The sequence below is a fragment of the Hibiscus syriacus genome, unplaced genomic scaffold, assembly GCF_006381635.1.
Source record: "Hibiscus syriacus cultivar Baekdansim isolate YM2019G1 unplaced genomic scaffold, ASM638163v2 tig00111280_pilon, whole genome shotgun sequence".
Lineage (NCBI taxonomy): Eukaryota > Viridiplantae > Streptophyta > Magnoliopsida > Malvales > Malvaceae > Hibiscus > Hibiscus syriacus.
The window spans coordinates 32998-105086 of NW_024063046.1; the positions used below are offsets into that span (position 1 = coordinate 32998).

Here is a 72089-nt window from a genome sequence, read left to right on the forward strand (position 1 = left end):
TCTCCCAGATTCATCATGCTGACCCATAACACACCCCATTGAATTCTCAAATATGGATAAATACAAGAAAAAAGGTTTGCCCTAGATGTGAGACATTAAGATAGGGGTGCGAGATAAGTATTCTTTTATCTTCTCAAATGCAGTCTGGCAATCCTCATCCCATGTTCCAAACTTTTCTTTCGAAGAATACGAAAAATTAGGTCGCACTTGTCGGTCAATTGAGATATATAATGCGCTATGTTATTTAACCTGCCCAAAAAACCTTGAACCTCTTTCTGTGTTTGTGAAGGAGGTAAATTTTGGATGGCTTTGACTTTATCTGGATCGACTTCGATACATATCCTGCTAACAACGAAGCCTAATAGCTTTCCGGATGTTACCCTGAAGGTACATTTGTTGGGGTTTAGTTTCAACTGGAACTTTCTTAATATTTGAAGGAGTTTTCTCAGATTCTCGACATGTTCATCTTTGGTTTGTGCTTTGAAAATTATGTCATCGGCATAAACCTTGATTTCTTTATGCATCATGTCATGAAACAAGGTCACCGTGGCTCTTTGATATGTTGCCCTGACATTCTTTAATCCGAAGGGCATTACCTTGTAATATAAAGTTCCCCATATTGAGATAAATGTGGTCTTTTCCATGTCCTCAGGATGCATCTTAATCTGGTTATATCCTGAGAATCCGTCCATGAATGAGAAGAAAGTGTTCCCGGCAGTATTATCCACCAAAGAGTCTATGTACGGCAGAGGAAAGTTATCTTTGGGACTCACCTTGTTAAGATCTCGGTAATCGACACACATGCGTACTTTACCGTATTTCTTTGGAATCAACATTATATTAGCCACCCATTTCGGATACTTGGCCACTTGGAGGAAGCCGACATCGAATTGTTTCTTGACCTCTTCCTTGATCTTAAGGAGCATTTCAGGTCTCATTCTCATTAGCTTTTGTTACACCGATTTGCATTATGGTTTGATGGGCAGTTTGTGGACTACCATATCCATATCCAGTCCCGGCATGTCTTGATACGACCATGCAAACACATATTTGTATTCTTGAAGTAAGAATATTAAGTTTTATCTTGCTTCAGTTGAGAGATATGTGCCAATTTTGATTTCCTTTCTTTCCTCTTCCGTACCTAGATTCAGGACTTCAATTTTCTCTTCATGCGGCAATATTTGCTTGTCTTCTCTTTCTACCATCCTTAACAATTCAGAAGAAAAACTGCACTCGTCTTCATTGTCACATTCATCAACTTCCCCGAGACAATCAAACTATTCAAAATCCACTTCCAAGTCAGTATCATCAGTACCTCTATTATCATTATCTTGGGACCTGAAGGAGAAATGAAACATTTATATGTGAGAGGAAAATATCCAACATGGAATGGTCGAAACTTAAATTCCAAAGAGGATAAAACTAAAGAAAATTGAATTCAAAAGAAATGTACTAAATGAAAAAAATTAAGTTCAAAAGAAATAAGGAAAATATTTGTCGTGAAAGAAACTGCAACTTTTATTGAATTTAAAAAAAAATTATTCACCCTTACAAAAGATCACCTATTACCCGGGTGTAAGTGAATAGGGATAGTTTGAGTATTACTCTGAAAGAAATTTGAAAACCACAGGTAATTCTTTACTCATCCAGTTGCTAACCACCGATCCAGGTGGTAAAGGGCAGATTCCTGACTTATTCGTATTTTCGGCATTCTCTGTGGTTATAGCGTTAATACTCCAATCTTTCAAAGAAACCTCCAAATATAGTGAAGTCGACCCAAACTCATAACCATCAGATTTAAAGGTTTCTTAAAGAAGTGGAAAAACCATGGGTTCTCATTGAAAATCTTTCCCGTTTAATCTGGTCGACCTTTTGTCTCGGCCTTTCTGGATTTCTTCATCTTCTGTTGTTGGCTGGGCTGAAAACCAAGCCCGAACTGGTCTAGCTTTGTTATAGGAATGATAGGGTTGATCATTCATTACAACAGACTCCCAAATCCTCTTCCCACCTTGGCATCTCTTCCCAAGATCTGTTTGATCTCCATTTTAGTGCATTCAGAGAGCCGAGGTTTAGAAATATTTCCTCATTCAGCCACAAACGTGACATTCACAAATTCTAAGGAGTGGAACGAACATTCTACCACTTCATCATTTTCTTATATGTATGGGGCATTAGTGGTCACACTCGCCACGATATCTTCTTCAACATTAACAATTACCAGAGCCCCATCGATGACAAACTTGACTTTCTCGTGCAGTGTAGACGGTACTGCTCCAGCTTGATGGATCCAAGGTCTTCCCAAAAGGAAGTTGTAGGAAGGCATGATATCCATTACCAAGAATTCAACATTGTATGTAGTAGGTCAGATGGTTAAAGGCACCTCAATCTTGCCGATTACCTCCCTCTTGGTCCCGTCAAATGCTCAGACCATGCTCTGGCATGTTTTCATGTGGGAAGCGTCTATTGTCATCCTTTTCAATGTAACTAAGGGCGTCATATTTAGGGATGAGCCATTATCAATTAACACACTCGGTAAGGCGTGCCCCTTACAATGAGTGGTGATGTGTAATGCCTTAGCTCGACCTCGTCCTCCAGACAAAATCTCATCATCAGAAAATGAAATAAGATTATCAGCTTGAATATTGTTAACCAGTCGATCCATCTTGCAGACTGGTATGTCTTGTGGCACAAAGGTCTGATATAGGACCTTTAACATTACTTCCATGTGTGCCTCTGAATTTAGCATTAGTGTCAACATTGAAATACGTGTCAGCAAGCTATGTAATTGGTCTATGATGTTATACTCATTGTGCTTTAAAATTTTTAGGAATAATATAGTTTCTTTCTCCTTTATTGACTCATTTATTGTCAGCACATCCCACTTGAAGGGCTCAAGTGGTCTCTGGGGGGAGTTAGCCTATTTGGAAGTAGTGTTTCCCCACGGCATGTTTTGCTTCATTGTCATATTCTTTCAGGGTGCTTACTTGGGATTCATACTTCCAAGGCACTAGACTGTTGTCCTTATAGGAAAAAGGTCGAGGTGCTGTGATCACCATATTTGCTTGTGTTTTCTTTGCTGTATTCGCTTTAGGGGTAATTACTAAATGATGACCCCTGCCATATCTACTTTCGGATGATTCTCCGGTGGCACAAACATCCATTTCTGGAGAGTCTTGGATTTCATCATAGAATTCCAGCTCCTTCCTATCCATCATAGGATGGATCAAATCTTTAAACTCTAAGCAATCTTACACTTCATTCCCTTTTTCATTATGGTAACAATAATGGTTATCAACTCCACTCCTTGATGTATCAAAATGTGGTGCAAGAAACCCTGCTTTCACCATTTGTCTCCATACCCAAGCCAAATGAGACGTTATTTCAGAAACACAAGTCTTAACTTTCCTTTTTTATCTGTAGTACTTGCATTAATATTAGTCTCTTGATGATTAGGCAAATGATTTTGTGCAACGTTTGGTGCTCCTGATTCGAAGTGGATCCAATTCTTGTTACGCATTCTTTGTACGAGCCTCTTGAATGCGAGGTAATTCTCAATAGTATGCCCTGGCAGTCCACCATGATATTTGCAGTGAGAGTTCACATCATACCATCTGGGGTATGGTGGCTTTATAGGGCTTCATAGGTTCCACCAGGTATGGTGACGCTACATGAGTGTCAAAGAGTTGTTGATACAGTTCCTTGTACGTCATGGGAATAGGATTAAAATACTCATTTTCTCTTTCTTTCCTAAGTTCCCTCAGATTTTAACTAGAAGTATATGATGGTACAACTACAGTTGTTCTTTAGTTGAAGATTGTAACACCTTTGTTGGTATTGTAGGTGTTGATGTTATTAATTTTTCTCTCTTTCTTCTTAATAGGAGGCTTCTTACTTGATTCCCCTCCCTCGATCTTGCCTTGTTTTATGGCTGTTTCAATCATTTCCCCGACCATAACTAAGTCAGAGAAAGTTCCTGATGTGATTGCAAGCTGAAGTAAGGAGTCTTCAGGGTTTACATGAAGAGTTTCCTTCTCATCCAAGGACGGATGAACTTGCACAGATAAATCTCCCAATCTCTGTTCATATTGTCTGAAGCTCTCATTATGATTTTTCTCCATGCTTTGTAGCATGACTCGATCTAGTCTAATATCGTTTATATGCTTGTATTGTTCCAAGAATGACTTGTCTAGATCTTTTCAGGTCTTGATATGAGATCGATTCAGCTGATTGTACCACTGGATGGCTGAACCACACAGACTCTCTTGGAAGCAATGAATCAGGAGCTGATCGTTTCCTACATATCCTTTCATCTTTCGACAGAACATGATAATGTGAGCTGAAGAGCAATTGTTCCCATCAAATTTCTTAAACTCGTGAACTTTGAATTTTAGTGGTAGTACCAAATCTGAGACTAAACTCTGTTCTAGAGCACTAACCCCATAATAATTATAGTCCCCCTTAACCACTTTCATTTGGTCTTCCAGCAGTTTGATTTTTTATCCATTTTCTTTGCCTTGTCTTCTTCATCAAAATCCGGTATATGGTAGTCATCCAGATTATTCTTAGGGTTGGATAATAAAGTTTGTATCTTTACAGCTGACGAGGCATTTGCTTTTGCAGTGGACGAGTCCCCTTGTATTCTTGGTAAGATTATAGGTGAAATAACTACCTGCGGGGTAAGTGGCATAACTACCCCTTCAGAAGACCCTGCCCCAGGCGTGTTTTCCTAACTCAAGCTAGATAGCCTTGCAAAAATTTGATCAACCAAATACTCTTGGCTTTTAGTGATCGTTTCCAAAGTACTTTGGTTATTCTGGCTTATCTTTTCTACTAACTCTCTCTACAACTTCAACATGTTCTCTTCGAGTTGAGTAATTTTGGCTTCCATTTGCCTTTTCTTTATGCGGGTGTTGTGAGGATGATGTGTGTCCAAGGCTCATGGAGGTATATCCGGTGTTTGTTCCCTAGACATTTTCTGTTAGTTAATGTGAATGTAAAAAATATGGAAAATAAAAATGAAATGCAAGATATGAAAATGATGCATGATGTATGAGAATTAGAGGCATTGATCTAGAAACTGTCTGTTATTATAAATAATCTTTATTGAGACAAAAATGTCTTATTTTTTTAAGAGACAAAAATATCTTAAAGGTATATTCTGACTAAATCCTCTAAACCCCGAACAGCTTCTAATAGGTTGACAAGTTTTCTTCATTCTTTTGTCACTGGTTGAATACCTTGTCGGACCATTCTGGCTTCTTTTGTTAAACTGTGCAAGTGATGAGCTACTTTTCGTACTTGTTCCAAAAAATCTCGGATAACTGCATCTCTAGCTTTCACCATTTGTTGGGCGTGTTCCCAACAAAAATGCCACTAAAATCCTCCATCAAAAGGAACTATCTGAAGCTCACTTGTTTGTTTCTTGAACCCGTCCACAATGGCTTCCAACTCAGCTATGGTTTTGTCATCATGCTCTTGTTGTTTCTGAAGAGACTTCTCTAAATCAGTTATCTAGATATTCAAACGTTTATTCTGGTGTTGGTTGTCTAAAAAATGTCTCTGAGTGGTCTTTAGCTATTCTTTCAAGGTTTCTCTTTCCTCATACCCTTCAAACTTCCTTTTCAGGCTGTTAGCTTCACTTTTTTAGTACTCAGAAGACCTTTTCAGATTGGAATTGCTCTATACTTGTTCTTGATATCCTTTTCTCAAATCCTCAAGCTCAAAACAAATTCTCTTTTGTTCTTTCTCTAACTTGTCTGCCCGATCCTTTAGAGTATCAGTATCCAACTTCCACTAGAATCTTTCAGCCTCGAGTTCCCTTAGACTTTGTTTCATCTCCTGCTTTTCGGCTTCAAATTCTTTTCTTGCTATCTCTAGCTCGGAAGGAACATGTTTAAGATGTTCTTCCATGGTTTGAGTGTCTTCATGGTCTGGCATTGGGATGGTGTCATTTTTCCTTATCCTTCGCCATTCCAAATAGTCTGGAGTAAGCATATCCTTAGCGGCCACGACATCCATACAGAACATTTTCTTCCATGACTCAGCTACTTTTTTGACATTTTTCTTGTAGTTGTCCCCATGATATGCAAATTTCGATCCAGATATTCAATGTGTTGTTGGGACAAACTGGCGTGCCCCATATTTTTGAAGTGCCAAAAGTGGAGAGTATCTGACTCCTCCCTATAATCTGAGTAATGTCATAGTTTTTGAATCTCCACATCGAAAAAGAATGTCACTATGGGTCAACCAGGGGGATCTCCAGACAACATCCCTATCCTGAAGGCGTGTGAATACCTTTATCCATTTTTCTTTTTGGGATGCCTTTGTGCCATTTCAGGGTGAGGAATTCCTCCAAAGGAGAATAAGTGGTGCTAAATCGGTAGTAAGAAATCTCATTAGTCTTCCAGAAGTGACTATGGATCCAAACTTAGAGAAGCAATGCACACCCTATAAATCTTCCTCCTCCAGTCTTTCTGCAGTGGTTGAGGGAGCGAAAAGTTTCAGTTAAAATTATCGGTGCTGGATTGACTCATTTCAGGAGTTGTTCGAATAGTTCCACTACAACTGCCTCAATGTGCCCCAATGTCTTTGGGAAAATAACCAAACCATAAATGCCCAGTACAAAAAGATCATTTGCCTTCTATTTATCAGGGTGATTCTTCATTAGTTGCTTGATATGAGTCCAAGCAATTCCTTCCCCATTAACTTTATGTTGAATCCAGTCAGTTACCCATTTCTCATCTACCCCGCCACTTTTGCCAACTCGTTCTTGAAAGGCTAACTCTTGATGTTCTTGATGTAAACCCGACCCACTCTTATTCCTTCGCAGTGCAACAAAGCAGTATATTCTTCAATTGTGTGTACCATGTCTTCTTGGTTAAATATGAAGCAGTTGTACCCCAGATTCCATAATTGTACTAAGGCTCAAATTAGGGGCTCATCGGTCTTGACATAGAGTAGAAGTGGCATACCACCGTACCGTTGGCAGAACCTCCCTTTCTGGTCACTTTTCCAGCTGTCCTAAATACTTTGTAATTATTAAACATCATTCTGCTTTAGGTTGACAGAAACATAGCCAACCAGATCTGACACAATTTCCTTGCAGATTGTCTTCCTTTTCTTTCTGAGTCTTTTCAGACCATAATCGTACCTCATGTCTTGCATTACAACCCCTTTGTCCATAAATGCGGATTATTTGTGTTTAACAAACACTTTTTTTGGACCAATTACCTCTTTTTGTGATGTAAATGATAAAAAAGCAATCATGAAAGAAAAATCAGTTAGTAAGATAGAAATAATAATGATAAAAGTAAAAATTGACAAACTGTATGCTTTGAACCGGAAGTAAAACATCTTAGGTTTTGAAATGGAATTTCGGGGTGGGCTCTAATCCCTTGTAGTCTCCCGGTTTAGGTTCTAAAGAAGGTACCCGATTTCTCCTTGCTGGTGCCCACTTGGGCTTGCCAGACCCTTAGTCCTAAGCCCATTACAAGCCTATGTGGACCAAGTTAAACTCGAGATGATACATTCCCTTATGTCTATACAGAGAATAAATTCACACGAAGACACAAGGTATATGAATCCCGAAGGTTACTTGCTAGGCCTATATGGAGAATAAATTCCCACGAAGGCGTCGCTTTCACCTCTACTTAAAAAGGGTTCAGAGCTCGGGTATAGAGCCAGAGATGATTTTTTAAAAAATTTGAAATCATTGAAAAAACGCCAATACAACTATTTACTTGAAAAATAATCAAAGGTAGGTAATAAGGATAAAAAAATTAACTTAAAATTTAAACTTAAAATTTTCACTTAAGAAGATAACTGAAAATTAGCCTTAGCCTGACTCTGTCCCAAGTAGAGTCGCCAAGCTGTCACGACCGTCTTTCAAGTTGGGCCCGGAATTGGGCTTTGACTTAAATAAAACACATTAGAGTCCTCACATATCATTTAAAAAATATATTTAGGTTGATCAGACACCATCTTACCTGATCTGCGTTTTACCAGAAATATGTCGGATTCGGGAGTCAATTACAGTCAAGGTAGCATTAGAACCCTTGAACTGCCCTTTCGGTATCATTTTAATTTATCGGTTGTCTTAATTGCGAAAATTAAAATTTAAAAACTCGATTTGATTACTTACCTTTGATCAATTGAAATTACCTCTAAAAAGGTTACAACATTAGATTATAAAATAAAATAAATATAAAAAATTAAATTAAAAAATCAAATAATGAAATATTAAATTTTAAAAAATGTTATATAAAAATATTAAAAGAAAAAATAAAAATAAAACAAAATAATAATAATAATAAATAAAAGGGAAATATAATAAAATAATAAATAATAGTAGTAAAGATGAAAAATGGATTTTTTAAAAGTTGTTTTTAAAATAAAAGATAAGAATTAAATAAAAGAAAATAATTAAATAAATAATCTAAAGAGATTGAGATAAAGATAAACTTATAGTGAAAGCAACATCAGACTTCAGCTTTGCCACAAAATTTTCGGATCATCGAAACATATCTTTACTTCAAAATTCACGTCGGCTTCCAAGGACAATTCTTCGCTGCCAACTCGGATTATGTTGTTTCAACAATAACTGATTCTGATCTCAGTTTCCTCTTAGCAAACAATTTTGCTAAGTGTGTTATTAGGAAGTCGAATGTGCTTCAATAAGTCAATCCTTCTTACAATTCTCGTGTTTGAAATTGTGTCTTTGCTTTAGCCCTCGACTGAAAAGAAAATTAGCTAAACATGACCAATGTCATACTTAGCATATTTGAAAACGAAATTTAAAGGAAAATAAAGGAATATGCAAAAATAGATAGAAAGCTAGAGAGAAAAAGAAGATTTTATTCTCATATGTGAGAGATCTAGGCTTACCCTTCCTAAAAACAAGCTAAAGATAATTCATAAAATAATATCTTAAATCATAATTAAAACACTTAAAACTATTTAGACTAAAATTCATAAAACAAAGATAAGATACAATATATTAAAAATAATATCCTAAATCTTAATTAAAATACTTAAAACTATTTTAACTAAAATTCCTAAAGATAAAATTAAAATAATATCCTAAAACATGAGTTTAATTCAAATCCGAATTGCAGAAACGTGCGGTTGATCTATTCGTTTTTCTAGAAACGCTGACTGGACCTTATAGAAACTACCATATCAGACCCGATTTAAAACACTCATTACTTGCCCACCCGATTGGGTCATTGCTAGGCCTCTTGGACTGTTTTGGACTTATTGGACCCCTAAAAAAAGAAAAAAGAAAATTTAAAATAACAAAATGAATAAATAAATGAAAAGAAATAAATAAATAAATAAATAGCATTATATTTTAAAAAATAGTGTTATATATATATTCGAAAAATGCTTTCAAAACTATATATTATATATTTTCAAAATGTTTTAAAAAAATATACTATATTGATACATATACTAAATAAGCCTCAGACGAAAATGAGTGTCTACACTGTTTAATTGGTTTCAAACAAGCCATACCATATTTTTAGTCATATTAATTTAGTCATATTTTTAATTTAATTTAAAAAAAGTAATCATCCAATCAGGATGTACCACATGTCAACTAATTATTGTGACACATTTCACTAGTGACATTAGTCACCACCTAATTGGAGAGTTTTTCTAATTAATTTTAATTTTAAATTTTAATTTAATTAAGTTTTCCACAAATAAGAATATACATATTTTTGGCTATCTGGGGGACTGAACTAAGGACCTCAAGTACATGTAGGTATGCCTTTACCACTAGGATGAAACCAACATTTGGTTTTCCATTGTACAATGTTTTATGTATTTATTTTAAATTATGACATAAAAAGAAAATAACATGGAATTGATAGGATCTGAAATTAAGACCAACTTGAAATGAAAGCATTTTAACAACCAAGACAAATCACATACTTGAGTAACATTTACAAGATTATATATATATCCTTAATATATGTTAATGATAGAAATAAGTCATTTAAACAAATATAATAAATAAATTATATTTATATATATATATATATATATATATATATAATTTTAGATAATGCAAGGATTAAAACTAAAAATGAGTTTAGTTTTTTTTTAAAGATTATATATGAATTTTATTTAAAATATAATTATATTAAAAATTATTTAGAGAATCCAAAGTTACAAAATTAAATTAAATAATAAAAATAAATTTATAATTCAATTTTTTAAAAAAAAAGCTTATTTCACATTTACTTTAAATTTACAATCATTTACAAATAACTGTAAAAAAAATTAATTTAATTTAAAAATATAAAAATCTTAAGCTCATTTTCATTTTTAAACCTTACATTAACTAGAATTATATATATATATATATATATATATATATATATATATATGAAATATAATTAATTTATTAGATTTTTATTATTTCCTTTTTATGTTATAATTTAAAGCAGATAAATAAAATATTATACAAGCTAGAAAAAAATGATGGCTTTAACCCACACATACAATCATACACTTGAGATTTGGGTTCAATTCCCTTGGGCAACATAATGTCCTTCAAACTGGTGGTCACAAATTAAATGAATCAAATATTAAAATTATTTTTCGGTTCGATTCCCCCAGGCAACAAAATGTTTTCTCTTATTTGTTTTCCTTTTAAACTGGTGGTGACAAATTAATTGAATTAAATATTAAAATTAATAAAAACCTCTTTAATCAGATGATAATCAGAATAATCGGTTGACACGTGACACCTCTTGATTGAATAGTTAATTTTTTTGAATTAAATTAAATATAGAACTAAATTAATAGAATATATAAAAAAATGAGGACCAAATGTATAATTATAACAAGTTAGTGGTGACCTTTCGTCGTCAGAGGTGGGGCGGATGAGAGGGAGAGGGAAGAAATGGGTATTTGATTTTTTAATTTTTTTCTTTTTTAAAAAATATTTTTTTATTATAAAAAATAAAAAAATATAGCAGTAGACACCTAAAATGTAACGAAAAAAACGTTATACACTTATTTTTAGAAAAAAATCTTTATGCACTAAAAAAATTATTTGGAGGCCCGTTTCATAAAAATTCTCTGTTTTGATTCAGCTCTGAATTTTCAAATAAAATTATTATAGAAAATATATCAAAATATTAACATATAATTTTTTTAAATAAATCATAATAGTCTGAAGACTTATATAAAAATTAGATTGGGCGCAAATAATATCCGATGAGGGTTTGGGTGTGTCGCGGCCATCTTTCCGTTGGGCCCGTAATTGGTCTTCGACTTGAAATAATGGGCTAGAGTCGCCACCGATCATTTTAAAAACATTTAGGTGAATCAGACACAATCTTACCTTGTCTGCATTTTACCATAAATGTGTCGGGTTCGAGAGTCAGTTATAGTCAAGAAAGGATTAGCACTCTTATACTGCCCTTTCGGTACCAATTAATTCGTCAGTTGTCTTAATTGTGAAAATTAAAATTTAAATCGAAATTTAAAAATTCAATTCAAACTAATTACCTTTGATCGATTAAAAATACACCTAAAAAGTTGAAAATGGTAAATAAGAAATAATAAATAAATATTAAATAAATCAAATCAAATATATATAATATTAAATGAATCAAAGGGAAAAAATAAAAAAAATGTTAAATTATAAAAGTAATAAAATAAAATAAAAATAATAAGAAGTAAAAAACATAAAATAAATAATAATAAAAAAATGCTAAAATTAAAAAAAATAAAACCAACTTTTTACACATACTATGATGGAGAATTTTATAACAATGTAAAGTCATCAGAGAACCAAGCAGCGCTGTTGCGAGAAACAATGAGCATTAAAGTCATCAAAGCCGAAGCAGTGGCAGAGTGATTCGACAGCATCGATTCCAAAAAGAAACACGGTTCAATTGGACACCTGAAAATGCAGTTGGAGAGAGGAACCCTTGATGAGACACGGAACGACGATGGTGCAGCACTGGATTGTGGAGCGAACCGAGCCGCAGCGTTGTGAACTGAACTTGATCGGAAAACTTTTATTCATTCGGGTGCTCCAAGGATTTAGAAGCCTTTCCGGACTAGTCGAAGTAGAGTAGGGGAATAAGCATAAATGGGAAAACGATAATGGGCTGAAGGCTAAATAAAAGAAAAAACCCTCTTTACCCAAATCAATGGCTTGTTCCAATATCTGCCTCTGTTATCTTCCCCCTTGCTTGTCTTTAAATATCCTAGTGATTGGCTATTTTTAGAGACATTTTAGAGCCCCACTTGGACTCAAATGCCTTAGTTTTTAGTGTTTCAATAGGACTCAAATACATTGGTTTATTTTCTGAATCCCACTAAATCGAGGTTGTTAAATCGTGGTGGTTGAGTGTGGGGCTTACAAAAATAATAAAATAAATAATAATAATAATAATAATAATAATAATAATAATAATAAATAATAATAAAATATTTTGTAGACCCGAAAAAAAATGGGTGTCTAAAGCTGCCCCTCTTTACACATTTTTGTGTTAACAAGAATAGGGCAAAGATGAAAAAAGACAACCAGTTTTTGTCCGATTCTCTTTGATTTGAGACTTGATAGTGTTTGCTGTGACACTAATTCGATCCATTGGGCACGATATCATTCTTCATGAAGTTGAAATCATGGGTGACTCATTCGTTGTGAAGTTGAGTTGAACTGTAAAATCCTGAGCACGATATCCTTCATTGTGAAGTTGAAATCGTGGACCTCTTGAGCGCGACAACCCTTGTTGTGAAGTTGAGTTGAGTTCAAAGTATTTGGAAGTAACTCTTGGATTGTCTTCTAGCCCAATATACTTTGTTGTGAAGCTGACCTGAATTAAACAGGTTTTTCATTGTTGTGTCACAGATGACTCATTCGTCGTGAAGTTGGGTCAATCCTTTGGGTACGATATCCTTCATTGTGAAGTCGAAATCGTAGGTGAATCGAAAAGTGTCTCTTTGTTCCCAATCTTGGTCGACCTTGGTATTCTTCTCAATTTAAAGACATGTGTGCGAAAATTTGACCGAAAAGTAGTTCTTTGATGATTCAACGCGATTGATACACCCTCGAGCTGAATGGAATTGAACTCGAAAGTCTTCATTGACAGATATCCCTTCTTGCCTTGAGCTATACTGTACTAAGCTGAGAGATTGCCCCAGATCTTCCTCTTGACTTAAAGACCTTGGTTTAAAATTCAACTGGAAAGTAATTCCTTATTGTTACCATACGATTGATACGTCATCGAGCTGAACAGAATTGAGCTCGACCTTTTTTTGTTGACAGATAGCCCTTCTCGCCTTGAGCTATGCTGTAAATTTGTTATGCCCTTGAGCTGAATGTAATCAAACTCGAGGGTTTGTTGACAAATGCCCCTTCGCTGTGAAGTTGATCTTTGAATTGGATATCATTTGTTGTGAAGTTGAAATCCAATCTAAAGATAGATGTTGCTGGTGGGCATGATGTCTTTCGTCGTGAAGTTGAAATCGTGGATGAGCCTTCGTTATGAAGTTGAGCCTTGAATTGGATATCCTTCGCCGTGAAGTTGAAATCCAATATAAATATTAATGTTGTTGGTGGGCATGATATCCTTCGTCGTGAAGTTGAAATCGTGAATGACCCCTTCGTTATAAAGTTGAGCCTTGAATTGGATATCCTTCGTCGTGAAGTTGAAATCGTAGATGGCCCCTTCGTTGTGAAGTTGAGCCTTGAATTGGATATCCTTCTTCGTGAAGTTGAAATCCAATCTAAAGATGAATGTTGCTGGTGGCATGATATCCTTCGTCGTGAAGTTAAAATCGTGGATTGCCCCTTCGTTGTGAAGTTGAGCCTTGAATTGGATATCATTCGTCGTGAAGTTTAAATCCAATCTAAAGATGAATGTTACTGGTGGGCACGATATCCTTCATCATGAAGTTGAAATCGTGGATGGCCCCTTCTTTATGAAGTTGACCCTTGAATTGGATATCATTCGTCGTGAATTTGAAATCCAATCTAAAGATGAATGTTACTTGTGGGCACGATATCCTTCGTCGTGAAGTTGAAATCGTGGATGGCTCTTTCATTGTAAAGTTGAGCCTTGAATTGGTATCCTTCGTCATGAAGTTGAAATCCAATCTAAAGATGAATGTTGCTGGTGGGCACGATATCATTCGTCGTGAAGTTGAAATCGTGGATGGCCCATTCGTTATGAAGTTGAGCCTTGAATTGAATATCCTTCGTTATGAAGTTAAAATCCAATCTAAATATGAATGTTACTGGTGGGCACGATATCCTTTGTCGTGAAGTTGAAATCGTGGATGCCCCCTTCGTTATAAAGTTGAGCCTTGAATTGGATATCCTTCGTCGTGAAGTTGAAATCAATCTAAAGATGAATGTTGCTTCGAGTTTAATATCCTTCGTTGTGAAGTTGAAATTGACTCTGAGTGAAACTAGAAAGTTGTTTGTTGATAGACAGTTTTTATCTACTTAATATGTGCTATAAATTTCCTCTAAATGAAGGATGACCCCCATCCGTGGGTTTAAATCGATCATTATTCTTTGGATGACTCCCTTTCAAGGGAAAGCCAAATTTTGTCAGTTGGATATCCTCCGTCGTGGAGTTGAAATATGGTTTGAAAATGTGAACTGGATCCATTCTGAATTGGCTCTCGAACCCGTCTGAAGTTCATTCTAAGATATGTCAATCTTTCAATATGTCAAATTGGTTGAGGTGTAGCTCATCGCTGTTGAGTTAAACAACCACCTTCGATTTTTTACAAACTATTATGAATCAAGTATCTTTCGCCTTGAAGTTGAAACTTGACTCTAAAGCTGCAAAAATTATGTATGTGAAAAAAACAACAAATGTGATGCTCTTAAATATGTCTAAGATGCATGCAACATGAATTGGCTCTGCTTTATCTTCTGGATGAAGCCTCATTTTGTATGTCGATCTTGTACTCGGAATCGACCATGCCCCATTTTCTTCTCGGGTTGCAGCCTTTCACATTTGAGACTGTCCTGTTTGAAAATATTTTTTTCCTTTCTCTTATTTTATGAGGGAATAAAAAAGATATAAAAATGTAAAAATTCTGTAAAACATTACCCCTCAATCTAGGCTCGCAATCGAATCAAATCATAAACATGAGTTCAAAGAATATCAAAAGGATCAATAGCTCTTTACCGCTTTCAGAGTTATAGATCTTTGACAAATATTCAAATGGATGAGTTGGCTTTAGGTTGACCTAAGGTTTCAGCCATAAAAAATGTCATTTTTTTGTCATTGCAACATGCTTTTTCTTTGACTTGGCATTTTAATTGGATGCATACAAAATCACGCAACTAGCATGATCAATTACTAGACCTTCTATTTCGGTCCTCTGAAATCTTTCATTTGTTCAAGTTTCGTAGGCTCCTCTAATAATGGTGTAAAGATGAAATTCTTGAGTGCTCGAGTGAAGTTGACTATAACAGGTGTTTCTTAACTCCGTTAGTCTATCTTTTACCGAAACTCCTTATTTAGATAAATTTGCCATTGCCTGGATAGCTAGATCCATGAAGCCGGTGCATTTAACCAATTTCTCTAGAGGGACAACTCAAGCTTTATTGTATATTAAAATCACCTTTATCAGGCTAGCTGAATCTTATCCATAAAGTCGGGGCGTTTAACCAATTGCTTTAGAGAGACAACTCAAGCTTTATTGTATATATATAATAATATAATCTGGGAATACGGCTCCAATTTCTTAAGTTTGTTAAGAAGAACCTGTTATAGCCTATGTGTTGTTGAAAGTCAAGGAATCTCATCTTTAGAGTTCAATTTCCAAGCAACTGACCTAAACTAGATTCGCTTACCCCGACTATTTCATCTGTTAAGATCATTATCATCACTGACCTATAAACATCTAAATACAAAGCCTTATAAAGGGAGAATGTTATATTGGTTATTTGCAAGAGAAGGGTACGATGTTTGAGCGTATTTTTGGGTAAGGTCAAAGTCCTTGTTTTACCGGCTTTTAATCGTGTTACTTTGTCAAATATCTGTAACTCTGAATTATTTACAGAGTTTTTTCAATTCAGCTGATATTCAAAGAATTTCAAGTTGTAAATTTGATTCAATACTCAGCATAAATTCATAAAAAGAAATATGTCAAAGTTCCAAAGCAAGTTACAAAAAAGAAATATGAGAAAGTTCAAAAAACAAGTCCAAACAGGATGCTGCAAAATAGAATAAATCCTCATTAGGATACCCCACTATTTCTAGAATGTCGAGGATTAGGGCCTTCATATGTTTCACTTGTCAGGACTTTTTTTAATGTAGACCAGATAACTTGGCTACAATTTGATCGACCAAGGACTCTTGGCTCTTTGTGATTGCATGCAGAGTTCTTCGACTGCTCTAGTTTATCTTGTCTTCCGACTCTCTTTGCAGCTTCAACATGTTATCCTCGATCTGAGCAATTCTGGCATCCATCTTCTTCTTTTTGAAGCGGGTGTCATGTGGATGGAGTATGTCCAATGCTTGAGGTGGTATGTCTAGTGTTTGTTCCTTTTGATGAGACATGCTTCTGTTAGTTAATGCGATTGTAAAGAAACAAAATGCAAATATATGTTTAAATGCATAATGCATGCAATGTTCAAGGCATTGATCCAAAAATGTGCATGTTATCATAACCAATCCTTATTGGGGACAAAAGTGTTACATCTGAAGAGACAAAAAACATTTTGATGGTATAGATCTCGAACAACCTCTGACAAGTTGATTCGTCTTCTATATTTTTTCTGTCACCAGTTGAATATCATGTCGAACCGTTCCGGCTCCTTTGGTTAAACTGTGCAAGTGACGAGTTGCTTTCCCAAAAAAGTCTCGAAGGACTGCATCTCCGGTTTTCACTCTCTGCAGAGCTTGTTCCTAACGAAAGTGCCATTGGAGTCCTCCCTCGACAGGAACTATCTGAAGCTTGCTTCTTGAATTTGTCTATAGTGGTATGTTATCTTTGAAGGAGCTCTTCAGGTCAATAACATTTTCTCATCTTGCCCCTGCAACCTTTGTCAGCTCAAAAAGTCAACTTTTGGTGTGCATAGTGTGAATTTCGGTCCATTCTGAGTGTTTTCTGACCATAGCTGGACTTCTGAGTTTTTTATCTCTTGTATTATAACCCCTTTGTCCATTAATGCAAATTATTTACATTTAACGAACACATTTTCGGTGGATCAACACCTCTTTTGAATGAATGAATGATGAAAAATATGGAAATAAAATAAAAAAGAGAAAAAAAGAAAAGAGTTAGTGAGGTAAAGATAATAATCAAAACACTCATAAAAAAGTCCTACCCTATATAATATCTACCCAAGCATGCTTAGTATTCCTACTCGAACATGATCTCTATCCCGCATGTTAATTTTGAACAAGTTCTAACTGCATATATTTCTAGTTCGCATGCTTTGAACAGAAAGTAAAGCAGGAAATAACTCAAGATAGCCTAGGGTTTGGAATGAGGTTTTGGGGTGGGCTCTAACTCATTGTAGTCTCCCGATTTAGTTTCTAAAAAAAAGGTACTCGAGTTCTCCTTGCTGGTGCCCCATTGGGCTTACCAGACCCTTAGTCCTAAGCCCATTACAAGCTTATGTGGACTAAGTTAAACTCGAGAGGAAACATTCCCTTATGTATGTGCGGTGAATAAATTCACACGAAGACATAAGGTATATGACTCCCGAAGGTTACTTGCTAGGCCTATGCGGAGAATAAATTCTCACGAAAGCGTCGCTTTCGCTCCCACTTAAAAGGGTTCAAAGCTCGGGTATAGAGCCTGAGATGAAAACTTTTTCAAAAATCTGAAATCATTGAGAAAAATGTCAGTACAACTATTTATTTGAAAAATAATCAAAGATAAATCATTGGAATCAAATAAATAAATTCAAATTTACTATTTTCACATAAAAAGACAACCGAAAATTAATTATGGCCTGACTTACTTACCTATCCCCAGCATAGTCGCCAAGCTGTCCCGACCGTCTTTTGGTTGGGCTCGGAATTGGGCTTCGACTTGAAATAATGGGTTAGAGTCGCCACCGATCATTTTAAAAACATTTAGGTGGATCAGACACCATCTTACATGGTCTGTGTTTTACCAAAAATGTGTCGGGTTTGGGAGTCGGTTCCAGTCAAGGAAGGATTAGCACCCTTGTACTGTCCTTTCGGTACAATTAATTAGTCGGTTGTCTTAATTACGAAAATTAAAATTTAAATCGAAATTTAAAAATTCAATTCAAACTAATTACCTTTGATCGAGTGAAAATATACCTAAAAAGTTGAAAATGTTAGATAAGAAATAATAAATAAATATTAAATAAATCAAATATATATATATATATAATATTAAATGAATCAAAAGGAAAAAATAAAAAAAATGTTAAATTCTAAAAGTAATAAAATAAAAATAATAAGAAGTAAAAAAACATAAAATAAATAATAATAAAAAATGCTAAAATTTAAAAAATAAAACTAACTTTTTACACATACTATGATGGAGAATTTTATAACAATGTAAAGTCAACCCTTAAGAGAACCAAGTAGCGATGCTGCGAGAAACAGTGAGCACCGAAGTCATCATAGCCGAAGCAGTGACAGAGTGATACGACAACATCGATTCCAAGCAGAAACACGTTTCAACTGGACACCTGAAAATGCAGTTGGAGAGAGGAACCCTTGATGAGACACGGAACGGCGATGGTGCAGCGCTAGATTGTGGAGCGAACCGAGTCGTAGCGTTGCTAGCTGAACTTGTTCGGAAAACTTTTATTCCTTCGGGTGCTCCAAGGATTTGGAAGCCTTTCCAGACTAGGCGAAGTAGAGTAGGGGAATAAGCATAAATGGGAAAACGATAATGGGCCGAAGGGTAAAATAAAAGAAAGAACCCTATTTACTCAAATTAATGGCTTGTTCCAATATCTGTCTTTGTTACCTTCCCCCTTGCTTGCCTTTAAATAGCCTAGTGATTGGCTATTTTTAGAGACGTTTTAAAGTCCCACTTGGACTCAAATGCCTCAGTTTTTAGTGTTTTAATAGGACTCAAATACGTTGTTTTGTTTTCTAAATCCCACTAAATCGGGGTTGTTAAATCGTGGTGGTTGAGTGTGGGGCCTGGAAAAATAAAATAATAATAATAATAATAATAATAATAATAAATAAATAATAAAATATTTTTGTAGACCCGAACAAAAATGAGTGTCTACAGGGTATCAATAACAACACCCGTCATCCATCATATATTTTCCTTTATAAAAGTTTTGATTTAGGTGAATCAATAGGAGGATGAGGATGTATGTAAATACTTAATTTTATTCAATCTTTTAATTTTATTTGGGAGAAAATAATGAACCAACATTATTTATATTTTTAAAAAAATGTGGTTTTCAAAATATTTCTTTTAGAAAAATGATTTCATCACCAACAAATTAAGATAACACGAAAGGTGAATCATCTTATAGCATTAATGGGTGCAATGGCTCTTTTATGACTGAATTTACAATTTTGTTCCATGAGGTTTCTTAGAAAATGAAAACTACTAAGGAGTTTTTTCTCAAAATATTATCAAGTTGTCTAGTATCAACTTTATTTATTGAACAAGTTTATCCCGTTTGTCATTGATGGTTTAACTTTTTTAGTTTGGACGGAGAGTCATAACCATTGAAGATTAATTTGACTGTGAGCTTGGGGTTAATCCTTGTGAGGAGAGGGAATGAAGGTAGAAGAAGATGATTGGTCTAGGTGAGAGAGAGATCAGGTTTGTTTGATGGATTTATATGTTGACCCTTTGATGATTGGTGTCAGCCCTAAGGTCATCATGTTTGTTAATACTAGTGTGAGCGTTTGATCAAGTCGAGTAAATTTTTTTTCGAGTTATTCAAGTTGACAAGTTCTATTTTAAAACTCGAAGTTGACTTGATTTTTTCGAGTCGAGTCAGATCGAGTCGAATTTTTGAGTTTTTGTTTAATTTTAATTGTAAATATTTATAATATTATGATATTATTTTATTCCAATTTAAATGGTTTTTTAATAACAATATATATATATATATATATATATATATATTCATATTTTTTTCATATACGGTATACATATATCATATAAAGTCGAAGAACTCGACACAAACTTGAAAATCAATCAACTAATTATTAAATATTTCGAGTTATTCAAGTTGTATTTTACAACTCGATTTGAATTTCAAATTTTTTCAAGTCGAGTCGAGTTTATGAAAATACAACTCGAAAGTCAATTTGTGTTTTTTCGGGTCAAGTCGAATAAAAAAATCAATTTTTTGAGTCGATATTTACTCACCCCTAGTTAATAAAATGTCAAACTATAACAAATATGACTGTCAACTGTCAGATTTTAGTTCTGTCAAGAATGATGTCAAAAACTAAGTATAACTTGGAAAAGCGATTCCAGCGAAAGATGGTTCTACTGAGAGTAGGGTGTCTCCGAGAACTTCTAGAGACTCTTCTTAGAGAGAAAAGTCTTCCAAAAAATTTTGTTAATGAAAATTTGATTCTTTCCAGAGGATCTTTTCTAGACGTATAATAAACTTATTTAATCTAACTGTTTATGAAGCTAATTTTGTTTATTTCCAAATAAAATGCAATCTTTTTATATTAACTTGTATGAATAAGATTCGCAATTTAAATTTGGTTTGAACTTGTAATTACGCTACTAAAACAACATAATCGACTCTCGAATGTATTTACTTTTATTCCCTAGTTTTTAAATGTGGACTTGATAAAATTATTTTTAGAAACGAGGGTTTCAATAATCTTTCTTTTCAAAAATAATTTTATAAGTATTCGATCATATTTAACTCTAAAGAGTGACGATTCTATGATAGTTGGTTATGGCATAGGAGACTAGGACATGCTAGTATGAGTCTTTTGCAATGGCTAATTCAAGGAGATTTAGTTCGAGGGTTGCCTAAAGTAAAATTTGATAATGATAAAATCTATGATGCTTGTGCTAAAGGAAAACAAAAGTGAATTTCTTTTAAATCCATTAATAACATATCAACTAGTAGAGTATTACAATTGATCCATATAGATCTTTTTGGGCCAACTAGGACTACTAGCTTGGGTGGAAAACAATATGCATTTGTCTTGGTAGATGGCTATTCTAGATATACTTGGGTTCTATTTTTAAGTACTAAAGATGAAGCATTAGAAAAATTCATCACGTTTTCAAAAGTAATCCAAAATGAAAAAGGTTACTCTATAACTAGTGTTAGGAGTGATCATGGAACTGAATTTGAAAATCTTGGATTTATTGAATTTTGTAATTCTAATGGTATTAGCCATAATTTTTCAGCACCTAGAACCCCTCAACAAAATGGAGTTGTTGAGAGGACAAATCGAATTTTAGAAGAAATGGCTAGAACCATGCTTTGTGAAAACAATTTGCCAAAATATTTTTGGACGGAAGCCACAAATACCGCTTGTTATGTTATTAATCGAGTAATGATTCGGTCTATTTTGAAGAAAACTCCATATGAACTTTTTAAAAATAAAAAGCCTAACATTAGCTATTTTCATACTTTTGGATGTAAATGTTTTGTTTTAAACAATGGTAAAGAGAACCTTGGCAAATTTGATGCTAAAAGTGATGAAGGAATTTTTTTGGGTTATTCCTTAAATTCTAAAGCTTATTGAGTATTTAACAAAAGAACTTTAGTTGTAGAAGAGTCTATACATGTTGTTTTCGATGATAATCCCCTTCCGAGGAAGGATTCTTGTGTGAATGATGATGTAGGCATTACAAATATAAATGACGTTGGAGAATCATTATCAAAGGAAGAAATGAAAGATGGGGAAACTCAAGATCCTCTCGAGAATCCAACCATTGAAGAAAGGGAAGTATCTTACCCAAGAGAGTACAACTATGTCAAGGATGGTGAGATTATAGATGATCCATCCAAAGGGATAACAACTCGATCTTTCTCTTAGAAATATATGTAATTATGTTGCATTTATCTCATGCATTGAGCCTAAGAATATTAAAGAAGCATTAAAAGATGAACATTAGATTATGGCTATGCAAGAAGAGTTAAATCAATTTGAGAGAAGTAAAGTATGGACATTAGTTGAAAGGCCTAGTAATAAATCTACTGTAGGTACTAGATGGATATTTAGGAATAAGCTTGATGAAAGTGGTAATATAGTGAGAAACAAGGCTGAACTTGTTGCTCAAGGGTACACTCAAGAAGAGGGCATAGACTATGATGAAACAAATGCTCCCGTAGCTAGGATGGAAGCAATTAGAATGTTATTAGCATTTGCATGTTTTCATGAATTTAAATTATATCAAATGGATGTTAAAAGTGCATTTTTAAATGGTTTTATAAAAGAAGTGTATGTGGAACAACCTCTAGGTTTTGAAGATTCAAAATTTCTAGATCATGTTCTTAAATTGACAAAAGCGCTTTATGGTTTAAAACAAGCTCCTAGAGCTTGGTATGAAAGATTGTCAAACTTTTTAATCGAAAAAGGTTTTTCAATAGGGAAGGTTGACACTACATTGTTTTTAAAGCATAAAGGTAAAGATTTATTAGTTGTTCAAATTTATGTTGATGATATAATATTTGGTTCTACTAATGATGTTCTTTGCCAAGAATTTTCTAAGCTAATGCAAAGTGAATTTGAGATGAGCATGATGGGGGAGCTCTCATTTTTCTTGGGACTCCAAATCAAGCAAAGAAAATAAGGCATCTTCATCAATCAAGCTAAGTACGTCAAAGATATGCTCAAGAAGTTTGGACTGGAAAATGGCAAACCGCATGACACTCCAATGGGCTCATCAACAAAGCTTGACTTAGATGAAGGAGGTAAATGTATGGATGATAAATTATATAGGTTAATGATTGGCTCTTTACTTTATCTAACCGCAAGTAGACCGGACATTATGTTTAGTGTTTGCTTATGTTCTATATTTCAATCATGTCCTAAGGAATCACATTTACTAGCTGTTAAGAGAATCTTTAGATACCTTAAGGACACTCCTAGTTTAGGACTTTGGTATCCTAGAGACTCTAGTTTTAGCTTGCATGCCTTCTCTGATACGGATTATGGAGGATGCAAATTAAATAGGAAAAGCACCTCCGATACTTGCCAATTCCTTGGAAATATGATGATTTCTTGGTTTTCAAAGAAACAAAATTGTGTTGCATTATCTACCACTGAAGTGGAATACATTTCAGCTGGTAGTTGTTGTGCACAAGTTCCATGGATGAAACAACAACTTTTTGATTATGGAATTGAAGTAGGTACCATTCCTATCAAGTGTGACAATACTAGTGCTATTTGTCTCACTAAAAATCCCATCCAACACTCTATAACTAAGCACATTGAAATTAGACATCACTTCATTAGAGACCATGTCGTTAAGGAAGATGTAGTTCTAGATTTTGTTGATACTTTGCACCAATTAGCAGATATCTTTACAAAACCTTTAGACAAAGAAAGATTTTGGACACTTAGGAGAGAATTAGGTTTAACTGGCCTATCTTCACTTAGTGTTTAAAATAATTTTAGCACTTTTAATAATAAATGAAAAATGCTTATAATAGTAACTTTTGATTGAATTCATTGCTATTAGTTAGGGGGAGTTTATGTTGCTTGGTGAAAATTAATTTTTATGTTCAAATGAAATTTAAGGATTAATTTGATTGATTGAACATGATTAATTTTCATTATATGAGTTGCCAATACCAATAGAGCTAATTAATTTAGCATTTTAAGTGTTTAAAACGGATTTTTGACATTTTTGTGCTTCATGCATCGATACACTTAACAGTGCATCGATGCATCCCTTTGAATGTGCATCGATACACCATGAAGGTGCACCGATGCACGCCTTGAATGTGCATCGATGCACAAGGCCATGCATCGATGCATCTTTTGGGTTTTGGGGTTTAAAAGGCTTATTTTATCATTTGTTTCAAACCCTAAAAACTCATAACACCCCACTGTTCGCCCTTCTCTCAACCAAAATTATCTTCCTGCTCCAAAATCATCGTTTTTGATTGGAATCTTCGTGCTCTTCATCTCCTAATCCTGCTTTAATCATCAAATCGTGCAAAATAACACCACATTCCCTCAAATTCAAAAATTTTCAAGGTAATGTTTCAAAAACTCTATTTCATTGATTTTTGATCTTAGGACTAGTTTAGATTAGTTCTAGGATGAACATTATATCGGGCATTGATTGTTTGATGATTATAAACTAGATTTTACAACTACTTTCATAAAAAAACTCACAAATTTTCAATAAATTTTTGAATTTTCGAAAAAAATCGAAAATCTGATTTTTTTTAAATTTGATGTTTTTGATTTAATTATGTTGTCTTCATGAAAAACTATACATATTATATTTTTTCAAACGTTGGTTTCTAAATAGTTTTTCAAAAAACTATGCCCATTAGAATTTGGTTTAGAGAACCTTGAATTATTGCGGACTCATTTGAGTTTGGAATTGATTATTTTGCATACATGTGTTTCAAAATTGTAGGTTATATTCCTTACTCCGATTCCTAAACCATGTCTAATCTCAAACGCCCTAGGACTTCATCTAGTCATTCAAACCGACCTCTAAATCTCGTTCCTTCTCCACCTAATAGTCTTATAGGACTCTGTTTCAACATGCCTGAACGTTGTAGAGATGACCTATACCATAGGTATATAAATTCTTTCCAATCCTATAGAATCCTGGAAGAACGCATTCCTTCTCTTCAAGTCATGATAGATATTGACTTTGAATACCTTCTGATTCTTAAAACTTGAAAGTTTGATAAATTGTTTCATCTCAAACCTGTCGTCTATCATCAGTAAGTCTGCATTTTCTATTCTAATACGGTGTGCATTCAAAATAATACTCAATGTGGTACTATTGCTATTAGATCCTATGTTTTAGGCCAATATATTAATATTGACCCCGCAGTTATAGCTTCAGGTTTTGGGTTAGATGATGATGGGTTATATAATGAGAATGAAACTGTGGATTATCCCTATGTTCCGAACGCTAGTGTTAGTATTCTACGTTCTCATCACAATCGTTTTCTTCATTTGATGATCTCTTGGTGGCTTAGACCATCTGGAGGTAAGTACTCCACTCTTCGTGCTAGGGATTTATGGTGGATGCACTGTTTTTAGAATAAGAACAAAATAAATCTGCCCCACATTATTTTTAGTCAACTAGTGGATATCATAAACATTGTTCCTTCAAAACATGTCGAAACATTAGTTTATGGATGTCTTCTTAGTAACCTCTTTATCAAACTTGGTCTAGATGTCTCTCTTGACAATCCCATTCCTATCCAAAACCCAATCAATCTCATCTCGTTAAAGAAGGCCGAGTGGAAACAAGACGAGGAAACCGGTCAATGGGTCTTTCGACCCTCTAAGAAAACTCCGGGAGCTAGTTCCTCACGAGTTGCTCCTAGCTCTTCTCGTGCTCCTCCTCCTCCGGATCCGGCTGCAGATGATTATCCTGAGCTTCAAGGAATATTTCAAGATATTGACGATCCCAACAATGCGCCGGCACCACAAGAGGATCAAGTGCCTCCATATTTTCGCTCGTTTTTGGAGACATTTGATCAACGGTTTGCTTCTATCGAATCCCATTTGACTGCTAACAACGAAGCCGTGCATCATCGCTTGGATGTTTTGGAAGCTCAACATATGGAGTTTCAATGACAGATGCTTGCGCGTATGGATGCTCTTTCTCTTGAGATGCAAGCACGATTTCCTCCTCCCATCCTCCGATGGAATAGATTTTCCTTGTTATGCTTTCTTGACTTTCAAACTTAGATTGATTTTGATGTTTCTGGATTGTTTGCTTTGGATTGTTAAACGTTTGAATTTGCTAGGAGTTGGATGTTTGGATATTTGAACTTATTTTATATATATTTGGTTTGGTTTGAATTCTCATTTGAGCTTAATTTTGCATCATTTATATATTAGTTGCATTATGACCAATTATGCCATTTCACGTTTATGAATATTGATTATGAAACTAATGGCTAACCTCTTTCTTGATCTTTGATCTTAGCAGCTTAAGCAACATTTACTTATAATCAATTGGCTGTGTTTTTCAAATCCTTGTTTAAAATCGTTTTAGAGTCTTTTTTATTTAACAAAAAGTGGGAGAAATGTTAAAGTGTTTTAAAGGGGAGAAGTGTTAAAGTAAGGGGAGTAATTTCAAACTTGATTTTCAAATTCTTAAAATTACTCAAGTGTTTTGTTATATCAAAAAGGGGGAGATTGTTGAAAACATTTTGATGTTTCGATATAACAAATTAAGTTAAATGAATTTTAAGATTTTACAAATGATTTTCTAAGTATATTTGATTTAATTAATCGAATATCAAATTATTACTCCAAGTCTTTTAAGATCAATTTCAAACCTTACTAAATGTGTAAAATTGTGTTTTATACTTAATATATTTTTGAAACAATTTTCATAAAGTATTTTGAACCAAAATCAAGCCTAAAATCAATTTTTCAAAGGCATGCACCGATGCACCAATCCATGCATCGATGCACCAATGAATAAATTGAGCATCGAATGCATTTTATGCATCAATGCACTCTCCATGCATCGATTCACTCAGGATTTTATGAAAACATCGAATGCATTTTATGCATTGATGCACAGACCATGCATCGATGCACTCATGCTTTTTCAAAACATCGAATGCATTTTATGCATCGATGCACACTTGGTGCACTGATGCACTAAGTGTTCCAACGGTCAAAATATTTGAATTTTACACTTGATGCACTGATGCACCTTGTTATGCATCGATGCACTGACGCTCCCAACTGCTTTAATTAAATGTTATCACACTTAAACGGCTCTATTGACTCCCCTAATCATCCCTAACGTTCAGAATCATTTGAAGGAGTATTTAAACAAGCTTAGAAGCCATTAATAAAAAAACAAGAGATAACAAGAAACAAGAATTAAGTGAGAATCAAAGAGAAAGCATCAAACTCATTGTTTGAGCACTTCAAGCCTATTTTTCATTCAATATTCATTTTGCTTTCTAGAACACTACTTGTACTCAATTGTATTCATTCTTGAGTTGTTCTTTTCTTTGTTCTAGAATTGTGCAAACAATCTACCTTGTGAGGATTTCCTTGTAAGTTTGCAAAATTTGTATTGTTCTCTTTGGGAGAGAGTGTTCTCAAGAATTTGGGGTATAATTCTTGAGGGATTTGTAAGGTTACTCTTTGTCCTCAAAAGAAAGATAAATTAGTGAATTTGTGGAAAATCCTTAGTGTGGATAGCTAAGGTAGTGGACGTGGACTTTGGTTGAGAAAGTCGAACCACTCTAAATCGCTGCGCAATTACTTTCAATTTTCTGCATAGCTTCCACCGAAATTTTTATTTGCCAATTCACTACCCTCTTGGCCATATTCGTCAACCGATTAACTCATCAACATCATTGCCCAAGTCAGCACCTGCCATCAAAGAATCATGACCATCATCACCCAACACAATATTTGCATATTAGGTAGCACTAGTAGTTGCATGTGACAATATTACTACTTGAGGACATATGTTGTGGCACTCATCAACAATCTCAAGTGCTGCTGACCGAGAAGAGAGATGAGCATGATAACCTGCAGTTGGCTTTGTCTCTGCAAAAGGAAAAACAAATTCATCAAACTTGACATGTCTGCTAATAAATACACGTCCAGTGGGGTCGAGGCATTGAAATACTCGATGTTGAGGACTGTAACCCAAAAACATGCACACTTGAGACCGGGGCATCAACTTGTGCGGTTGAAACGCTCGAAGCTACGGGAAAAACCTATAACCATACGCGCGAAGGACCTTGTAGTATGGTTTTTTTGCAAACAGCTTCTCAAATAGAGAAATATTGCCTAGCACCTTGGTTGGCAACCTGTTCACTAGATGAGCAGCAGTAGCTATTGTATATGATTGAAAACGAATTGGAAGAGAGGCTTGAGCTAACAGCACTAGTGCCAACTCGATTAAATATCGGTGCTTACGCTCAACAATCCCATTCTACTCATAAGCATGAGGGTAAGTGGCCCCATGCAAAACACTTTCCTGAGCTAACTCATTTTAGCAGTTTCTGTACTCCCCCAGTCACTTTGCACTGCTTTGATGGATAAGGAAAATTGATTCTTAACCATACTTTGAAATATGCAAAATGCAACAATTGCCTGTGATTTGTCCTTCAAGAAATACACCCATGTATGTATAGTACATGCATCCACAAAAGAAATATAGTATCGATACCCAGCAGAGGGCTCAGTTAAAGGCCCCCAAAGATCAGTAAACACAAGTTGAAAAGGCACATATAGACTGTGGTAGACTTAATAAGGGTAACTTGTGACTTTTACCCCAAACAACAAGCAACACAAGTATGATTTGCATTATCTAAAATGGTAACAACAATGGTCTTACAAACAGATTTTAAAGTAGAAAAAGTTGGATGTCCTAATCTTCTATGCCACAAATCAAGGGCATTACAAGAGGCATTAGCCAAAAGAACCTCTAGTTTATTACAATTACTAGAACTATTATCCAATGCAAATGTATAAAGACCATCTTGTTGATTTCCTTGAAGCAGAAGCTTGTCCGCCACCTCATCACGAATGCAACACCCATAAGCATGAAACTAAAAAATATGTGATTATCCCTAGCAATTTTTGACACTGAAAGAATATGTTTATTGATTTGAGGCACATGTAACAACTCTATAAGTAACAAAGCTCGCGAGGATGATGACGAGCACAATAAAGATTTACCAACCATATTTATATTAAGAGAAACTCCATTCCCAACCAAAAGATTACTTGGACCATCTAGATCAGTAGTGTGAGTGATATTGGAAGCATCAGGAGTCACATGATGTGTAGCACCCGAATCAACAACCCACTGAGCACGAGGATACAAGACCATATTAGCCTAAGACACACAACCAGCTTGCATCGAGACAGCACTATGCTTACTGGCACAACACACACAACCAACATTGTCAAGACTCACATAGTTAACACTACTCGATTCACCCTTTGATCGTGGTTGAGAATTATTTGCCAGAACACCTACAAAGTCATGATCAAATCGATACCAACATCTATCAACCGAGTGTCCATTCTTACCACACAGTTGACACTGCAGACAGGCTCGACCTCTACCACAAGAACGTCCACCACGCATCGAGGTAGGATGTTGTTGTTTGTAATCACGAGAACTATCAGATGTTGTAGAGCTGGTGTGTACATTTCCCTAAACAATGTTAGTACTCATCAAAAAATTCTCAACATGAGAATTAAAACAAGCCAACTATGTCTCTGCATCAATGAGCATGGAGTAAATCCGATCAAGAGAAAGCGTATCTGGACTAGTAGTTATCACAACCATAAACGATTGATATTCTCTTGGCAAGCCTTTTAGAATATTCACAACATTCTCGACCTACGACACAGGACTGCCACACAACGCAAGAGCATCACACTCCTCCTTTATTTGAGTGAGATATACACGCATCGAATCGTCACCTTTTCTCAAGGACTGAAGGTTATAGTGCAAATTCATGACCGTTGTCGTAGACATGTTGGCAAAGAACTGCACAACAGTGCGCCAAACAGCCGTTGCGGACTCAGCACCAATAAACTGAGGCAGAAGAGGAGCACTAATCGTTGACAGAAGCCATAAGGCAAGAGCACTGTCTTGTGCCATGAAATCTTCAAACACTTCATTAACAACAGATGCTCTATTCTCATCAATAATAAACTTAGGCGGAACTTACTTTCTTATTTGTAAACATGAAGAATGATGAGAACGACGCAGAGCACAACACGTCAGAAAGAACAACAAAGAAAAGGCCCAGAATGGTTGGCAAAAGATACCATATTAGAAACTCAAGGATAAACCTACATCATTTTATTTCCACTGAAATATACAACAAAAGTACAGTAGCTTTATAGCTTACAAAGGTTGAAAATCGTCACCTTACTAACCTAACTACTAGACTAACAACCTAACAAACTTAGGTTTAGCTTACTTACAACTGAGATCACACTATTTGCGTGCACCTTAGCTCACCATGCATGTTATCTTTCAACACTCAACATTACTTCTTCCACATTAATTTAAAAAGGTTCCTTATAAGCTATGTTGCTTTGACTATTCATTTTTCTTATCCGGCACTCGTGTCCTACACATATCTAGCTATGGGTATGTGGATATAACCCCTCTCGCACTGAAAAACTTTGGAAGAGTTGAATATACGTATTGTATTCTAAGTTCGAGTAATATAGTTGTAGAATATCAGCGATGCTTGTTCATTATCTGTAATGATATTTGTTTTGAAGAGACTAAAAAAAGCTTTATTTTCATGTCATGAAGCTATGTGATCATGTTCTTTCACTTTTGTTCTTTCATTTATTTGCTTCACAAGAAAGAGATGGTAGTATTTCCGTTGCGTGTTTGAATAATAATTGCCATTAATTTTGATCGGACCATTAATACAGGTTCTCGTTTACCATGATCTACTCGGAATGCTGCAACACCCGCATCATGCAAAGGTTAATCGAACTATTGCCACTTCCGGATAGCAGATTCTTTCATTTTGTATAAAAATTAATGTTATCTAAAATGTTTGCCCCACATCCTGCAGGTTACTCCGAAGTTCTACAAGCAGTATGCACGAGTTGGAGACGTCATCAATAAAGCTATCTTGGAATACAAGGAAGAAGTAACAAATGGTCATTCCATACCCCATACAAAATGAATCCCAAAGACACCGAGGCTTTCACAAAGGAGTTGCAAAAGTTGGGTTCAGACGACGCAACATTTGTGGCAATCGAAGCAGCTGCTGAGCCTGAGAATACGAACACGGAGCAATGACCCTATGCCTACGGTCTCGAAGCAACTAAAATAAGACCAAGATTTTTCAGCTAACTTTAATCAAATTCATCAAGGAGAAAATAATGCCATTGCAGTTTTGTTTCACAGTCTCTACACCACATGTATGTCTTATCTCCTTACTTTTTGTTTCCTTTGATCGGACAATTTGTGCCCATATGGTAAGAGATTTTACAACAATAACAACAACAACAAAACCCTATTCCCATATGTAATGGGGTAAGGGGGAGGTAGGGTAGTAGGCTCCCCCCAAAGCTATGTTGAGAGCAGCTTCCGTGGAAGACCTCCGACAGTCAGAAAATTAAAAAATAAAGATAAAATACAATGCATGTATAAATAAATAAATAAATACATAGTTGAACAGTCTTCATATGCAGTCTACATATACGTGTCTGTAATGGGAAGTAGTCCCTACAAATAAATCCCTGCGTAAAAATCTCTGCATATAGACAGAAACGTAAGTCCGGGCTAAGTAAGGGAATTTAGATTGGTATAAATTTTGATAAAATAACACAATACATTTTATATGTATTATATAAATGTTTTGATGATCCAACTTTAAAATTTAAAATTTTGTTATTTAATTTTAAAAATGATCATGTGATAATTAATTGTATAATATTATTTAATTTTTTGAGTAAACTTGTGCAAGAAAAATAACTTTGGGATTTTTTTCTCTCAACGTCAACTTTTTGGACTCTCTTTGATTTATTGAAGTCAAAATATTTTCTACCAAATCCAAATAATAATAGTGAAAGTTGTAGAACAAACTTCTACAAACTAAGATATAAAAATTCTGATTCAAGTTTTATTGATTTCAAACTAAGATGATAAAAAGGAGAAAAGATAAAATTTTAGAATTAGTTAAGTTACAAGTAATGGTCAACAACGGTCTAACGAATTTGGGTGAGATATTAGACTAATTTCATAAATAAAACTTTCCAAAACTCTGTTTTGCTACTATTATTATACTACTAATAATCGGATGACCAAAAAACGAAATTAGATGATAAGTTTGAAAACTTTTCAAGTTGAATGATAGCACGTTACTTTGAGTGACTAAATGTAGTTTACCAAAAATAACACATACACTAAAATACATTTCACCAAGCCAAAAGCCATGTGAAAAACTCACTTTAAACTAAACATGTTCATACTTCCTATTTCCATTGAATTCCATGATTTATGACTTCTATATGAAAATGAAAAAAGAAATGGACATCCCACAAACCTCTGATACCTCAGGCGTCGGTCGGGTGATCTCGTAGTTCATACGGCTCGGACTCTTATCACTGAGTGGGTGTACCTTGGAATGCGACACTTCCCAATGGAGCACCATGCTTCCGAATAATCTGGACCGATTGCAGAAGAATATCTTGTTCTGCAGAGTACAATTCATCTTTGCTCTATAATTGCATGTCAAACATCAATGGGGATATCAGTGATGCCATTAAAAAAACAAGTGAGACCTGAACTGATGAATTTTAGAAAAGATGTTGCCGAGCACCAGACATTCCCGACAAAAATCAAAGAGCAAAACAAGTCGAGAAATATTTTCACATCTATTTTATGTAGTGGGATTAGGGACGGAAAGGGATATGGCCAAAGAAAAAGATTACCTTATCCATATCCTCCTTGCTCTTTGCATATATGTTTAAACCACTTGCCTCCAAGGACATCGATTACATCCATAGCTACTTCACCCCTATTTGCTATTTAGTTTTAATTAATATTGTAAATTTCTAATAGTATTAGATAAACTAAAATATAAAAGGGATACATGAATTATTTTAGGGGTAAAAAAGAAATTTTGAAAGGCAAGTGGCGAAACACCACTAACCCGTATCCGACCCAGATACGAATTCGAAGTGTCATATTATTTTTTTAAAGCGTTTACTTTTTCAAGATAGTTGAAAATCATCTTTCATTAAAATAAAATGTAAATACTTACATAATTACAACAAAAAGGTTACAAAACCGATCAATGCATATTTAATTTAAGCCTTTATTTACATACCAACAAAAACATATACAAAAGTACCTACTACTTAAATTAATTCTGATCTGATCTTAGTCGAAATATTGTCTTGCCTGCTTGTCCTAACTGGATCTCCTTGTTTTTTTGAACTATGCGTGAAACATTCACACGCTAAGTCACGTAAAGCATTAATACAATAATGAAATCATGAAACAGCAATACTATAATATTGGAGTGTAATAAAAATCATCATATATCTACTTAACGGGAATATACATGAATATGCATTTAATAAATAATAATATATTATAACATGATTCAATGTTATTTCATGTTATATCTTTTCTTAGCCCTTGGTACATTACTGAAAACTTAAGGTATGTAAGTGCATTGAGGTTGTACACAATGTTGTCACCACAGCTCGTATAAAATGCACCGAAGTGCCGCGTAGAAATTTGAAACGAAGTGCCACAGAATGTCCCGAAGGATACATATGTCCCGAAGGACCGAGTAGAAATGTCCCAAAATACCACGTAGAATTGTCCCGAAGGACCGCGTAGAACCCTCGACTCTTGGCATGTCAATTATACCCTCAGCTCTCATATCATATACTATGGGCTTTACCATTTACATCATATCTTATAACTTATTTCACATAGTCAAGTAATCACATAGGTAATGTCTCATAGCTTATACCATTAATTCATATAAAACGTGTAGATCCATCATAGCTTATCTTATACTCATTTATCCATATAGTTCATATAACACCTAGACTAACATACAATACATAACTCATTTATAAATTGAAAGTAAACATATATAAATATGCATGTAATCACATAAGCATAGAAACCATATTAATCACATTTTAATATTCATGCAATCATGAAAGCAAAACATGATAAACAGACTCATCGCGAGTCTAGTTTCCATGTAATTATATCTCATAGTAATATGCACTCACCTTAGCCTCACTTAGTTCAATTAACTCCTATAACTCTTTCTCTCTCTTGATCGATCTTAACTTGTTGATTGTTCCAGAATTTGCTTATGTTCGATATCTGCACAAATATACATTCGATATGAATATCAGAATTCTAAGCATTATGAATCGATTGTTAATAACATAAGCTAAAAGAAGTACTTGATTCAAATTTTCACTTTAAATAGTATCGATACCCAATGTATAGTACCAATACTTCCTTACTGTGGTATCGTTACTATACTTCAGTATCGATACCCTTTTTCGATTATGGAATTCCATCTCTAAAAATGGTATTGATACTTGCATAATGGTATCGGTACCAAGGGTACCGATGCTACCCCTTTAGTATCGATACTCCATGAATAATTTACCAACTTTTAGCTTATGCTATCGATATTGTTCATCCAGTATCAATACCCTAACCCAATATTTCATATTTTCACTTTGAAGTATCGGTAATGTACCTTGGGTACTGATATTATTCAAAGTGAAAATTTGAATTAAGTAATTCTTTTAGCTTAGGTTATGAATGATCGATTCATAATGCTTAGAATTCTTATATTCGTATCGAATGTATATTTGTGTAGATATCAAACATAAGTAAGTTTCGGAACAGTCGACGAGTTAAGATCGATCAAGAGAGAAATAAAGAGTTATAGGAGTTGATTGGACTAAGTGAGGATAAGGTGAGCACATATTACTATGACATATAATATATGGAAACTAGACTCGCGATGAGTTTGTTTCATGTTTTTTCTTCATGATTGCAATACTAAAAGTGATTAATGGTTTCTATGTGTATTTCAGTACATACATATTTTATATGTTACTTGCAATGTTATACATGGTTATGTATTATAGTTCTAGGTGTATATGAACTATGTGGATAAATAAGTATAAGATATAATTTATTGATATGATCTACGCATTTATATGAATTAATGGTCTAAGCTATGAGACATGACCTATGTGATTACTTGACTATGTGAAATAAGTTATAAGATATGATGTAAATGGTAAAGCCCATAGTATATGATATGAGAGTTGATGGTATAATTGACATGCCAAGAGTTTAGGGTTTTACGCAGTCATTCAGGACAATTCTACGTGGTCCTTCGGGACATTTCTACGCGATCCTTCGGGACATTTCTATGCGGTCCTTCGGGACATATATGTGGTCCTCCTGGACATTCTATGTGGCACTTCGGTGTAAATTCTATGCGGCACTTCGGTGCATTTTATGAGCTGTAGTGAAAGTATTGGTGCACAACCCTAAATGCACATACCTTAAGTTCAGTAATGTACATGAGCTAAAAGATATAACATGAAATAACATGAATCATGTGATAGGTATTATTTGTTAAATGCATATATGTATTCTTGTTAAGTATATATGATTTATTACACTTTGATATTATAGTATTGCATGTTTCATGATTTCATTATGCATATTGTATTATATGTCTCACTAAGTCCGGGACTTATCGGTGAGTGTTTCACACGTAGGATCAAAGAAACAAGGAGATCAAAGTTAGGAAAGACGGGAAAAATAATATTTATTGACTAAAGATGAGATCGGAATTAATTTAAGCAGTAGATACTTTTGTTATATGTTATTTTGTTGGTATATAGATAAAGGCTTAAATTAAATATGCTTTGATCGGTTTTGTAAACCTTTTTTTGTAATTATGTAAAGTATTTACATTTTATTTTAATGAAAGATGATCTGAATTCAACTTATTCATACATTAGTAGTAAGTTGGTGAGAGAGTTGAGAATTCAACTAGAAGCAACAAGTAGTGATGTGATAGTGGCAAACCCATTAGGGCATCGTGTTCGGGTAAATCAAGTGTGTCGAGGGTATCCCATAAGGATTCAGAGAATTGAATTTTCTGCTAATCTGATGGAATTACCCTTTGACGAATTTGAGGTGATATTGGGAATGGATTGGCTATATCATTATCATGCTAATGTTGATTGTAGAATGAAGAGGGTAACATTGATAAGTCCAGAAGGATTAGAAGTTATAATATTTAGTGACAGATTTAATCCGTTAGCAAATGTAATATCAGTAATGTCGGCCAAGAAATTATTGTTACAAGGATATCAAGGTTTCATTGCTAATGTGATTGATACTCAAGCTGAGAAGAAAGGATTATAAGAGATTTCAACAGTCAGGGAGTTTCCATATATTTTTCCTGTTGAGTTGCCAAGATTACCTCTAGACAGGGAGGTTGAATTTCAAATTAAGGTAATGCATGGAACTGAACCGATTGTAATGGCACCTTATCGAATGGCACCGAAAGAATTCAATGAGTTAAAGATTCAGTTGCAAGAATTGTTAGATAAGGGGTTTATCAGATCAAGTGTGTCACCTTGGGGAGCTTCAGTATTGTTTGTAAAGAAGAAGAATAGTTCAATGCGTCTCTGTATTGATTATAGACAGCTCAACAAGGTGAATATAAAGAACAAATATCCCCTACCAAGAATTGATGATTTATTTGATCAGTTAAAGAGGGCTTCAGTTTTCTCTAAGATTGATTTACGTTCTGGATATCATCAATTGAAGATTCAAGAAAGAGACATTCCAAAGACAACTTTCAGGACAAGATATGGTCGTTACGAGTTTATTGTTAAGTCCTTTGGGTTGACTAATGTGTCTGCTGTGTTTATGGATTTAATGAATAGAGTTTCAGCCTTACCTTGATAAGTTGTTTGGTCTTTATTGAAGTTTTTGGTATTATTCAAAGTCTAATGAGGAACATGATGTGCATTTTAGGATAGTTCTGCAAACTTTACGAGATAAGAAGTTATATGCCAAACTATCTAAATATGAGTTTTGGTTAAATGAGGTGACATTTCTTGGGCATGTAATTTATGCCGATGGGATTCGAGTTGATCCTCAAAAGATCAAAGTTATTTGACTGGAAAATTCTAAAAAAATGTGTCTGAAGTTTGGAGTTTCTTGGGTCTTGCAGGTTATTCGAAGGTTCGTTTAGAATTTTCGATGATAGTTTTGCCTTTGACAAGGTGATGAGGAAAAAATGTATCTTTACTTGGATCCTAAATGCCAAGAGAGTTTTAAAGCATTAAAATAATTTAACAGAAGCTCCAGTTTTGTTCAACCTGAATCGGGTAAGAACTTTGGGTTATAGTGACACAATCCTATAATGGCCTGGGATGTGTACTGATGCAAGAAAGGGAAAGTAATGACATTTGCATCCAGACAATTGAAATCGCATGAGAAGAATTATCCGACACATGATTTGGAGTTACATGCAATTGTGTTCGCTCTCAAGATATGGCGTCACTACCTATATGGTGAACGTTGTTACCTTTATACAGATCATAAAAGCTTGAAGTATCTGATGACTCAGAAAGAGTTAAATATGTGACAAAGAATGTGGATCAAGCTTCTTAAAGATTATAATGTAGTTATTGATTTCCATCATGGAAAAGCCAATGTGGTAGCAGATGCGTTAAGCATGAAGACATTCACAACTTTGAGAGCTTTAGATGCAAGGTTGTCAATAGACAGAGATTGTGTATTATGTGCAGAATTGATGCTGAGGCTAACGTTGTTGGATCGAATCAAAGAATTGCAGGGTAAAGATGAAAGATGTTTGAGAATAATAGAGCAAGTAAAGAATGAAGAAAATAAAGATTTTGAAGTTAAGTCTTGGGAATTGTATATCGAGGGAGGAGTGATTCCGAATGGACGGGAATTGAAGAATGATCTATTGACAGAAGATCACTGTAGTCCGTTGACAATGTACCCTGGTGGAAATAAAATGTACATGGATCTCAAGAGTCGTTATTGGTGGCCAGGAATGAAAAGAAACATTATAAAATTTGTGTCTAAATGTTTGACATGTCAACAAGTCAAAGTTGAGCATCAAGTCCCTTCAGGATTGTTGCAATCAATCTCCATTCCTCAATAGAAATGGTAGAATGTGACAATGGATTTTGTGACAGGGCTACCTTTGACTCTGAATAAAAGAGATTCGATTTGGGTGATAGTGATCGATTGACTAAGTCAGGCATTTCATCTCGGTACCAAACCCAAAAATCTTCTTTTAACCTGAAAATTACCAATACTTTACTAGTTTCTCATTTTACTCTTCTTTAAAACCTTCAAAACTCAACTATATTCTCAAACCAATAATTCACTTTTTACTCCTAAATATCCAAATTCTCAATAGCCTACTTGAAATAAAAAATCATACCAAATTTTCATCTTTGTTATAATTCTCTTATTCTAACTGAGGACAAGTTAAATTTAACTTCAAACTTCAGTTACCAACTCTTCTCAACAACACTTAAAACCTCTTATATTAATCTCTATAATATCAATCTTTGGTGTTTTAAGCAAACCTTAAGTTTTCCTTAAGTTCTCCTAATAACTTCAAGAATCAAACCTCTTAAAAATAAAAAGAATAACCCATTAAAGAAGAATCCTACCTTAGTTATGGAGTCACAGTAGGTTGAGGAAGAAAGGATGAAGAAGATATCTAGAATTCTCTGATTTTCCTCCCTCTTACACGTGTGGATATATATAAAACAACCATAATGGGGCTTTTTAATTATTTTCCTGTCTAATGACCAATATGCCCTTCCAACTTCTCTTGCTGTTCAATCTTACACAAACAATTTCCAGATAAACCCTTGAACTTTAAAATTTTCTAATTTGATCATGAAATTTTAAAATCTTATAAATTGGTTACTAAACCGGTGTTTGGATGTTACTAAAGGGGCATAACAAATCAGGTTTTTTTCCGTCTCTAAGTGGGATTAAGTCTTAATATGAAACTGATAAAAAGATTAGGGAAATCAGTAACACAATGCAGGATCAAACTCAAAAGGAAAACACATCTGAAAGAAGGAACGAGGATGAGAGATTACTGTGCCTGAGATTGCATCCAACAGTCAGTTCTGCATAATAACTATCTACATTTGACAGGAAACAGTAAGGGGCCTCCTTTCCTAAGAAAACTTTCGAGTTTGATCGCAACATGCTCTTAATGTCATCTGATATCTGGGGAACCTTGTCCAGACTTTCAATTTGCAAGGGAATTTGGTCACCATGCGCCATTGGGCACGTGATTTGCTCACAATAACCTAAACATTTACAAGGTAAAACATCAAAGACAGATGGGTTTGGGATGACTAATATATGTGTCCATAAGAAAATAAGCACTTCAGTAGTCAGTACAGTCAATGAGATGTGAAAGATGATTCTTCTATTAATAAAAGAAAAAACCAAACTGACTGGAAAAAGAGTGAGTTCGGAACCAGAACGGAAATAACGATAGAACAAAATTAACCTGTACACTGCAAAAAGGCCCAACTCTAATGCCAATTGGGAATTTGAAGAGCTGACGTGGATGCGGCAGCCACTGGGAACCAGACACATTCCATAACAACTCAAGACAGATGGGTTTGGATATGACTAATATAATGTGTCCATAAGAAAATAAGCACTCTCAGTAGTCAGTACAGTCAATGAGATGTGAAAAGATGATTCTTCTATTTCTAATAAAAGAAAAACCAAACTGACTGGAAAAGAGTGAGTTCGGAACCAGAACCGGAAATAACGATAGAACAAAATTAACCTGTACACTGCAAAAAGGCCCAACTCTAATGCCAATTGTGGGAATTTGAAGAGCTGACGTGGATGCGGCAGCCACGGGAACCAGAACACATTCCATAACAACCGAAAAACATCAGCTTCTTGCAAAGCCATTGCAGTCTCTACAACCTGCATAAACAAAACTCAAGATAAACATACACAAATAATCAAAATGTTATCCAAATGAAAAGAGGCAATGAAAGATACATTGACTGCACTAGCAACATTTTTGCCTTGTGGCCGAAATCCGTCGAGTACGATAATTGCCTGTGGAGTAAGTCCGACATGTCCGATAACCACGATCCCAGCCTCGACGATGACTTTTACAGTGGAGATCCTTGAAGGGAACCCTCCTTCCAATTTGATAGCATCCATCTTTAAGACCCTAACAGTCATATCAACTGCCCGTTCATATTCCAAACGGCAATTACATCACGATCAATATTCATCCAAGCAATGTTTCATCATCGATATTTGTCCTTAAAATGTAAGAGAAATCATTCAAGCAATTCTTCTTCATCAATACCAAATAATATAATGCAGTGCACAAGGGAATTTGTTTTGGTTCATAGGGGTACATACCTGACTGATGTTGGTCTCATAGGTCCAAATGGCAAGTCACCAATGAGTAATGGCCGCGTGGCGCCGCGAGCGACCATCGATGGGTAGTCATAGGCTGTAACAACGCAACGGCTGGCGCATTTCTTTTATTTTTGCTTCAGCTGGTTAAGGGTCATTCTCTAGTTGAGCGTTTAAGGCTTTGGACCGCCGTAGATGGCGTTTTCAGGTACGTTGCTCAGGCTGCGAATAAGGCGGCTCTGGAGACTAAAAAAGCCTTGGACAACTCGTGTAAAAGCAACATTTTGTTGGAAGTATTTTAATAACGGAAGAGAAAGAAACAAATCAACTTTCTATAGTAGGGATCAATTTATGATTTTTTAATAGTCAAAGACTCATCAAAGTCATCTCTATAGTTAGGAGATCATTTTTGTATTTTACCATAAAATAAATGTATATTAGTGTATGTAATCCTTTACACCGGTATAAGTATGTGTTAATTGTAACACTTTACACCAGTGTAAGTATGTGGCCTTAACATCTTGTTGTTCAACCATGAAAAGCCGATTGATTACCCTTTTTACTTTAACCATCGATTTTTCAATTTTATCGATCGGGTCACCTAACTATTTAAATATTGTCAATCAAACCACCTGTCGTTAAATATTAACGGAGGAGATGATGTGGCAGTTAATAAAATATATATATAATTACACATTTAGTCCTCATTACTTATGCATTTTATTAATTTGATCCTAATTTTTAATTAATTCAATAAATTTAATCCTTAATTAGATGGTGAAATGTGTCACTATGTGATTGAATATTTTTTCTTAATATTTTTATTTAATTTAATAAAATTTTCATCTAATCAAATGGTGTCATGTGTCACCAATTGAATTAATAGAAAATAAATTGAATCAATAACCGCTGCTAGTGGGGTTTGAATCCAATACGTGAGGAGAAGAAGCAAAAATGCCCCAACCATTGGGTTGCACCATTCAAATGACAAACCTATTACGACATAATATATATAGTTAATGGCAATAAGAAAAGGGAAAATGACCTAATAAGAACTCCAACATGAAATAATTGAATAATACGATAATATGATATATATATATATATATATATATATATATATATATACCTACAAATATTATAATTGATTAATATGTGAATGTATTTTATTTATATTTTAAATTATTTTAATGAAAAAAATAAAAATAATTGAAATATATTATAATTGAAATATAACGAAGAGCTTCGTTAACTTAGAATTTTTCTAATGGTTGAAGGCTTATCGTAGTAAGCATTTTAACTTACACATTGACTTGTTTATATCTCAGTTAGAGTAAGAATTTTATATTTTAATATTTATTCATTATATATTTGAAGAAAATTTTAGGAGAAACATGATTTTATTGAATTAGTCTATTTTAATATAGAATTGTTAAATAAGATTATAATTCGATCGATGTTATAATATTTTAAAATATAAGATATGATACATTTTAGTTCAATAAAATTAGAATAATGAAGATAATTTATTAATTTAAAATTTGTAAAATTATATATTTCAATTATAACATATTAAATTCACTTTTATTTTATTTTTGCATTAAATGTGATTTAAAATATAAATAAAACATATTCATTTATTAATCAATTATAATATATATATATATATATATATATAATTTCATATTTTTCAGTTATTTTATGTCTGAGTCTTTATAAGGTCATTTATTACCATTAACTTTATTATAAATTTATGTTTTGTATATTAGACAAATTTAGTGGTCTAGCTTAGTAGTTCAGACGCTTAGTTTTTCAACTTGTGTCCCAGGTTCAAATCCCACCAACAATAGTTATTGATTTAATTTATTTTCTATTCATTCAATTGGTGACATATGACACCACTTGATTGGATGGAAAATTTATTAAATAAAAAAATTAAAAAAAATCCAATTACACAGTGACATATGTCACCATCGAATTGAAGATTAAATTTATTTAATGAAATAAAAATTAGGACCAAATTAATAGAATATGAAAGTAATGAAGACTAAATGTATAATTATACAAATTTTATTAACTGTCACATCATCTCCTCCATTAATATTTAACGGCAGGTGGCTTGATTGACAAGATTTAAATAGTTAGGTCTCTCGATTGATAAAATTGGAAAATCAATGGTTAAAGTAAAGAGTGTAAATAGTTAGGTAGTCAATGGTATAATTTACCCTAAAAATAATGTTTTATAAATATTATATTTTAATTAAATTACATTTAGATTTTAACTAATTTATAATTATACGTTTAGTAATTTATGATTTAACGTTTTTATAATTTAATTTAATGGTGCTCATTGTTTACCGTACTCATCAACGCTCGTCGAGCGTGCCATCATCATCTTATCGATAAATTATCGCCTATGATTTTCCACCAAAATTAAAAGAGATGTATTGTCATCAACTGACACAATCACCTATGTTATATATGGAGTTTCTTTGTTGAGTCCATCGACTATTAAAAGTCATAAAATGGTAGCCCGACTATAGAGAGTTGCTTTGTTGAGTCCCTCAAATATTAAAAGTTACAAAATGATCACTCAACTATTCATTATGTTCTAAACTCATCTTTTTTTGTTGAAACATTAACGGTCATCTGAGTTGGAAATTAACATGTCGATTGAGATATGATAGTCGTTTGAGATTTTGAGATCAAGTTTTATCATATCTCAGTCAGTAGTTTAACATCCAACTCGAACTGCCGTTAATTTTTTAACAGAAAATGACGAGTTTGGAACATACGGGTGACCATTTTGTAATTTTTAATAGTCGAATGACTCAACAAAACAACTTCTTATAGTCGAGGGACCATTTTATAACTTTTAATAGCCAATGACTCATCAAAGTAGTATCCTATAGTTAGGGGACCATTTGTGTATTTTACCCTAAAATAAATTTATATCAATGTAGATAACACTTTACACCGGTGTAAGTATTAGGGGTGTGCATTATCAGATATCGGATATTATTCGATCCGAATTTTTGGATATCCGAAAATTTCGGATACCTAAAGTAATGATCCATATCCGATCCGAAAAAATTGGATATCCGAGATCGTATATCCAAATATCCGGATCCGAATCCATTTTTTACAAAAAAATCAAAAAAAATTAATAGAAATTAAAATATTCATATTTACTTGTTTTCCAACAATTTGTTTATGTAATTACATGCCCCACTACAATTAAAATTTTAAATAACATAATACAATAATATAGTCCCCTAAATGTTAAATAGCATAAAATAATGTACATTAACAACACAATAAACCAACACAAGATGTGCAAAATAAAAATATTACATAAGAGTATCAAGTCTCAAATTAACACAAGATGTTCAAAATAAAATATCACACAAGAGTATCAAGTCTTAACAACATAATAAAAGAGATTGTAGGATCACTAAATACTTCAAAATTTCAGAGTACAGGAGGATTCAAACTTGAGGAAACACGAAATTCTTAGTTCTTTCCCGACTGAAATAATCCTTGCTTTGGAAGAGGTTTTTGGTAGACATCTATCCGTTGTTTGTCTAGTTTTCAAGATCTGTTGGAAGTAAAAATTATTGCATTGCATGTTATTTTTGTATGGTACTCCTGTATAATACAATGTTTGTGGGATTAATTCCTACACGTTCTTTCTAATTTCTTATGTGTGATCGACATTTATACAGGCTAATAAGAGAACTAGAAATAGAGCATATGAGGTCCTTGTCCAAATTGGCCATGAATATGGAGATCAAGACGGCAGTGGACAGAGAGAACAGCTCTGGGTCGAATATAGCTCAAAATTTTTCGGGTTTTCGGATAATCCGAACATGGTTTTTTATCGATCCGTATCCGATCCGATAATCTGGAAAAAATTTTGGATATCTGATCCGAAGTATCCAAAAATTAAAAAATTGATAGGATATCCGAATTTTTGGATTGGATCGGATCGGATTTTTTTGCACACCCCTAGCAAGTATGTGTTAATTGTAACACTTTACACCGGTGTAAGTATGTGACCTTAACATCTTGTTGCTCTACCATGAAATGACTAATTATCGATAAATTATTAACTACGACTTTCCACCAAAATTAAAAGAGATGTATTGTCATCAACTGACAGAATCACCTATGTTCTATCAACAATTTCAAACATTACTTAATTTGTTGGAGTTTTTTTTTCATTTTATTTATAGAGATAATATTTTAGTGTATTGTTGATGGTAAGTCTTATATATTTCGGTAAATCATAAAATGTCACTTTATCAATCGATAAATAAAAAGTTTCATGGAAGATTTATAAATAAATATTGATAAATATATTTAGGGAAATTTTATACACAGTCTATTAGTTAAGACTTAGAGTTTAAGATTTAATATTTATATTTCAAATAATTATGATTATATAAATTTTAATTTATATAATTTACATAAAAAATTACTCGTATATTTAAAATTAATTATGACTATTGTCCCAATCTCCTTTATCCTCTTATCTGATATCATAGTAGAAAGCTCCTTGAATTAAAGTTGTCTAAAATCATGGAAATAAACATTATACCAAACATAGCAGCACAAGAGGTGATATTCGTTCCTTCATTGGTTATATTTTTCATTTGGATTTTTCTATATATCCCGTTTGTTGTTAGTTTTGATTATTACAAAACATAAACTACATGGATGCAAAAGAAAAAGGAACAAGTTAAAAAACAGAAAGAAAAGGTATTTGCAGCATTAATTAGCGAAGGAGTTGACTCATCAAAAAAACAACTTTGTACCTGTTCAGATTATGGAACAAGAGATAATATTCGCAAACAAGCAACTTTGTAGATTATAGCAGGGAGTCAGGGACTACTATTATCAAATGTACCTGTTCAGTTCATTCAGTGTTCAACACTCAAACAAGCAATATTCACAAGCAACTACATTTACAAAACCAGAATGCAGAGAACATCAATCAGAACCGATATTCTTTGCCTGTCGAGTCCAAGAAAAAACGAATCTGGCATTCTGTTGAGGCCCTAGGGCAGTTCAACATGTTTCTTATATGCCTGCGTCGTTTCTTCAACATCGAGGAAGTCCTGATCTTCACTTCCTCCAAGACCCTTCATTTGCGTAGTGTAATCGCTCCAGTTGCAGAGTCCTTAGATTTTGTAAACAAACATTTTCAGGGAGATCGATGAAAATATTATCAATCAGCTTGAGAGATACGAGTGTTCTGCAAGCAAATAAACGACCAGGCAGTCTAACCGTTGGTACATGTGAAAAATTGAGGCTGAGTTTCAGCTCTTGAACATTCCTTTCTACTGCAGCAGCAACCCATGTACCCAGATGCTCTTCATCCACTTCCAAGAAAGGTTTAAAGTCTATGGTAAACTGGTACACATTTTGAGCTTGACAGTTGGTTAAAAACTTACCTATAGAATCCACAAAGCTGCCCAATGTACCAATGAATTCAGCTGAACTGAAGGAGAGGACGGGAACAGCAGTCCATAAATGCTTCCATCGCTTTGACAAGGTACTGGTGGCAACTGACAATTTGGTGGGGAGAAAGGAAAGGATGTGGCAAATAATGGAGTCTGGTAGGTTGCTAAGTTGATCAATGTGTTTTTGACCCTTTTCCATATCTTTTTCCTTTTCCTTTTCCACGCTCCTTTTCTTGGATAGTCTTTGAACCAAATCAGCCATATGTGAGTGAAGACTCTGCTTAACCTATGAACAAAAATTTAAAGACTCTGGTTAACCTATGAACAACAATTTAAAGAGACCATTTCAGAGATTCTTGGAATATTATCTTGCTCACCCGTTTACTAACATCAATGGCAAAAACTCTGTATTCTTGGAATATTATCTTGCCAGCGTTTTTGCATGAAAGAAGCCTTGTGACCGGCGTTGGCAGTTCCGGGGCGGTGTTCCACCGGTCCTTGAACGGAGATTCAACGGCTGCCCGAGAAAGAAACGAGAATGGTAATGGGGATCAGATATTCAGATGGGAGAGCGGGAACAGTTATGGGAGATTGGAGAAGAAGCAGTTTGATTCTTGATTCCATATTATCCTGAGCCTACCTTATACCATGGCCCACCCCATATATTTTTTTGTGTGTTTATATATCGTATGGACTAAATTAAAAGGCTTGATAAAGTAAAAGGGTCAAATCTCTCAATCATCCCATTAAAAAACATAAGAGGGAGGTACTACATTGATGGACTAAATGAAACTTTAGGTGATATTTTTACAAGGAATTGGAAGTGGAGGAATTATATTAAAAAAACTTGACAAATTATAGGTACCAAATCTGTTATTATCTCACTGGAAACAACAAATGGAATGTGGGAAATGACGTTAGAGGGAAATTCTAATATTTGATAAAGTACAGGGTTCGGTTCTGTAATATTTAAAAACTCAATTGCCGAAGAAATGATATTTGGACCAAAACAACTAGTTGGTAGTCGAATCGAGATGTAGATAATTTATTTCTTAAAAATGAATGAATAAGAGAATTATACAAATACACATTAATAATTAAACTAATAATTAAAATGTATCTGAACAACACTCACATATAATAAATTTAAAATTAAGATAAAATCTTCAATGAAAATTCACACATGATATATATTTATATATACATATTAAAACTTAAATAAGTGTTAACCTCCCATAAGCCAATGCCTTATTCTCATTATGTTTATAAATAAATTCAACTTTTTAAAATTTGTTTGTTGAAAAAGTTTCTTTTTGATTAAATATATACTTAACTATATTATTTATACATATCTAATTTTTTTGGTACGTACAGTTAGATATTGATGTGTGTACCGACAAGTGTAAGCTTCCATTATCGCTTCAAGTAATAAAGTGGATACACTCTCGTGTGTGAGGTATCGATCTCACATAAAATAGTGTGGTTAACAAATCCATCAAGATAAATTAATTGAATGGATAAACACTCTAAGTAGATAAGAAATGTGATAGAAGGCTTGTTGAGTTAATCGTTCTCTGAATTCAAGTAAGCATCTCGTTGATGGTGTTATAAATGTCAATAAATGATTATCTCATCGGTTTTGATATAAATTTAGTTGACGATTGTATATACTATAAGATCAATAAGAGTAAACCAACTTATACTTTGTTTTCAAAAGAGTTTCAATGAGGAGTTTAATAAATGCTTACGTATTATACAAATAGTTCCCTTTATTTTCTGTCTAACTGATTTTGGTCATTGATTTAAAAGTTAAGTGTGTTTGATCTCTTACATTATTGATCCATTTGATTTTAGTCTCTTAATCATTAACTCCCGTTAACTCGTTAACGGAAACCTGAGTTGACAACTAAAAAGTAAAAGATAATTCATGTGTCTTCTTCTTTTTCCTCCCACCAACGAATCGATCACTGAAAAAGCATGCAAACACGAATTCCCACCATGGGAAAGCATGGTGCTGAATATTATGCATTATCCATTGGGAAAGCATATTGCTGAATATTATGCATTATCCATAGTGTTGGATATTATGATTATCCATGCAAATACGAATTCCCAACATGGGAAAGCATGCAGCCACTTGCTAGGTATTTTTTCAAGCATTTGCATGCCTAAGCAATTAACACTTATCTAAATTCCAAAGCCTAAAGAACAATTGTGTCGCAGCTGTTGAGACAACTTTTCATGTGTCATGATCGAGTATTACTAACCCACAAAATTAAACATCACTATTTGTTATCTCATACATTTCTTTGGTTGTTCTATCTCTTGTCATTGTAGTTTGTTTTTTGTTTACTATAAACCTAAAGGTTCCAGATACTTAGAATGTTCTGACAACTCTAAACGATAATTTTCCCCCCATATGCACTTACAATTCAATAGGGGATGTAGTTTAGATGATAGTAATTAGTAATTACCCCACATCTCCATTTAGCTGTAGTTTCCTACTTGAAAAGAAGGATGAACTTGAGCTTAAAATTAGTCATAAAACGAACAAAATGGTTCATAAGTTTGAGATTGCCTCAATATCTGTAAACAACATCTTCGCGTTTACTAAGCTCTTTTCAGTTTCGTTCCAGAATTCACTTAAGAATGTGTCTGCTGTATCTTAAAGCTTCATCAAGAGAATCAGGCTCCCACTCGATAACCATCTTTGTACAACTTTGTCCATGACTTCATCACATATGAGTCATTAACTGCAACATCACATATTCCTCTACCTTTTCAATAAAACCTAGAACATGCTTTAAGTTGCATGGAATTGAGAAAACAAGGACAATAATGGGAGTTTAGAACCCACTTGCAAAATTTTTTATAATATATAATTCTATACGTGGTTTACCTGCATCCGGAAGATGAAGCATCGAGAACTCCAACGAGAATGACTTGTTTACCGGCAGCAAGGGAGTATAGGGACACGTTTTCAAGAAGAAGAAGAAGCGTGTATTTTTTTTTTTAATTTTTTAATTATCACATAACACTTTCGTTAAAGGGTTAACGTTTGAAAGATTAAAATCGAACGGACTGATAACGTAAGGGACTAAAATCACTCTTTTTTTTAAACCAATGAACCAAAATTATTCTTTTTTAACTGATAACCAAAATCAATTAGACCAAAAACATAAGAGACCATGTATATATTTTACTCATTAAAAAAAGAATAAGAGAAGGTGTGGTGAAAAAAAAACCAGAGGCTCTCGCATGCAAAACAAGCACTCTATATACTATATCAACTACGCACCCATGATATCTTTTAGGGAAAACTACTTGAATGTCTACCTAAATATAAGGTTAGTGTCGATATGACCATCATTTTCAAAATTTTATCAACATGACCATTTAACTGTTTAATTGGTTTCAAATAAGTCATACCATATGAGCTACAAACCCGTGATATCTTTTAGGGTAAACTACTTGAATGCCCACCTAACTATGAGGTTAATGTCGATATGACCACCATTTTCAAAATTTTATCAATATGTCCACTTAATTGTTTGTCGCGACCGTCTTCCGGGTTGGGTTGTACCTAACAAAAACAAAGGAAAAATATTAATTTGTTAAAATAATAATAGTAATATATATATTAAGGTACTATATAATATATATGTATGCTATACTATAAATATACAATGTAAATATACTATAGGATATACGAATACACAAACCCGGATAAAAAAATATGTCTACAGCTGCCCCTCTTTGCCCATAGCATGTAACGGGAATAGGGAAAAGAGTAAAAGACACACTTTTCGTCCAATATAAAGGTATCACCGAATTTAACATAATCTATTATTGGAGTCGATTCCCATCTTATCGAATATCATCTGTCGTAGAGTTGAAATACGATGTCATAATTGATGGTAAATTTGGACTGAATTACGGACGACTCCCTCGCCGTGAGGTTGAGTTAAACTGGAAAATCCTGAGCACGATATCCTTCGTCATGAAGTTGAAACCGAGCTCAAAGCATTGGAAAGTCGCTCTTGGGTCGTCTTCTAGCCCAATATACTTCATCGTGAAGCTGAAATTTGACCTGAAGACTTTGGTATGAAACTGGTTTTTCATTGTTGTGTTACAGATGACTCATTCATCGTGAAGTTGGGTCAATCTTTTAGGTACGATATCCTTCGTCGTGAAGTCGAAATCCTAGGTGGCTCCTTCGTTGTGAAGTTGAGCTTTGAATTGGATGTCATTCGTTGTGAAGTTGAAATCCAATCTTGTAAATTGAATCGCTTTGAGATTAATATTTGAAGTTGAAATTGTGGATGGCTCCTTCGCTGTGAAGTTGAGCTTTGAATTTGATGTCCTTCATTGTGAAGTTGAAATCCACTCTTGTGAATTGTATCGCTTTCGAGTTCAATATCTTTTGTTGTGAAGTTGAAATTGACTCTAACAAGAATAATCTGAAAAAATTATGCATATATGCTATGCTATGGATGCAATGTTTTTATGTGTGCCTAAAATGCATATGTGAAATATGTTATTTTAGGATTTGGGGGGAAATCTTCAATCTCTGGTTGTTAGTCCTGATGACTCTTGATTATGGAATCTTCAATCTCTGGTTGTCAGTCCTGATGACTCTTGATTATGGAATCTTGAATTCTGATCTTGATCTTTTATTCTTCACCATGTTTAAATTCGATGTATAGAAAAATGCCTTTTAGTCATCTCAAGTATAGTGCATAAGCCCATATCGGCTTCCGAATATCTGTACCTTTCAGGAAAATCTTTGTACAATAATACCCAATTATCTTTTCAAGAGTGAATAAATCATTAAGTTTAAATTCAACACAAGATGATTAAAAGGAATTGACTTAGAGAAATGATCATATTTATTTATAAGGAAAAAGGAACAAAGTATATGACAAACATTTTGGGGAAAAATATATAAGTAGATGCCTTAGATCACAATAATGCAGGCGCTTTTGAACTAATACGTCGTTAGACGACTTTTGAGTACAACCTTTGCCAATGGAACTTTAAAAATGCGACAATGTTCAGAATGCCACATTTCCCTGAATCATTAAGTCTGCAGAAGATTTGGATGTCGTGACGCAGAACCTTTCCTGAATCCTTATCCAAATTACCCTTTTGGGTTTTCAACTTGGATCCATCCTTGGTCTCAAGGCGTCCTTTGTAGGTTTTTATCTTGGACCCACCTTTTTTTTTAATTTAAGGCGCCCTTTCGGGTTTTCAACCTAAATGTTTTTTTCAACTTAGGGAGCCCTTTCAGGTTTTCACCCTAAGCGAAATATTTTTTTACTACATCCGAATTAACGGGATTTGGTAAATATGGCCATCCATTTCAGTCAGAATCAATGCTCCTCCGGAGAAAGCTTTCTTTATAACATAAGGTCATTCCCAATTTGACATCCATTTTCCTCTGAAATCTTTTTGAATTGGCCAAATTCTCTTTAGTACAAGATCCCCTTCATGGAATACCCTTGGACACACCTTTCTATTATGTGCTCGAATCATTCGTTTTTGGTAGAGTTGGCCATGGTGAATGGTTTTCAACCTCTTTTCCTCTATTAGGTTCAACTGATCATATCGAGTTTGGATCCAATATGCATCATCTAGTTTAACTTCTGATAGGACTCAGATTGATGGAATCTCTACCTTAATAGGCAGTATTGCTTTCATCCCATATGCTAATGAGAACGGGGTTACCCCAGTCGAAGTTCGTACCTAGGTTCGGTAAGCAAAAAGAGCAAAAGGTAATTTCTCGTGTCAATCCTTGTATATCTTAGTTGTTTTCTTCACTATTTTCTTGATGTTTTTGTTTGCTGCTTCTACCGCTCCATTCATCTTTGGTCTATAAACAGTAGAATTATGATGTTTTATGTTAAATTGTTCACACGCAGCGTCCATCATCTTACTTTTCAGGTTCGTGGTATTATCGGTAATGATTCTTTCAGGTAAACCATACCGACATATGATCTCTTTCTTCAGGAACTTACAAACAATGGACTGAGTAACACTGGCATATGATGTAACCTCTACCCTTTTCGTTAAATAGTCAATTGCCACAAGAATGAAACGATGGCCATTTGAAGTCTTCAAATGAAATTTCCTGATAACATCCATACCCCACATAGAGAATGACCATGGTGCAGTCATCACATGAAGAGGTTGAGGTGGAACATTGATTTTATTCCTATAAATTTGACTTTTGGACATCTTCTAGCATAATTGATGCAGTCCCTTTCCAATGTAGACCAGAAATATTTGCATCTCATAATTTGCCTTGACATCATATGTCCATTCGCATGCATTCTGAAAACTCTATTATGTACCTCTTCTAATATCATCTTTGCCTCTTTTGCATCTACACATATCAACAAGATATGATCATGGCTTTTCTTGTACAAAACTTCTCCATCAAGAACATATTCAACCACCATCCTTCTAATAGTTATTTTATCAGTTTCGGTGGCTTCTTCTTGATAACTTCAGTTTTTGATGTATTGCAGAATGTCATGATACCAGGGCTTAATGTCTTTTACTTCCTCGGTTTGGTAACAATTAGTCGGGTACTCATACGACTTCATATCAATTGGCATAATATCATACTCATCGCCAACCTTAAATGCGACTACCAAGGTAGCTAAAGCATCGACCATTTGGTTTTCTTCTCTTGGTACGTAATGGAAAGAGAATTCGTCAAATTCTTCGAGTATATCTAATATTAGCTTTCCACCAGCTTTACATCCTTCATTTATCATTCTCTACAGAGCTGATAGATCACTAAAGTAGAATCTCTATATACCCGTAAGGGCTTTATATTTTGTCCAATAGCAACTCGATTCCCCAAAACACAAGCCTCATACTCTGCCATGTTGTTAGTGCAATCAAAATTCAGTCTGCTAGTGAATGGGTAATGATTTCCTTCAGGGGAGATTAATATTGCCCCAATGCCATGTCATATGCATTTAAACCATCAAAATGCATTTTCCAAGAATAACATGTGGAAGTACTTGCTTCTTCTAAGGATATGGCCATCAAGTCTTCGTCTGGGAAGTCAAAGTCCAAAGGCTCATAATTTTCAATAGTTATGCTTGCCAAGAAATCCGATATGGTACTTCCCTTTATAGATTTTTGGCTCACGTACTCGATGTCAAATTCAGATAACAACATCTGCCATTGAGCTAACCTTCCAGAGAGAGCAGGTACACCCATCAATACTTTAGTGAGTCTAACTTGGAAATCAGCCAAGTGGTGTGGTACAACATGTATTGTCTAAGTCTACGTGTAGCCCAGACTAAAGCATATCAAACCCTTTCGATAGGAGGATATCTGACCTCGCAATCAGTGAACTTTCTACTCAGGTAATAAATGACCCTTTCTTTTCTCCCAGATTCATCATGCTGACCCATAACACACCCCATTGAATTCTCAAATATGGATAAATACAAGAAAAGAGGTTTGCCCTAGATGTGAGACATTAAGATAGGGGTGCGAGATAAGTATTCTTTTATCTTCTCGAATGCAGTCTGGCAATCCTCATCCCATGTTCCAAAATTTTCTTTCGAAGAAGACGAAAAATTGGGTCGCACTTGTCGGTCAATTGAGATATAAAATGCGCTATGTAATTTAACCTGCCCAAAAAACCTCGAACCTCTTTATGTGTTTGTGAGAGAGGTAAATTTTGGATGGCTTTGACTTTATCTGGATCGACTTCGATACATATTCTGCTAACAACGAAGCCTAATAGCTTTCCGGATGTTACCCTGAAGGTACATTTGTTGGGGTTCAGTTTCAGCTGGAACTTTCTTAATATTTGAAGGAGTTTTCTCAGATTCTCGACATGTTTATCTTCGGTTTGTGCTTTGAAAATTATGTCATCGGCATAAACCTTGATTTCTTTATGCATCATGTCATGAAACAAGGTCACCATGGCTCTTTGATATGTTGCCCCGACATTCTTTAATCTGAAGGGCATTACCTTGTAATATAAAGTTCCCCATATTGAGATAAATGTGGTTTTTTCCATGTCCTCAGGATGCATCTTTATCTGGTTATATCCTGAGAATCCGTCCATGAATGAGAAGAAAGTGTTCCCGGTAATATTATCCACCAAAGAGTCTATGTACGACAGAGAAAAGTTATCTTTGGGACTCACCTTGTTAAGATCTCGGTAATCGACACACATGCGTACTTTACCGTCTTTCTTTGGAATCAACATTATATTAGCCACCCATTTCGGATACTTGGCCACTTGGAGGAAGCCGATATCGAATTGTTTCTTGACCTCTTCCTTGATCTTAAAGAGCATTTCAGGTCTCATTCTCATTAGCTTTTGTTACACCGATTTGCATTCTGGTTTGATGGGCAATTTGTGGACTACCATATCCATATCCAGTCCCGGCATGTCTTGATACGACCATGCAAACACATATTTGTATTCTTGAAGTAAGAATATTAAGTTTTGTCTTGCTTCAGTTAAGAGAGATGTGCCAATTTTGACTTCCTTTCTTTCCTCTTTCGTACCTAGATTCAGGACTTCAATTTTCTATTCATGCGGCAATATTTGCTTGTCTTCTCTTTCTACCATCCTTAACAATTCGGAAGAAAAACTGCACTCGCCTTCATTGTCACATTCATCAACTTCCCCGAGACAATCAAACTGTTCAAAATCCACTTCCGAGTCAGTATCATCAGTACCTCTATTGTCATTATCTTGGGACCTGAAGGAGAAATGAAATGTTTATATGTGAGAGGAAAATATCCTACATGGAATGGTCGAAACTTAAATTCCAAAGAGGATAAAACGAAAGAAAATTGAATTCAAAAGAAAAGTACTAAATGAAAAAAAATTAAGTTCAAAAGAAATAAGGAAATTTGAAAACCACAAGTAATTCTTTAGTCATCCAGTTGCTAAGCACCGATCTAGGTGGTAAAGGGCGGATTCCTGACTTATTCGTATTTTCAGCATTCTCTGTGGTTATAGCGTTAATACTCTAATCTTTCAAAGCAGCCTCCAAATATATTGAAGTCGACCCAAACTCATAACCATCGGATTTAAAGGTTTCTTAAAGAAGTTGAAAAACCATGGGTTCCCATTGAAAATCTTTCCCGTTTAATCTGGTCGACCTTCTGTCTCGGCCTTTCTGGATTTCTTCATCTTCTGTTATTGGATGGGCTGAAAACCAAGCCCAAACTGGTCTAGCTTTGTTATAGGAATGATAGGGTTGATCCTTCATTGCAACAGACTCCCAAATCCTCTTCCCACATTGGCATCTCTTCCCAAGATCTGTTTGATCTCCATTTTAGTGCATTCGGAGAGCCGGGGTTTAGAAATATTTCCTCCTTCAGCCACAAACATGACATTCACAAATTCTAAGGAGTGGAACAAACATTCTACCACCTCATCATTTTCTTATATGTATGGGGCATTAGTGGTCACACTCGCCACGATATCTTCTTCAACATTAACAATTACCAGAGCCCCATCGATGACAAACTTGACTTTCTCGTGCAGTGTAGACGGTACTGCTCCAGCTTGATGGATCCAAGGTCTTCCCAAAAGGAAGTTGTAGGAAGGCATGATATCCATTACCAAGAATTCAACAATGTAAGTAGCAGGTCAGATGATTAAAGGCATCTCAATCTTGCCGATTACCTCTCTCTTGGTCCCGTCAAATGCTCGGACCACGCTCTGGCATGTTCTCATGTGGGAAGCGTCTATTGTCATCCTGTTTAATGTAACTAAGGGTGTCACATTTAGGGATAAGCCATTGTCAATTAACACACTCGGTAAGGCGTGCCCCTTACAATGAGTGGTGATGTGTAATGCCTTAGCTCGACCTCGTCCTCCAGACAGAATCTCATCATCAGAAAATGAAATAAGATTATCAGCTTGAATATTGTTAACCAGTCGATCCATCTTGCTGACTGGTATGTCTTGTGGCACAAAGGTCTGATTTAGGACCTTTAAAATTACTTCCATGTGTGCCTCTGAATTTAGCATTAGTGTCAACATTGAAATACGTGTCAACAAGCTATGTAATTGGTCTATGATGTTATACTCACTGTGCTTTAAAAATTTTAGGAATTATATAGTTTCTTTCTCCTTTATTGACTCGTTTATTGTCAGCACATCCCACTTGAAGGGCTCAAGTGGTCTCTGGGGGGGACTTAGCCTATTTGGAAGTAGTGTTTCCCCACTGCATGTTTCGCGTCATTATCATATTATTTCAGGGAGCTTACTTGGGATTCATACTTCCAAGGCACTAGACTGTTGTCCTTATAGGAAAAAGGTCGAGGTGTTGTGATCACCACATTTGCTTGTGTTTTCTTTGCTATATTCGCTTTAGGGGTAATTACTAAAGGATGACCCCTGCCATATCTACTTTCGGATGATTCTCTGGTGGCACAAACATCCATTTCTGGAGAGTCTTGGATTTCATCATAGAATTCCAGCTCCTTTCTATCCATCATAGGATGGATCAAATCTTTAAACTCTAAGCAATCTTACACTTCATTCCCTTTTTCATTATGGTAACAATAGTGGTTATCAACTCCACTCCTTGATGTATCAAAATGTGGTGCAAGAAACCCTACTTTCGCCATTTGTCTCCATACCCAAGCCAAATGAGACGTTATTTCAGAAACACAAGTCTTAACTTTCCTTTTTTATTTGTAGTACTTGCATTAATCTCAGTCTCTTGATGATTAGGCAAATGATTTTGTGCAACGTTTGGTGCTCCTGAGTCGAAGTGGATCCAATTCTTGTTACGCATTCTTTGTACGAGCCTCTTGAATGCGAGGTAATTCTCAATAGTATGCCCTGGCAATCCACCATGATATTTGCAGTGAGCGTTCACATCATACCATCTGGGGTATGGGGGCTTCATAGGTTCCACCAGGTATGGTGACGCTACATGAGTGTCAAAGAGTTATTGATATAGTTCCTTGTACGTCATGGGAATAGGATCAAATTACTCATTTTCTCTTTCTTTCCTAAGTTCCCTCAGATTTTAACTAGAAGTATATGATGGTACAGCTGCAATTGTTTTTGAGTTGAAGATTGTAACACCTTTTTTGGCATTGTAGGTGTTGATGTTATTAATTTTTCTCTTTTTCTTCTTCATAGGAGGTTTCTTACTTGATTCCCCTCCCTTGATCTTGCCTTGTTTTATGGCTGTTTCAATCATTTCCCCGACCATAACTAAGTCAGAGAAATTTTCTGATGTGATTGCAAGCCGAAGTAAGGAGTCTTCAGGGTTTACATGAAGAGTTTCCTAGTTTCCTTCTCATCCAAGGATGGATGAACTTGCACAGATAAATCCCCCAATCTCTGGTCATATTGTCTGAAGCTCTCATTATGCTTTTTCTCCATGCTTTGTAGCATGACTCGATCTGGTCTAATATCGTTTATATGCTTGTATTGTTCCAAGAATGACTTGTCTAGATCTTTCCATGTCTTGATATGAGATCGATTCAGCTGATTGTACCACTGGATGGCTGAACCACACAGACTCTCTTGGAAGCAATGAATCAGGAGCTGATCATTTCCTACATATCCCTTCATCTTTCAACAGAACATGATAATGTGAGCTGAAGAGCAACTGTTCCCATCAAATTTCTCAAACTCGTGAACTTTGAATTTTAGTGGTAGCACCAATTCTGAGACTAAACACTATTCTAGAGCACTAACCCCGTAATAATTATGGTCCCCTTAACCACTTTCATTTGGTCTTCCAGCTGTTTGATTTTTTATCCATTTTCTTTGCCTTGTCTTCTTCATCAAAATCCGGTATATGGTAGTCATCCATATTATTCTTAGGGTTGGATAATAAAGTTTGTATCTTTACAGCTGACGAGGCATTTTCTTTTGTAGTGGACGAGTCCCCTTGTATTCTTGGTGATATTATAGGTGAAATAACTACCTACGGGGTAAGTGGCATAACTAACCCTTCAGAAGACCCTGCCCCAGGCGTGTTTTCCTAACTCAAGCTAGATAGCCTTGCAAAAATTTGATTAACCAAATACTCTTGGCTTTTAGTGATCGTTTCCAAAGTATTTTGGTTATTTTGGCTTATCTTTTCTACTAACTCTCTCTACAACTTCAACATGTTCTCTTCGAGTTGAGTAATTTTGGCTTCCATTTGCCTTTTCTTTATGCGGGTGTTGTGAGGATGATGTGTGTCCAAGGCTCATGGAGGTATATCCGGTGTTTGTTCCCTAGACATTTTATGTTAGTTAATGTGAATGTAAAAAATATGGAAAATAAAAATGAAATGCAAGATATGAAAATGATGCATGATGTATGAGAATTAGAGGCATTGATCCAGAAACTGTCTGTTATTATAAATAATCTTTATTGAGACAAAAATGTCTTATTTTTTTAAGAGACAAAAATATCTTAAAGGTATATTCTGACTAAATCCTCTAAACCCCGAATAACTTCTAATAGGTTGACAAGTTTTCTTCATTCTTCTGTCACTGGTTGAATACCTTGTCGGACCATTCTGGTTTCTTTTGTTAAACCATGCAAGTGATGAGCTGCTTTTCGTACTTGTTCCAAAAAATATCGGATAACTACATCTCTAGCTTTCACCATTTGATGGGCGTGTTCCCAACAAAAATGCCACTAAAATCCTCCATCAAAAGGAACTATCTGAAGCTCACTTGTTTGTTTCTTGAACCCGTCCACAATGGCTTCCAACTCAGCTATGGTTTTGTCATCATGCTCTTGTTGTTTCTGAAGAGACTTCTCTAAATCAGTTATCTAGATATTCAAACGTTTATTCTGGTGTTGGTTGTCTAACAAATGTCTCTGAGTAGTCTTTAGCTGTTCTTTCAAGGTTTCTCTTTCCTCATGCCCTTCAAACTTCCTTTTTAGGCTGTTAGCTTCACTTTTTTAGTACTCAGAAGACCTTTTCAGATTAGACTTGCTCTGGACTTGTTCTTGATATCCTTTTCTCAAATTCTCAATCTCAAAACAAATTCTCTTTTGTTCTTTCTCTAACTTGTCTGCCCGATCCTTTAGAGTATCAGTATCCAACTCCCACTAGAATCTTTCAGCCTCGAGTTCCCTTAGACTTTGTTTCATCTCCTACTTTTCAGCTTCAAATTCTTTTCTTGCTATCTCTAGCTCGGAGGGAACATGCTTAAGATGTTCATCCATGGTTTGAGTGTCTTCATGGTCTGGCATTGGGATGGTGTCATTTTTCCTTATCCTTCGTCATTCCAAATAGTCTGGAGTAAGCATATCCTTAGCGGCCACGACATCCATACAGAATATTTTCTTCCATGACACAGCTACTTTTTTGACATTTTTCTTGTAGTTGTCCCCATGATATGCAAATTTCGATCCAGATATTCAATGTGTTGTTGGGACAAACTGGCGTGCCCCATATTTTTGATGTGCCAAAAGTGGAGAGTATCTGACTCCTCCCTATAATCTGAGTAATGTCATAGTTTCTGAATCTCCACATCGGAAAAGAATGTCACTATGGGTCAACCAGGGGGATCTCCAGACAACATCCCTATCTTGAAAGAGTGTGAACACCTTTATCCATTTTTATTTTTGGGATGCCTTTGTGCCATTTCAGGGTGAGGAATTCCTCTAAAGGAGAATAAGTGGTGCTAAATCGGTAGTAAGAAATCTCATTAGTCTTCCAGAAGTGACTATGGATCCAAACTTGGAGAAGCAATGCACACCCTATAAATTTCCTTCTCCAGTTTTTCTGCAGTGGTTGAGGGAGCAAAAAGTTTCAGTTAAAATTATCGGTGCTGGATTGACTCATTTCAGGAGTTTTTCGAATAGTTCCACTACAACTGCCTCAATGTACCCCAATGTCTTTGGAAAAATAACCAAACCATAAATGCCCAGTGCAAAAAGATCATTTGCCTTCTATTTATCAGGGTGATTCTTCATTAGTTGCTTGATATGACTCCAAGCAATTCCTTCCCCATTAACTTTATGTTGAATCCAGTCAGTTGCCCATTTCTCATCTACCCTGCCACTTTTGCCAACTCATTCTTGAAAGGCTGAATCTTGATGTGCTTGATGTAAACCCGACCCATTCTTATTCCTTCACAATGCAACAAAGCAGTATATTCTTCAATTGTGTGTACAATGTCTTCTTGGTTAAATATGAAGTAGTTGTACCCCGGATTCCATAATTGTACTAAGGCTCAAATTAGGGGCTCATCGGTCTTGACATAGAGTAGAAGTGGCATACCACCGTACCGTTGGCAGAACCTCCCTTTCTGGTCACTTTTCCAGATGTCCTAAATACTATGTAATTATTAAACATCATTCTTCTTTAGGTTGATAGAAACATAGCCAACCAGATCTGACACAATTTCCTTGCAGATTGTCTTCCTTTTCTTTCTGAGTCTTTTCAGACCATAGTCGTACCTCGGTGTTTTTCATGTCTTGCATTACAACCCCTTTGTCCATAAATGCGGATTATTTATGTTTAACAAACACTTTTTTTGGACCAATAACCTCTTTTTATGATGTAAATGATAAAAAAGAAATCATTAAAGAAAAATCAGTTAGTAAGATAGAAATAATAATGATAAAAGTAAAAATTGACAAACTACATTCTTTGAACCGGAAGTAAAACATCTTAGGTTTTGAAATGGAGTTTCGGGGTGGGCTCTAATTCCCTGTAGTCTCCCGGTTTAGGTTCTAAAGAAGGTACCCAAGTTCTCCTTGCTGGAGCCCACTTGGGCTTGCCAGACCCTTAGTCCTAAGCCCATTACAAGCCTATGTGGACCAAGTTAAACTCGAGAGGATACATTCCCTTATGTCTATACGGAGAATAAATTCACACGAAGACACAAGGTATAAGAATCCCGAAGGTTACTTGCTATGCCTATATGGAGAATAAATTCCCACGAAGGCATCACTTTCACCTCTACTTAAAAAGGGTTCAGAGCTCGGGTATAGAGCCAGAGATGATTTTTTTAAAAATCTGAAATCATTGAAAAAACGCCAATACAACTATTTACTTGAAAAAATAATCAAAGGTATGTAATAAGGATCAAAAAATTAACTTAAAATTTAAAACTTACAATTTTCACTTAAGAAGATAACTGAAAATTAGCCTTAGCCTGAATCTGTCCCCAGTAGAGTCGCCAAGCTGTCACGACCGTCTTTCGGGTTGGGCCCGAAATTGGGCTTTGACTTAAATAAAACACATTAGAGTCCTCACAGATCATTTAAAAAATATTTTTAGGTTGATCAGACACCATCTTACCTGATCTGCGTTTTACCAGAAATATGTCGGATTCGGGAGTCAATTACAGTCAAGGTAGCATTAGCACCCTTGAACTGCCCTTTCGGTACCATTTTAATTTATCGGTTGTCTTAATTGCGAAAAATAAAATTTAAAGACTCGATTCGATTACTTACCTTTGATCAATTGAAATTACCTCTAAAAAGGTTAAAACATTAGATTATAAAATAAAATAAATATAAAAAATTAAATTAAAAAATATAATAATGAAATATTAAATTTTAAATTTTAAAAAAAATGTTATATAAAAATGTTAAAAGAAAAAATAAAATAAATGAAGAAAATATTAAATTTCAGAAAAGAAAAATAATAAAATATAAAAAATGTTAAAAGAAAAAATAAAAATAAAACAAAATAAAATAATAATAAATAAAAGGGAAATATAATAAAATAATAAATAATAGTAGTAAAGATGAAAAATGGATTTTTTAAAAGTTGTTTTTAAAATAAAAGATAAGAATTAAATAAAAGAAAATAAGTAAATAAATAATCTAAAGAGATTGAGATAAAGATAAACTTATAGTGAAATCAACCTCAGACTTCAGCTTTGCCACAAAATTTTCGGATCATCGAAACATATCTTTACTTCAAAATTCACGTCGGCTTACAAGGACAATTCTTCACTGCCAACACGGATTATGTTGTTTCAACAATAACTGATTCCGATCTAAGTTTCCTCTTAGCAAACAATTTTGCTAAGTGTGTTATTAGGAAGTCGAATGTGCTTCAATAAGTCAATCCTTCTTACAATTCTCGTGTTTGAAATTGTGTCTTTGCTTTAGCCCTCGGCTAAAAAGAAAATTAGCTAAACATGACCAATGTCATACTTAGCATATTTGAAAACGAAATTTAAAGGGAAATAAAGGAATATGCGAAAATAGAGAGAAAGCTAGAGAGAAAAGAAGATTTTATTCTCATATGTGAGAGATCTAGGCTTATCCTTCCTAAAAACAAGCTAAAGATAATTCATAAAATAATATCTTAAATCATAATTAAAACACTTAAAACTATTTAGACTAAAATTCATAAAACAAAGATAAGATAAAATATATTAAAAATAATATCCTAAATCCTAATTAAAATACTTAAAACTATTTTAACTAAAATTCCTAAAGATAAAATTAAAATAATATCCTAAAACATGAGTTTAATTCAAATCCGAATTGCAGAAACGTGCGGTTGATCTATTCGTTTTTCTAGAAACGCTTACTGGACCTTATAGAAACTGCCATATCAGACCCGATTCAGAACACTCATTACTTGCCCACCCGGTTGGGTCCTTGCTAGGCCTCTTGGACTGTTTTGGACTTATTGGACCCCTAAAAAAAGAAAAAAGAAAATTTAAAATAACAAAATGAATAAATAAATGAAAAGAAATAAATAAATAGAATTATATTTTAAAAAATAGCATTATATATATATATTCGAAAAATGCTTTCAAAACTATATATTATATATTTTCAAAATGTTTTCAAAAAATATACTATATTGATACATATACTAAATAAGCCTCGGACGAAAATGAGTGTCTACACTGTTTAATTGGTTTCAAACAAGCCATACCATATTTTTAGTCATATTAATTTAGTCATATTTTTAATTTAATTTAAAGAAGTAATCATCCAATCAGGATGTACCACATGTCAACTAATTATTGTGACACATTTCACTAGTGACATTAGTCACCGCCTAATTGGAGAGTTTTTCTAATTAATTTTAAATTTTAATTTAATTAAGTTTTCCACAAATAAGAATATATATATTTTTGGCTATCTGGGGGACTGAACTAAGGACCTCAAGTACATGTAGGTATGCCTTTACCACTAGGATGAAACCAACATTTGGTTTTCCATTGTACAATGTTTTATTTATTTATTTTAAAATATGACATAAAAAGAAAATAATATGGATTTGATAGGATCTGAAATTAAGACCAACTTGAAATGAAAGCATTTTAACAACCAAGACAAATCACATACTTGAGTAACATTTACAAGATTATATATATATCCTTAATATATGTTAATGATAGAAATAAGTCATTTAAACAAATATAATAAATAAATTATATTTCATATATATATATATATATATATATATATATATATATATATATATATATATATAATTTTAGATAATGCAAGGATTAAAACTAAAAATGAGTTTAGTTTTTTTATTTTTAAATGATTATATATGAATTTTATTTAAAATATAATTATATTAAAAATTATTTAGAGAATCCAAAGTTACAAAATTAAATTAAATAATAAAAATAAATTTATAATTCAATTTTTTTTATTTTTTAAAAGATTATTTCACATTTACTTTAAATTTACAATCATTTAAAAATAACTGTGAAAAAAATTAATTTAGTTTAAAAATATAAAAATCTTAAGCTCATTTTCATTTTTAAACCTTACATTAACTATAATTATATATATATATGAAATATAATTAATTTATTAGATTTTTATTATTTCCTTTTTATGTTATAATTTAAAGCAGATAAATAAAATATTATACAAGCTAGAAAAAAATGATGGCTTTAGCCCACACATACAATCATACACTTGAGATTTGGGTTCAATTCCCTCGGGCAACATAATGTCCTTCAAACTGGTGGTCACAAATTAAATGAATCAAATATTAAAATTATTTTTCGGTTCGATTCCCTCAGGCAACAAAATGTTTTCTCTTATTTGTTTTCCTTTTAAACTGGTGGTGACAAATTAATTGAATTAAATATTAAAATTGATAAAAAACCTCTTTAATCAGATGATAACACATATCACTAGTGATATGTGTCAGAATAATCGGTTGACACGTGACACCTCTTGATTGGATAGTTAATTTTTTGAATTAAATTAAATATAGAACTAAATTAATAGAATATATAAAAAATGAGGACCAAATGTATAATTATAACAAGTTAGTGGTGACCTTTCGTCGTCAGAGGTGGGGCAGATGAGAGGGAGAGGGAAGAAATGGGTGATTTGATTTTTTAATTTTTTTCTTTTTTAAAAAATATTTTTTATTATAAAAAATTAAAAAATATAGCAGTAGACACCTAAAATGTAACGAAAAAAGCGTTATACACTTATTTTTAGAAAAAAAATCTTTATGCACTAAAAAATTATTTGGAGGCCCGTTTCATAAAAATTCTCTGTTTTGATTCAGCTCTGAATTTTCAAATAAAATTATTATAGAAAATATATCAAAATATTAACATATATATTTTTTTAAATAAATCATAATAGTCTGAAGACTTATATAAAAATTAGATTGGGCGCAAATAATATCCGATGAGGGTTTGGGTGTGTCGCGGCCATCTTTCCGTTGGGCCCGGAATTGGTCTTCGACTTGAAATAATGGGCTAGAGTCGCCACCGATCATTTTAAAAACATTTAGGTGAATCGGACACAATCTTACCTTGTCTGCATTTTACCAGAAATGTGTCGGGTTCGAGAGTCAGTTATAGTCAAGAAAGGATTAGCACTCTTATACTGCCCTTTCGGTACCAATTAATTCGTCAGTTGTCTTAATTGTGAAAATTAAAATTTAAATCGAAATTTAAAAATTCAATTCAAACTAATTACCTTTGATCGATTAAAAATACACCTAAAAAGTTGAAAATGGTAAATAAGAAATAATAAATAAATATTAAATAAATCAAATATATATAATATTAAATGAATCAAAGGGAAAAAATAAAAAAAATGTTAAATTATAAAAGTAATAAAATAAAATAAAAATAATAAGAAGTAAAAAACATAAAATAAATAATAATAAAAAATGCTAAAATTAAAAAAATAAAACCAACTTTTTACACATATTATGATGGAGAATTTTATAACAATGTAAAGCCAACCCTTCAGAGAACCAAGCAGCGCTGTTGCGAGAAATAGTGAGCATCAAAGTCACCAAAGCCGAAGCAGTGGCAGAGTGATACGACATCATCGATTCCAAGAAGAAACACGGTTCAATTAGACACCTGAAAATGCAGTTGGAGAGATGAACCCTTGATGAGACACGGAACGACGATGGTGTAGCGTTGGATTGTGGAACGAACCGAGCCGCAGCGTTGCGAGCTGAACTTGATCGAAAAACTTTTATTCATTCGGGTGCTCCAAGGATTTATAAGCCTTTCCGGACTAGTCGAAGTAGAGTAGGGGAATAAGCATAAATGGGAAAACGATAATGGGCTGAAGGCTAAATAAAAGAAAAAACCCTCTTTGCCCAAATCAATGGCTTGTTCCAATATCTACCTCTGTTATCTTCCCCCTTGCTTGTCTTTAAATATCCTAGTGATTGGCTATTTTTAGAGACGTTTTAGAGCCCCACTTGGACTCAAATGCCTTAGTTTTTAGTGTTTCAATAGGACTCAAATACATTGGTTTATTTTCTAAATCCCACTAAATCGAGGTTGTTAAATCATGGTGGTTGAGCGTGGGGCTTACAAAAATAATAAAATAAATAAATAATAATAATAATAATAAATAAAATATTTTGTAGACCCGGAAAAAAATAGGTGTCTACAGCTGCCCCTCTTTGCACATTTTTGTGTTAACAAGAATAGGGCAAAGATATAAAAAACAACCAGTTTTTGTCCGATTCTCTTTGATTTGAGACTTGATAGTGTTTGCTGTGACAGTAATTCGATCCATTGGGTACGATATCCTTCTTCGTGAAGTTGAAATCATGGGTGACTCCTTCGTTGTGAAGTTGAGTTGAATTGTAAAATCCTAAGCACGATATCCTTCATTGTGAAGTTGAAATCGTGGACCTCTTGAGCGCGACAACCCTTGTTGTGAAGTTGAGTTGAGTTCAAAGTATTTGGAAGTAACTCTTGGATTGTCTTCTAGCCCAGTATACTTTGTTGTGAAGCTGACCTGAATGAAACGGGTTTTTCATTGTTGTGTCACAGATGACTCCTTCGTCGTGAAGTTGGGTCAATCCTTTGGGTACGATATCCTTCATTGTGAAGTCGAAATCGTAGGTGAATTGAAAAGTGTCTCTTTGTTCCCAATCTTGTTCGACCTTGGTATTCTTCTCGATTTAAAGACCTGGGTGTGAAAATTTGACAGAAAAGTAGTTCTTTGTTGATTCAACGCGATTGATACACCCTCGAGCTGAATGAAATTGAACTCGAAAGTCTTCATTGATAGATATCCCTTCTTTCCTTGAGCTATACTGTACTAAGCTGAGAGATTGCCCCAGATCTTCCTCTTGACTTAAAGACCTTGGTTTAAAATTCAACTGGAAAGTAATTCCTTATTGCTACCATACGATTGATACGTCATCGAGCTGAACAGAATTGAGCTCGACCTTTTTTTGTTGACAGATAGCCCTTCTCGCCTTGAGCTATGCTGTAAATTTGTTATGCCCTTGAGCTGAATGTAATCAAACTCGAGGGTTTGTTGACAAATGCCCCTTCGCTGTGAAGTTGAGCTTTGAATTGGATATCATTTGTTGTGAAGTTAAAATCCAATCTAAAGATGGATGTTGCTGGTGGGCACGATGTCTTTCGTCGTGAAGTTGAAATCGTGGATGACCCTTCGTTATGAAGTTGAACCTTGAATTGGATATCCTTCGCCATGAAGTTGAAATCCAATATAAATATTAATGTTGCTGGTGGGCACGATATCCTTCGTCGTGAAGTTGAAATCGTGAATGATCCCTTCGTTGTAAAGTTGAGCCTTGAATTGGATATCATTCGTCATGAAGTTGAAATCGTAGATGGACCCTTCGTTGTGAAGTTGAGCCTTGAATTGGATATCCTTCTTCGTGAAGTTGAAATCCAATCTAAAGATGAATGTTGCTGGTGGCATAATATCCTTCGTCGTAAAGTTAAAATCGTGGATGGCCCCTTCGTTGTGAAGTTGAGCCTTGAATTGGATATCATTCGTCGTGAAGTTTCAATCCAATCTAAAGATGAATGTTGCAGGTGGGCACGATATCCTTCATCATGAAGTTGAAATCGTGGATGTCCCCTTCTTTGTGAAGTTGAGCCTTGAATTAGATATCCTTCGTCGTGAAGTTGAAATCCAATCTAAAGATGAATGTTACTGGTGGGCACGATATCCTTCGTCGTGAAGTTGAAATTGTGGATGGCCCTTTCATTGTAAAGTTGAGCCTTGAATTGGTATCCTTCGTCGTGAAGTTGAAATCCAATCTAAAGATGAATGTTGCTAGTGGGCACGATATCATTCGTCGTGAAGTTGAAATTGTGGATGGCCCCTTCGTTATGAAGTTGAGCCTTGAATTGAATATCCATCGTTGTGAAGTTGAAATCCAATCTAAATATGAATGTTGCTGGTGGGCACGATATCCTTTGCCGCGAAGTTGAAATCGTGGATGGCCCCTTCGTTATAAAGTTGAGCCTTGAATTGGATATCCTTCGTCGTGAAGTTGAAATCAATCTAAAGATGAATGTTGCTTCGAGTTCAATATCCTTCGTTGTGAAGTTGAAATTGACTCTGAGTGAAACTAGAAAGTTGTTTGTTGATAGACAGTTTTTCTCGACTTAATCTGTGCTATAAATTTCCTCTAAATGAATGATGACCCCCATCCGTGGGTTTAAATCGATCATTATTCTTTAGATGACTCCCTTTCACGGAAAAGCCAAATTTTTTCAGTTGTATATCCTCCGTCGTGGAGTTGAAATATGGTTTGAAAATGTGAATTGGATCCATTCTGAATTGGCTCTCAAACCCGTCTAAAGTTCATTATAAGATCTGTCAATCTTTCAATATGTCAAATTGGTTGAGGTATAGCTCATCGCTGTTGAGTTAAGCAACCACCATCGATTTTTTACAAACTATTTTGAATCAAGTATCTTTCGCCTTGAAGTTGAAACTTGACTCTAAAGCTGCAAAAATTATGTATGTGAAAAAAACAACAAATGTGATGCTCTTAAATATGTCTAAGATGCATGCAACATGAATTGGCTCTGCTTTATCTTCTGTATGAAGCCTCATTTTGTATGTCGATCTTGTACTCGGAATCGACCATGCCCCATTTTCTTTTCGGGTTGCAGCCTTTCACATTTGAGACTGTCCTGTTTGAAAATATTTTTTTTCCTTTCTCTTATTTTAGGAGGGTAGAAAAAAGATATAAAAATGTAAAAATTTTGTAAAACATTGCCCCTCAATCTAGGCTCGTAATCGAATCAAATCATAAACATGAGTTCAAAGAATATCAAAAGAATCAATAGCTCTTTACCACTTTCAGAGTTATAGATCTTTGACAAATATTCAAATGGATGAGTTGGCTTTAGGTTGACCTAAGGTTTCAGCCATAAAAAATGTCATTTTTTGTCATTGCAACATGTTTTTTCTTTGACTTGGCATTTTAATTGGATGCAGACAAAATCACGCAACTAGCATGATCAATTACTAGACCTTCTATTTTAGTCCTCTGAAATCTTCCATTTGTTCAAGTTTCGTAGGCTTCTCTAACAATGGTAGTGCCAAAATATCGGTCTAAAGATGAAATTCCTGAGTGCTCGAGTGAAGTTGACTATAATAGGTGTTTCTTAACTCCGTTAGTCTATCTTTCACCGAAACTCCTTATTTAGATAAATTTTCCATTGTCTGGATAGCTAGATCCATAAAGCCGGGGCGTTTAACCAATTGCTCTAGAGGGACAACTCAAGCTTTATTGTATATTAAAATCACCTTTATCAGGCTAGCTGAATCTTATCCATAAAGTCAGGGCGTTTAACCAATTGCTTTAGAGAGACAACTCAAGCTTTATTGTATATATATAATAATATAATATGGGTATACGGCTCCAATTTCTTAAGTTTGTCAAGAAGAACCTGTTATAGCCTATGTGTTGTTGAAAGTCAAGGAATCCCATCTTTAGAGTTCAATTTCCAAGCAACTGACCTAAACTAGATTCGCTAACCCGACTATTTCATCTGTTAAGATCATTATCATCACTGAACGTCTTAAAAAAAGTATAGTAATGTCATATGCAAAAGATGCCCCACGTTGTCCGCACCTATAAACATCTAAATACCAAGCCTTATAAAGGGAGAATGCTATATTGGTTATTTGCAAGAGAAAGGTACGGTGTTTGAGCGTATTTTTGGGTAAGGTCAAAGTCCTTGTTTTACCGGCTTTTAATCGTGTTACTTTGTCAAAGATCTGTAACTCTGAATTATTTACATAGTTTTTTCAATTCAGCTGGTATTCAAAGAATTTCAAGTTGTAAATTTGATTTAATACTCAACATAAATTCATAAAAAGAAATATGTCAAAGTTCAAAAGCAAGTTACAAAAAAGAAATATGAGAAAGTTAAAAAAACAAGTCAAAACAGGATGCAGTAAAATAGAATAAATCCTCATTAGGATACCCCACTATTTCCAGAATGTCGAGGATTAGGGCCTTCATCTGTTTCACTTGTCATGACTTTTTTTGATGTAGACCAAATAACTTGGCCACAATTTGATCGACCAAGGACTCTTGGCTCTTTGTGATTGCATGCAGAGTACTTCGACTGCTCTGGTTTATCTTGTCTTCCGACTCTCTTTCAGCTTCAACATGTTCTCCTCGATCTGAGCAATTCTGGCATCCATCTTCTTCTTTTTGAAGCGAGTGTTATATGGATGGGGTATGTCCAATGATTGAGGTGGTATGTCTAGTGTTTGTTCCTTTTGATGAGACATGCTTCTGTTAGTTAATGCGAATGTAAAGAAACAAAATGCAAATATATGTTTAAATGCATAATGCATGCAATGTTCAAGGCATTGATCCAAAAATGTGCATGTTATCATAAACAATCCTTATTGGGGACAAAAGTGTTACATCGAAGAGACAAAAAACATTTTGATGGTATAGATCTCGAACAACCTCTGGCAAGTTGATTCGTCTTCTATATTTTTTCTATCACCAGTTGAATATCATGTCGAACCGTTCCGGCTCCTTTGGTTAAACTGTGCAAGTGACGAGCTGCTTGCCCAAAAAAGTCTCGAAGGACTGCATCTCCAGTTTTCACTCTCTGCGGAGCTTGTTCCTAACGAAAGTGCCATTGGAGTCCTCCCTCGACAGGAACTATCCGAAGCTTGCTTCTTGAATTTGTCTATAGTGGCCTGTTGTCTTTGAAGGAGCTCTTCAGGTTAATAACATTTTCTCGTCTTGCCCCTGCAACCTTTGCCAGCTCAAAAAGTCAACTTTTGGTGTGCATAGTGTGAATTTCGGTCCATTCTGAGTGTTCTCTGACCATAGCTGGACTTCTGAGTTTTTTATCTCTTGTATTATAACCCCTTTATCCTTTAATGCAAATTATTTACATTTAACAAACACATTTTCGGTGGATCAACACCTCTTTTGAATGAATGAATGATGAAAAAGATGGAAATAAAATAAAAGAGAGCAAAAATGAAAAGAGTTAGTGAGGTAAAGATAATAATCAAAACAGTCATGAAAAAGTCATACCCCATATAATATCTACCCAAGCATGCTTAGTATTCCTACTCGGGCATGATCTCTATCCCGCATGTTAATTTTGAACAAGTTCTAACTACATATCTTTCTAGTTCGTATGCTTTGAACAGAAAGTAAAGCAGGAAATAACTCAAGATAACCTAGGGTTTGGAATGAGATTTTGGGGTGGGCTCTAACTCATTGTAGTCTCCCGATTTAGTTTCTAAAAAAAAGGTACCCGAGTTCTCCTTGCTGGTGCCCCATTGGGCTTGCCAGACCCTTAGTCTTAAGCCCATTACAAGCTTATGTGGACTAAGTTAAACTCGAGAGGAAACATTCCCTTATGTATGTGCGGTGAATAAATTCACACGAAGACATAAGGTATATGAATCCCGAAGGTTACTTGCTAGGCCTATGCGGAGAATAAATTCTCACGAAAGCGTCGTTTTCGCCCCCACTTAAAAGGGTTCAGAGCTCGGGTATAGAGCCTGAGATGAAAACTTTTTCAAAAATCTGAAATCATTGAGAAAAATGTCAGTACAACTATTTATTTGAAAAATAATCAAAGATAAATAATTGGAATCAAATAAATAAATTTAAATTTACTATTTTCACATAAAAAGACAACCGAAAATTAATTATGGCCTGACTTACTTACCTATCCCCAGCAGAGTCACCAAGCTGTCCCGACCATCTTTTGGTTGGGCTCGAAATTGGGCTTCGACTTGAAATAATGGGTTAGAGTCGCCACCGATCATTTTAAAAACATTTAGGTGGATCAGACACCATCTTACATGGTCTGCGTTTTACCAAAAATGTGTCGGGTTCGGGAGTCGGTTCCAGTCAAGGAAGGATTAGCACCCTTGTACTGCCCTTTCGGTACAATTAATTAGTCGGTTGTCTTAATTACGAAAATTAAAATTTAAATCGAAATTTAAAAATTTAATTCAAACTAATTACCTTTGATCGAGTGAAAAATATACCTAAAAAGTTGAAAATGTTAGATAAGAAATAATAAATAAATAATAAATAAATCAAATATATATATATAATATTAAATAAATCAAAGGGAAAAAATAAAAAAATAAAAAAATGTTAAATTCTAAAAGTAATAAAATAAAAATAATAAGAAGTAAAAAACATAAAATAAATAATAATAATAAATGCTAAAATTTTAAAAATAAAACCAACTTTTTACACATACTATGATGGAGAATTTTATAACAATGTAAAGTCAACCCTTCAGAGAACCAAGTAGCGCTGCTGCGAGAAACAGTGAGCACCGAAGTCATCATAGCCGAAGCAGTGGCAGAGTGATACGGCAACATCGATTCCAAGCAGAAACACTTTTCAACTGGACACCTGAAAATGCAGTTGGAGAGAGGAACCCTTGATAAGACACGGAACGACGATGGTGCAGCGCTGGATTGTGGAGCGAACCGAGTCGTAGCGTTGCGAGCTGAACTTGTTCGGAAAACTTTTATTCCTTCGGGTGCTCCAAGGATTTGGAAGCATTTCCGGACTAGGCGAAGTAGAGTAGGGGAATAAGCATAAATGGGAAAACGATAATGGGCTAAAGGCTAAAATAAAAGAAAGAACCCTATTTACTCAAATTAATGGCTTGTTCCAATATCTGTCTTTGTTACCTTCCCCCTTGCTTGCCTTTAAATAGCCTAGTGATTGGCTATTTTTAGAGACGTTTTAAAGTCCCACTTGGACTCAAATGCCTCAGTTTTTAGTGTTTTAATAGGACTCAAATACGTTGGTT

At 34.5% G+C, this 72089-nt stretch overlaps 3 protein-coding genes and 1 pseudogene across 3 annotated transcripts in view; 1 reads left to right on the plus strand and 3 right to left on the minus strand.

Annotated features, from left to right (window-relative positions):
- LOC120157950 (FBD-associated F-box protein At5g60610-like) overlaps positions 1-2332 on the minus strand; it is a 9101-nt gene extending 6769 nt beyond the window's left edge. The window contains exon 1 of the mRNA XM_039168909.1: positions 2219-2332. Coding sequence (XP_039024840.1) covers positions 2219-2332 — 114 coding nt within the window. The remainder of the gene's footprint in view (positions 1-2218) is intronic.
- Positions 2333-37306: 34974 nt separating this feature from the next.
- Positions 37307-38566, plus strand: LOC120157951. Its single transcript, XM_039168910.1, has 2 exons — positions 37307-37698; positions 38563-38566. Exons 1-2 carry the CDS (start codon positions 37307-37309, stop codon positions 38564-38566), a joined length of 396 nt encoding a protein of 131 aa, XP_039024841.1.
- Positions 38567-38760: 194 nt separating this feature from the next.
- LOC120157952 lies at positions 38761-43526 on the minus strand (annotated as a pseudogene).
- Positions 43527-45240: 1714 nt separating this feature from the next.
- LOC120157953 (F-box/FBD/LRR-repeat protein At3g52680-like) lies at positions 45241-45840 on the minus strand. The gene has a single exon (XM_039168911.1). It carries the CDS (start codon positions 45838-45840, stop codon positions 45241-45243), a length of 600 nt encoding a protein of 199 aa, XP_039024842.1.
- Between the last annotated feature and the right edge of the window lie 26249 nt (positions 45841-72089).

Coding starts and splice junctions, on each gene's coding strand:
- LOC120157951 (XM_039168910.1), top strand. CDS start 37,307: ATGTGGATCAAGCTTCTTAAAGATTATAATGTAGTTATTGATTTCCAT.
- LOC120157953 (XM_039168911.1), bottom strand. CDS start 45,840: ATGGCTGATTTGGTTCAAAGACTATCCAAGAAAAGGAGCGTGGAAAAG.